Here is a 60,948-nt window from a genome sequence, read left to right as displayed (position 1 = left end):
CTTCCCGGCGCGTTTTGGGGGCCCAACGGCTCGGTTTTTAGCGGATCATTAAGCGAATCTCGCCGCCGCCGCCGCAGGGATGTTCCCCATCCCCATCCCTTGTCCCCTCGCCGGCGCCCGGACGCGCTCCGGCTTTCTCCCACTTCTCCCCAAATCGGCAGCCGGCGGTTCCTGCGACCCCCGGGAAAAGGTGCCTGTGCCCGGGGGGGCCGCTGCCTGCGTTTGGCTCGGTTCTTGCTCATTTTGGGGTTTCCGCTTCAGCTGCCGGTGGAGACACTCATCTCCGGCGTTTCTGATTCCAGCTCTCCTCGGTGGCTCCCGCTTTCCTATTAATAATAATTGCCATAATTGTTCACCTCGGCCTTATGCTAGGGGAAAAGGCAGTGCTGAGCTGGGGGGTGCGGGCTGGCATCCCGCTGCCCCTGGAGGAATTCCTCATCCAGCTTCGCCCCGAGCCCGACTTCACCTCCGCCTGCTGCTGCGGCCGGGCCCTCGCGCCGGGAGAGCCCCCTCGCACCCGGCACCTGCGGCGTCGAATGAAGCCGGCGCCATCTGTTCGGCCTCTTAATTGCAAATGCAAAGGAGCAGGAAGTGAATTTGTAATTAATCAGCAAAAAAAAAAAAAGATCTCGGTTATTTAATGCGCGCGCATGCCTTTTGTTCGGCACGCCGCGGCTCCGTCAGGATTCTCTCATTTATTCGAGGCAAAGCAGGAGGAAGCGTGTGGGCGCCGGGCCGCCCCCAGATCCGCGACACGCGTGCTGGCACACGCACCTAGCACGGGCCCGCGTGATGCAGGCGTCACGGCCTGGGGCCAGAGGGTGGGAAGGGGCACCCGGAGCAGCGGGCTGTTTGCGGGTCCCATAGGTGGCACGCTGGGGGGGGATGCACAGCTGTAGGTGTCCATACCTGTGCCCACACGTGTGGCAGGGATGAATCTGAACCCGTACGCGAGACATGCGTGGGAGTATGTTCAGCTGTGTGTGCATAGGTGTGTGTGCATCTGTTTGCATGTGTTTATATGTGTTTATGTGTGTAAAGTGTATGTAAAATGCAAGAAGGGACGCAGGGGATTCCACGGGCACATGGGGAGGCGATTCCTTATGTGCACACAGGAAAGCTCGGTCTGGACCTATGTGGGGTGACATTAAGTGAGACTTAAAGGTGTATTTGTTTTTGTTAGCAGGCATATGTGTGGGGGAAAGGTGTGGTCTACACGCAGAGCAAGAGACACGTGTGTGCATGCAGGTTTGCGTGCACATGCATACAGATGTGTAGCTGCATGTGTGTGCAGGTGTGCAGATGTGCAGGCTGACATGCACCTGCATGCAAGTACGCAGGTTTATGTGCATGCAGGTGTGTGCGTATGCTTAAGGAGGGGTACAGGTGTATGTGTACATGTGTGCAGTGTGCACGCACGTGTGTGTGTGCATATGTGTGCATGCACATGTTTGTGCAGCTGTGTGTCCATGTGCATGGTGTGCATGCACACGTGTATGTGTGCATGCCACGCGTGCAGAGTTCTGTGCGTGCAGAGTGCACACGTGGAGGTGTGCATGCATGTGCATGGGGTGCATGCACAGGTGTGCGTGTGTGTATGCACGTGTCCGTGCACGCACAGGTGTGTGCACACTTGCAAGTGTGCCATGCGTGTCGGTGCAGGCGCACGGTGTGCATGCAAACGTGTGTGCACAAGTGCAGGTGTGCGGGCACGCGCGTGTGCCCGGGGCGCGCGCACAGGCGGGGGCGCGCGCGGAGGTGTCCGCGGTTGCGCGCATGCGCGCCGGGCTCGCGCGCCGCCCGCGCGGGACCCCCCCAGGGCGCCAGGGGGCGAGGGCGGCGCCTCCCCCTCCCCACCCCGGCGCCGGGCGGAAGTGCCGGGCCGCGCTTCCGGCCGCGGGGGCCGCCTGGGTAGCCCCGCCCCTCCCCGCGGCCTCTTACGGCGGCCGCTTCCGCCGGCGCCTCCTGAGCGGTCCCGCCTCCGCCGCCCGCTTCGCCGCCGCCATCGCCGCCGCCATGAACAAGAAGAAGAAGCCGTTCCTGGGCATGCCCGCGCCCCTGGGCTACGTGCCGGGGCTGGGCCGCGGGTGAGGCCCCGCCCGAGCCCCCCGGACCCCTGCCGGGCCTGCCTCCCCCGCCGCGGCCTTCCCCGCCCGCCCGCGGCCTTCCCCGACCCGGCGCCCTCGCGACCCCGCAGCCCCGGGCCCGGGCTGTGCCCGGCTTCGTGCCCCGCCGCCCATCGCCGTCCCCTCGGGGCAGCCCGTGCCCAGCGGCCCCGCCGCGCCTGCGTCGCTTTATTAAAGTTCTGCTCGTTCCGGGCGATTCGCAGCCGCCCTTTAGCCAAGCTTCTCTTACCGAAATGCGGACCTGGCGCTGCGGAGAAGTTCGAGGGTCTTTTTAAGCGCTGTCAGCCCGCAGGAGTGTTGCCACTTCACCGGGGTTTGCACGCTCACGTAGTCGCGTATGTGCGTGGGGGCCTCGTTAGCAGTCATTAAATTAGGGGCCTCTGTGCTGGCGATTAGTGGGTGAAAAAAGAGGCAGGTCTCAGCAACATGTGGACAGCAGGATTACCCTGTGGCGGTGGGGAACTGTGGTGTTCTGGGGTGACACTGGATTTTCATCCTTGTTTACCCTGTGATGGTTTACTTTTGTCTTTACTTTGGGATGACTCATCCCTGGGGACAGGGACACATAGATCCTGTAGGTTGGGCCCTGGAAAGTGTTGACTAGCTGAATATGGGGCTTCTGAACAGCCCCGATCTCTGCCGCCCACCCCCGTTGTGTGTACCTTACAACCTGCAGGGTGTGTGTCGTCTTTTTTGCTGCATCCCATTGATAGACACATTTTAAAAGAGACTCTATCCCTGGGTACAAGGCGACGGATGGCAGGGAAGTGAGCAGGACAGCATGGTTCCAGTATCTTTATCAATAAAGTTATTCCTATAAGAGGACAGTTGGTTCCAATGGGTTTTATGAACAGTAGGGGTGAGGACTGGGTAATACCATCCCTGTGAACGAAATGATTTTTTTTATTGCTTGTTTTAAAGTAATTTTGACAGACTCTGTGTAGTGATTGTATTGCTGCGTTCTAAATAGCTGCTACTGGTTTATCAACCCAGAGCCACAGGTTTCACTACCCGGTCTGATATTGGCCCGGCGCGTGATGCCAATGACCCGGTGGATGATCGTCATGCTCCGCCAGGGAAAAGAACTGTTGGGGATCAAATGAAGAAGAATCAGACAGCTGACGATGATGACGAAGATCTGAATGACACCAATTATGATGAGGTGATGTGTTAATCATCCTTCAGGTGTTCTTCCCCTAGTGGAAGAGGAGCCCATTAGCTCCTTGCTCTCTTGCCGTGAAACCCTGGATTAGCTGAAGACACAAAGCCAGAATTTCCTATAGTCAGCTAACAGCACTTCCTTTTTCCTTGGGTTGTTCTTTTATTTTTGTTTTTTATTGGGACCCCATTATACATAATGGCACAGTGCTTGCAGATTTTTGTTTTGGCATTCATCCGTATATTGTGGTTTAATTATATATACAGAGCCCTGAGAGTCTTGGGAAGAAATCCATAAATAAAGTATTAGTTTAAGTACTTTGTGGGATGCATCTTTTATGCTCCTGTAAAAATGAAATCTAAGCTCTTGTCCTTTGACGTATGTCTGTCTTTGTGGCCTGTGTAGTCTCTTGTGTTTAAATCGCACTTTGGTTAGTTAACTGTTGTGTTACTCCTTTTGTTTGGTTTCAGTAGTAAAATTTTTGGGGTAATGGAGGAAAATGGCTTTTATATACTGGGATCTTGTTTATTGCTTAGTAGAAAGTTTTGCTGTTGAAATGGTGTGGGAGAATAAACGTTTGTGGTAGAGGAAAGTTGTATTAAAGGGATGTTTTAGTGTGATGCAGTGTTACTGGGAATAGTTTGCTCATGCATTTTTCTTTATTCTGGATGACTGTTGGCTGTACCAGGTACATAAAAAGGGTTCTAAACTGAGCATTCTATTTTTTATTGTTGTTTATTTTGTTCTTAGTTTAATGGGTATGCTGGGAGCCTGTTCTCAAGTGGTCCCTATGAAAAAGATGATGAGGAAGCAGATGCTATTTATGCAGCTTTGGATAAAAGGATGGATGAACGGAGAAAAGAAAGAAGGTAGGATTAGTTACAACACTGGCGAGGAGTGTTTTTGAGTTAGTCTGTGTTTCAGAGTTTTCTTCTACTTCTTCCATTTTTCAACTCAAATTTTGACCTTATCTACTGAATATGTTTTCAGAAGCAGATACTGGTTTTATTTGTTTTAATGCCTTACCTTAGACACTGTTGCTGTAAAAGCTATGGATATTTGGCACAACTTAACCTGAGCAGATGTTAGTGCTTGTTGCGTATTTTCTTCAGTGGTGGATTTGGTTTAATTGCTTCATTGTAATTCATTAGGGAGATGCTGAGCTAATGTTTCTGACATATTACATGTTGCACGACACTGGAAATTGCTACAAAAGTCATCTAATGCAGATGTCTTGTAAACCAGTGAGTGTCACTTAATTTTTTTTTTTAAAGTTTATTACCTGGCTTACAGGTAAGTGGAGGTTAAAGAGTGAAGCTCATTTGGCTACAAATGTCTGTTTTCACACTTAATATTGTCTTATTTGATGAGGTATTTAATTTGCTGTCATGATGATGATAGTATAAACTTGGAATAATAATTTTTTTAATTCCTTACCTCTGATCAAACACATTTTTCTATAATAACAACACTTTGTTTAAAGACTTGTGCAGTGTTACTTTGAGTATAACTTCAGTACTCCTTTTCCTAAGGGAACAACGAGAGAAAGAGGAGATAGAAAAATACCGTATGGAACGACCCAAAATTCAGCAGCAGTTCTCAGACTTGAAAGTAAGGAAAGAATGTTTTCTTAAATGTGACTTCTGTCTTTGTGACGTATGGGACATGGATGCATGTTCTGCATTTATTTGCTCGGATCTTGTCTGTTAGCATGCAAGTAGTTTGTTGTTCTCCAGATTAAAATTACTTTTTGGTGAGGAAAAAAACCCCTGTTCTTGGCTTGAAACTATCTTGAGTATCGCAGTATAATTTTTAGTCAACACTTGTAGATAATATAGTTGATAGTGCTCATTTAAATTAAAGTGGTGATGGAATCTGCAGTAAATGATAAAGCAGTATTATCTTTATTGATAGCTGTAGTCAAAATTGTGCTCAGAGTTGATAGAAGTAGGTGTTTTATCAGCTGCTTTGTAGGGGCATGTGAGAATACAGAGATTCTTTCTGTCTGAGCACTTTTCTTGTGGATACGCAACATAATGGAATCTATGCAAATTTTGGTGATAGGCTTTTGTTTTGTGCTTTATTGTGACTGTTCTAATTAGTCCTCAAGAGGATTTTAAGCTCCCATCTTTGAGGGACGGATAATTTGTTGGTATTAGAATAATAGTTGAGAAGGATCTCCTGAATTTAAATCTTCTGTTAAATAAAATGTATCATTAAAACTATCCCCAGCTTCTATTGTTTAGCACATAAGAATATAACGTTCAGTGCTGCAGGCACTGAGATTAATCTGAGTATTTGTAGCACTGAGTTTAAAAACAAAATTGGTATGGAATCCCAGCCTGGACTAAGACCAAATTCTGATTAAATGCACCTAGTTCTTTGGTGTGCTAGATTTAAAAAAACAACAAACAAAACAACTGATCTTTGACCTTAAAGCTTTTAGTGGGTCCATAATTATTTCAAGGAAAAAAAAAAGGAATATGAGCAGTTAAAATAAAAGGAACAAGTTTCTAAAATGAATGATGTTGACAACTCATGTTTTTATAGAGGAAGCTAGCAGAAGTCACAGAAGAAGAATGGCTAAGTATTCCGGAAGTTGGTGATGCCAGGAACAAGCGTCAGAGGAATCCTCGTTATGAAAAACTGACTCCTGTACCTGATAGCTTCTTTGCAAAGCATTTACAGTCAGGGGAGAATCACACTTCTGTGGACCCCCGCCAAACGGTGAGCATAAAAGCAAACCTGATGAAGGTGTGCTCCATCCCTAATAAGTAAAGATGAGGGTTAAGCTGTCCCTTTCATTAGTGGCATTTGGAAAAAAAGATATGTGACCGAAAAAAAAGGCTGTAGTTTGCGAGCCTGTCACAGGAATTGCTGGATATTAAATTCCTGTGCTTGTTTGAATCTTTGTGCATTCCCATTGCTAGACAAAACCTGAGGATGATGGAGGGGGGGGGAAAAAAATGGATCTCATGCTAAATATGGAAGAAAATGTTTTTGTCTTTCTCTGGATGTAGAATGGTAATAAGGAGCTTTAGTGAGCATAATCAATATTTTTGTAATAGCTGAAGATTTTTGCAAACATGGAACAGCAAATAAAGCTCAGCTTCCCCTAATGGCTTGCTCTGACCAGGAGTTTGTTCTAAATTTTTTTATTTTCAACTGATGGTAAGGCACATAATTTAGTTCACTGCTATGTGGCTGCAGGCTGGCTGTAGAAGAAGCTTCTTGGCACTGAATTGGCACCAGGTGTCCATGTGCCTTCTTAATAGATGTTCTTGTTTAAATGTGCTGGTTTTAGATGCTTGTACTCATAATCTTTCATTTACTTTCTCATTACATATTTCACTGACTTGATTAAGCTTGTGTAATACCCTATGGATTTGCAACACCTGTATGAGAATTGTGTTGTGATTCAGGGAAGCCACTGTTCTGCTTGTATTGTCATCAGTACTAGGGAGAATTTCAGAAGCACCTGTGGGATTTTGGCATTTATATCCTGTAGTCACTGAATAGGAGCAGATCGGCTAATAGCTTGAATTCTTTTTGAAATCGCGGAAGAGATTTTGGAACGCATTTTTCTCTTGTTTTCAGCAATTTGGTGGCTTGAATACCCCATATCCAGGGGGCTTGAATACTCCATATCCAGGAGGAATGACACCAGGCTTAATGACACCTGGGACAGGTGAACTGGATATGAGGAAGATTGGCCAAGCAAGGAACACCTTGATGGATATGAGGCTAAGCCAGGTAAGGAGGACACTGGAAAGCAGGATTTGTGGCTGGTGTACCCAGAGTTGGTGGTATGTGGCTGGTTTTGAGGCCTGGTTTAGAATACCTTTTTATTCTTTTGGGCATTAGATACAAGAAATATAGCTCACTTGTGCTCAGAAATAATTTTTTATCCCTCCTCCCTGAATCTCACGTCCTCTACGCTTACAGAATTTCCTGAGAGATGACAGTTTGCCCCTGGATTCTTGGTCGTTACGGGAGAATAAACTGTCATTCCAAAAGTAGACTTCAGACTAATAGCACTGGTAGTTTTACCACAGGAAGCATCCCTTCTGTCATACGTAGGGATATATGCAGGACAAAATGCTCCTGAAAATACTACTCTTAGTGTGTTGTTGGCTTGCATTGTTTTTCTTTGATTTCCTTCCCCCCCCGTTTTCCCCCTGTCCCCCCAAATCCAAATCTGGTTCAGACTGAAAAGATGGGCTTTAGCTGGCGGGGCTGCAAGGCCTTTTTGTGACTGAAAGCCAAGCTCGGTGTTTTCTGGATTTTCAGTGGTGCAAAATGCTTAACCTTAGTCTTGTATTTTAGAAGTGAAAACAAAGCTAGTGAGGGCTTATGTTTTTCCTCCTTTCTTGGTTTTGGTAACAGATAAACATCTAGGGGGCTTTTGTATGGCAGCAGTGTCTTTTCCTGTCTTTAATGCGTGCGGGCAAATAGCGATGCTGAGAGTGGTCCTTTCAGTAGTGCTGGCTTGACTTTCCTAGGTGTCGGACTCTGTGAGTGGCCAGACTGTAGTGGATCCAAAAGGATATCTGACAGACTTGAATTCAATGATTCCCACGCATGGAGGAGATATCAAGTAAGTTTAAGAAGGATTAGCTGATTTAGCCTTTTAGTAATGGCTGTGTTTCTGCATATGAATGGAAGTCTGAGTGGATGGTTTTCAGCTTACCTTGAATTTGTAAAAGATGCTAGATGAGTTTTGGAGGACGAATTCTTTTAACGTGAGGTATGGCACATGCTTTCAACTGATTTATTTAGGGTCTGACTGGGATATGTTAATTGTGAGAGTAGTTTCCATTCTATCCCTGGACTAACGTGCCAGACAGTGATGGCCATGCGTGGCTGCCTGCCAGTCAGGAAACAATCTGATTAATTGTACATTCATACAGCTAATTTAGGCTTGACTGACTGCTGAAAACCTCTGTAACTTGAAGTCTGACACCTATTTGCATAAAGAATTGCTATTTAAGTCAAAGCCATATGTGCAAGTGTTGGTTTAAGTGGAGTTTTAACATGAACACTTGTGCTTATTGGCTTTCAACTGCAAGTGCCCAACTGCAATTCCTAAAAAATCTTATTCAAATAGTCAGCCTTCTTTGTGACCTTGCTGTGTTAATCTACATTCTTTGTAAGCTTGTTGTGGTAGTATATAATGCATCACCAGTATGGAAAAGTTTGAGATCTTAGTTACTGTGCATCTGAGTGTCACTGTGAAGAACTGGCTGTAGAGCACTTACTGATTCGGGAGAGTTGTTTGCTAGCGTGCTGAAAACTTTCCTGCCTGTCTCTCCTCCTTCACTAGTGACATCAAGAAGGCGCGATTGCTCCTGAAATCTGTACGAGAGACCAATCCTCATCATCCGCCAGCCTGGATAGCATCAGCCCGATTGGAGGAGGTCACTGGCAAACTCCAAGTAGCTCGGAACCTCATCATGAAAGGAACAGAGATGTGCCCCAAGGTCAGAATCGTTTTGCTTCCCTGTTGATCCTTGCAGGGCCTTAGGAAAAGGTTGCGGTTATGAGAGGCAGCGTTTCTGTTCAGCTTGTATCAGGTATAGCCTGATACAGTTTCGTTATCTGTAGTTTTAAAAGAACAAGTTTAGCTAAAGGCTCTAATTTTAAGCTCCTGTTCATAGCACCTGTTTTGATACAAAGGAAGGTTGTTTCTCTTTCCTGACAGAGTGAAGATGTTTGGTTAGAAGCTGCTCGGTTGCAGCCTGGCGATACAGCCAAGGCTGTTGTGGCCCAAGCTGTCCGCCACCTTCCACAGTCTGTCCGGATATATATAAGAGCAGCGGAGCTGGAGACAGACATCCGTGCGAAGAAACGTGTCCTTAGGAAAGGTGAGAACTTCTGCAGCTGAGGAGAACAAACCCTTTATTAAGTCTACCTCTGTGGGTATTGTGTTGTAAATTGTTCCGGATGTACCTTTAAGTTTTAAAAGCGTTTTCTTTTTTGCCTCCTTGGTGAGCGCGCAGTTGTTAGTGTGCCTTAATGATGGAACTTGCTGCTGTTGAGTCGAAGACTGGAGTTCATGTAGCATTTGTGAAACTCCTAGGCAGAGAGCTGCTGTTGCTGAGCAATTGCAAAATGCTATTTCATTTACTAAAAACAATTCCAACTTGAACAAAATTAGAGGGATAGAGGAAAGCAATTAAAAGGTGGTGCTATAAAGGGAAAATGGTGTTCTGCATATCTTCTCATGCTATGTTTCGGAAAGGATATCAGATTTTGTATTTGAGTTCCAACTTGTCCATAACCTGGTAGAGGCCACAAATGATTTCTGGTGGAGGAGCTTTAGAGGCCTTGGGGTTCTCATGTCAGTGGTCCAGTGGGCCTTGGGATTTACTTTAGCATAGTAATTTCTATATTCCTGACAAATAGCTTTTCTCTGTGGTGCTTACGCAAAGCCTTGCATCTTTTATCCTATTGCACTCAGAGGTTTTCCTCTTTTGTGGAATTTATCATTTTTCCAAAACCATGTTCTCTTAAAACATTCTTTCCTTTTGTTACCCTGAATCCAGATCTTCCTTGCAGGTTCATAGCATTAATTCTTTGATTACTTGAAGCTATTGTGCCCGTATTAGTAGAGTTTAAATCTTTCATGATTATTGAATTGTATCAATTATTTCTTGTGACTTTAATCTAGACAGGAAAAAGAAAAGAATCTGCACTTAACATGTTTACTGAGTCTATGTGCAGCAGTCCACAGTATTAAATGACTTGGCTTCAAAGGGAGTAAATTACCTCCCACCTCTTACTAGCGCATGTAAATTGCTTATCTGTGGTGAAATGACCTCTTTATTGTGTGTGTCAACATATGGATAAGAGGTTTGCATGTCAAGGTTGCTGGTGTTGTACTTGAACTTGCAAGAGTTCAGATATTAACTGCGGTGTTGCTTTTTAAATTTTCATTGGCTAAGCAGTGCAGTCCTCTGGAGTGTCACTACTGTTGTGAAACTGTGTTGTTTCGTGAGAAAAACACGTGAGCAGAAACAGATTTCTGAGTCTGGCTTGTGCAGGAAAGCATCTTGTGCGTTAAGTACTGAGTCTGGTTGTTTTTTGCTTTAAACATTGTGTTTTCTCTTAGAAAACACCTTGTGTCAGTTTTCGGAACCATCTATGCAAGCTCTGACACAAAGCTGTTCGTGGAATGGAGTATGGTTTATCATGCTGTTTCTAATTTCTGTAGATTAACAGTCAGCTTCATGGCACTTCTAGACTGTCTAGGAAATATCAGAAATCTGATGGTTTGAAAGTGTTTGCATGCGTGGCCTTAGATAACAGGCAGTTTAACCCAGTATTTATCCAAAAATTAAAAAGGCTGAATGCCAGGTAACATCACTGAAGTGCAGTCTTCCATAATGTATTTTGCTCTTCTGTCCTTTGCCCGTGCATATTCCTACCATCCAGCAGAACCTCTAGAGTTTTTAAAGCCTTTCTCTCACTAGAGACAGCAAGCTGTGTCTTAAAATACATTTTGAGGTGTTGAAATTGAATGCTGTATCTTATGAAAACATGCTCTGTCCTGCTGACTGGTGCTTTTGGCTCTTGCAGACTGATATAACTCACTTAAAATGCTTCAGAAAAATCTCCTGCTGCTGCAGACTCTATGAGGAACAGTTAATGCCCAAATCCTCAGAGCATGCTAATTGTAAATATTCTATGTACTTCTGTAAAGCTCAGATGTGCTCGGAGGTTTGGGCTCAGCAGTGTGCCTTGGCCATTGCAGGAATAATTAAAGGAGCAGCATTGACCAGAAGCCTAGCTGGTTTCAAAGTATTTTCAGATGCATCTTCCCACCCATATTTGTGGTCCTACAGTTATACTTTTATTGAAGGAGGATATGTTCTGTTCTCTGTTACTATAGCACACTTGTGTATCATCACCATGGAAGCAATGCAACTAATTATGCACTAAGTGTGGTTATCTTTTGTGTAAGTTGTGGTAACGAAAGGCTAAAAAAAGTTTATTTAATTTCTCAATGTCACTTTAAGATACAAGGTTATGAAAAGGCAGGCTGAGGAAAGCCGCTGTTTGGAGTTTAATGTTTTGGACGGCGCATCTAGGCCAGTCTGCCGAGAACGAAGTTTCTGCCAGGAGTAGAAAATGCTTGGACAAGATTAAAGAAGCCTGAAAGACTCTTTGTTAGATGGAGCCCAGATTGGATTACTGAGAGAACACTCTGAGTTCTGTGGCTGGGGTTGTTAACGTTGCCTGCGATACCTTTAAGCTTTTCTGCATCCTTTTGTTTTATTTTTGGGTAGTGGGTCTAACTTTTTGGAAAGCTAAACCAGTATCCATTAAGTTGTCAGTAGATGCTTACAGGAAAACTCGATTGTGAAGGTATGTTTTCAACAATTAAGGAAGAGGGCTGTTATTGGTTAAAATCAAACTTTTTTTTTTCCTGAAGGGAAACACAGCATTATTAGGCTCCCCAATTTTTAAGATCCCATATGTGCTCATATGTTTCAAAATGTCAGATCAAATAAGGGTTTTATAGATTAGTCAGGTGAGCCCTGTTTGTACAGGATATGTAATATGTCTTAATGCAGTTTCTGGAGACATGGAAGTTGTAAAGAATGTAAAATTCTTTATTAGAGTACTGTAGAACTTAACCCTTGCATATGTGGCATTTTATACCAGGTTGGTATGTATTAAGAAAATGTCTTAAATATTGATCAGGGTCCAGAATTTCCTTTGATCATGCTGAGACTTGAGACCCTTCAGCTAGGTGTTTTACTAAAGAGGGTGCAGTTACAGTTTGTACAGGGGAAGGCCCTTGGCTCACCAAAACCTGTTTCCAGTTGAAATTATTAAGTTTTTATTTTCTGGTTTTAAGTTCTCATTTGTTGAAGTCCATAAGAGATAATGTAGATACTACTATTAAAAGTATTGGTGCCAGTAGTATTTTAAGCTATTTTTTTTCAGTTTGTTCTTCTGTCACTGCTAGAGAAGGAAAAAGGTCTTTGTTTGGGACAAGTATAGTTCCCACACTTTTCTTTTTCAGGAAACTTCATCTGTATTTTTTTGGTAGGCAGTACTTTTAATGTATCATCTTTGAAAAATATAGCTCTCTTTATGTGAATCATGATAAAGTAGTTTACCAATTATTTTGCCTTTCTAGCCCTTGAGCATGTTCCAAATTCGGTGCGTTTGTGGAAGGCAGCAGTGGAGTTAGAAGAACCCGAGGATGCCAGGATCATGCTGAGTCGGGCTGTGGAATGCTGTCCAACTAGTGTTGAAGTAAGTTTTAAAAAAAGTAAAATACCCCCCCCCCGCCCCCCCCATATATAGTGCTTTAGGATAGTGATAGACTTTGGAAACAAAAGGCAGGTGAATGCGCTCCGAGTTTTCTACCAGACGTTTTATGCCAGTCAGAAGGATGTGATGAGTAGTGGACTGTGTCCTTTTTCTGCTTAGTTAATTGTCTGGTGGTCATTATATGCCTCATTTTCTTGTGTAATTGTTATGTTAGTTATGCCAATAGACTGCTGTGCCTGCAGCAGCCGATTAGCCGTGTTTGCGTTCATGTTTAGTGCTTTGACAGTTGTGAAAACAAGCATGTGTACAGCTTAGGAAACTAAAACAATGCTATTTGTTTCTGAAACATTGAGCCAAAGAATTTTAAGCTCAGCTGTTTAAAAGGTGATCTGGACAGAAAATATTAGTGCAGCAGCCCAGCAAAGAGAAGACAATATCTAGTAATGATTAGGATTTAACTTTAAGGACAGTAGTAAACTCTGGATGTACTGTTTCTACATGGCATTCTGCAGCCTGGTTGTACTACGTGATGAGGACTGTTGCCAACTTGTGGCAAACAGCATAAAGCTTCTTATCTCTTCTGGGCTGACACTGCTGTACTGAGGCGTTGTCATCTCCTTGTTCTAATCTAAAATACATCCTTTGTTGCTCTGTAGCTTTGGCTTGCACTGGCAAGACTGGAGACTTATGAGAATGCTCGTAAAGTCCTAAACAAAGCCCGCGAGAATATTCCAACGGATCGTCACATCTGGATTACTGCTGCCAAACTGGAGGAAGCCAATGGAAACACTCAGATGGTGGAGAAAATCATTGACAGAGCCATCACCTCTCTCAGGGCTAATGGTGTGGAAATCAACAGAGAGCAGTGGATACAGGTATTTGCTTGCTTGGTCTCTTTTAGAGACCTGGATGAGCTGAGCTCTCTAAATTTGGTTTTGAAGGCTCCTGATGCTAGGTATTATGAAACAGTTATTTTGCAGTAGGCTTATCAGTGGAGGTCTGTGACGCCTGTGAAAATTCAGTGAGCGAGACTACAGAGTCTGCTGGGGAGGACCAAGTCTGTGGTTAAGTGATGCACTGTGTGTACTGAGCTGAGGAATGTTTGGTTTACTTCTCTCTTGGAAAATAAGCAGCTTCAAGTTGAAGCAGCTGCTGCCTTAAGTAGGATAGAGATTTTAAGCCCCTAGTGAAGCATTTATGTATTTTTTGCATGTGTCTTTATTGGGTTGAAAGGTATGTGTTTGCCAAAAAGGTCTTTGTCAGACTGTGGTAAGAAGTCAATATAAATGTTGCGTCTGCAGTAGCCAGAAAATAGTCCTTTATTGGTCTGTAGTCCTGAGGCTGTGCGAAGTAGTCAGAGCTGGCACGTGGAACCACGTTGTACAGTAACATTTACAAAACAGCTTGAGCTTCCTGAGTTAGTAAGTTACCTGAAAGACTCTTGCCATCTAACTGGCTTGATCAAGTTAAAAAACCTCTTTCCTCCTTGATGTGTTCTGTTGCTATGTTCGAGCATAACTGTTTTAACAATTTACTATTTAAATTACTTAGAGTGGGTCAAGGCAGCAGAGTGTTCTTGGCATGGTGCTTGAAAGAGTATTGGTAATGAATAAAGTATTTGATATTAAATGGATATCCTTGTTATAATCTAAATGAATTATAACTTTCTTTACAGCACTAAAACAATTAACAGTTAATTTCAACTTATGTAAAAGGAGGAGGGGACCTCTTGTCATTGTCTTCTGAAATTCCTTTTTGGTGCTAGAATTGTTCCATATTAGTCATTTGATCAGAGATCTTTTTAACAAGTTTAAGCAAAGCATGCTTGGCCTTCCAAGAACTTTGCATGTCAGGAAAAAGCGTTCTTCCGTGTGTGCTCTGGTGAGAGAGGCTTTGCACCCGTAACTTAACAGTGGTTGAGTGTTTGTTTAACCTCAGTTGTTGTTTAGTGCTTTCTGAGATTTGAGAATCAATCCAAAGCTGAAATAGGGCCGGTAGTTTTGATGTTAAGAAAACATTCTTCTTCTCAAATGTTTCTTCTCAAACCTTTGCTGCTTTTTTTTCCACTAAGTTCCTGCTTAGCCCAGCCCAGGGAAAGTCAGCGGGGTGGTAAGAAGACACCTCTCGGGCCGGAAAGGTCATGCGTTGTCCCACTTTTTCTTTCTCAGTGGATGCTGTTGACAAGCTATGTTTCTCTAACAACTTTTGGTTGTTTCTGTATATACAGCTACAGCATCTTCAGAGTGGGTGTAGTCTCACTAGTTAGTGTCAAGATATGATTGAGTAATGTTTTTAATATGGTACCGACCCACGGTGTCCATATGTTTGCACTTGAGTTGCTGTTGCAGAATCTAATGTCTTCTATACTGATTTCTCGAAAGGAACAATGGTCTACTCTTGTTTCTAGGATGCTGAGGAATGTGATAAAGCTGGAAGTGTGGCCACATGCCAGGCAATCATGAGAGCTGTCATTGGGATTGGGATTGAGGAAGAAGATCGGAAACATACCTGGATGGAAGATGCAGACAGTGTATGTTCAGCTGTGCTGTTTTATTTTCTTTGAATTGGGGGAAATGGAACTGATGCCTGGGAAATGACATGTTTTTTGTCTGTGAAAGTGCATATGACTGGCCAAATGCAGACAGATGTTCTGCAAATTTGCTTCTCGGGGTTGGTGTATTATGGAGCTTTTTTCAGATCTGGATTTTTCCTAAGCAAAAAGTTGGTGATTGTGCTGGATTGTTTGCCGCTCGTTTTGCGATGTCAACAAAGATTGCAGTCTGGTCAAAGGAATTTGGAGTTGAGCTTGAAAGCATGGACACTGTAGCTCAAGAGTTAATGTAAGAGTGTACAGAGGACTTGGTAAAAGTTTTACCAGGCTTTCTTTGCTTTTTGGGAGTAGTTTAAACATGCACTAAAAAGTAAATTATATTTCAGCAGGAGAAATGTCCGTTTCAGCAGCCTTGAATTAGGCTAACTGCAGAAGGTGGGCATATGCTGAGGTGCTTATAGTTCTGCCTGTAGAAAAATGAGGTGCAAACATTTGCGAGCCTTTACAATGTCTTGATAATTTTTCAAGTTGGCCTGTGTGTCAGTCCCACTGAAAGGCCAGTGATACTTGTGCCCTGATAGAGGTATATTTTATAAAAAGGAAGCAGGGAAGAATTTTGTAAACTGGTAATTGCTATTCAGTTACCTATAATACCCTAATTTAGCTATTATTCAGAATTGTTCAGCTCTGTATTGAATTATGCATGTGTCATTCCATTATACCCTTCATTCTGATCCAACCCTAAACTAACTTAGTTGTGATCTGTTCTTGTTCAGTGTGTTGCTCATAATGCTTTGGAGTGCGCCCGAGCAATTTACGCTTATGCCTTGCAAGTTTTCCCGAGCAAGAAAAGTGTGTGGTTGCGAGCAGCTTACTTTGAAAAGAACCACGGAACTAGGTAAGCCTGCTGCATAATCCTTGGATGGAGGGGTTCATACTTCTTGTTACAGTGTGGTAGATTGGGCAGGTCAGAAAGCTACAAGATCAATCATAAAGCTTTGTGTTGCACAAGCAGAGTTAGTTCAGTTGGTGAAAATGTTGTTTGTGGATCTGACCTTCTTTCTTGTGGTCGGAGCATCTCTGACTTTTTCTAATGAAGGCTTCTCATCTTTGAGAATGGATTTCTAGAAAAATGTGGGAATACAGAGTGACAAATCACCTAGAAATACAGCACGTGTTTCATTTAATTTCCATAAATATACTATGTGATCACTGAAGCTGTCTGAGCATCTCTGGCATCTTTTTGATTAAACATATTGGGAATATGTATCAGACAGATTCTGAATTAAGAGTGCTGTTATACTGTCTGTGGTTCAGGCTTCTTATTTTAAAGTTTCTCATAAAATTCTGTCAAATGCATTTGAAACTTTCTTCCCAAAGTTTCTGTGTAATAGACCACTTAGGCATGTGGAACTGACCCTATTAAAACCGACAGGGCTTGTGTGTATAAGTGACTGCAGACAGTGAGTCACCCCCCCCCCCCCCCCGTTTTTTTTTCCCCCCTTTCTTTTGATTCTGTTCTTACATTTCCTGATGGTGGCTGACTTTTAAGCCCCTTGTTCTGCTTGAAAAATGTTTTCTAGAGGATGAAAAAAATTAGTAAGATTAATCCAGCTTCGTGTAATAATTCTGAAAAACTTCCTGTCTCAGTTTCTATTCGGGTTTGTTTAGAAGAATGGCTCTTTCCAAGACAAATGAGATGTTTTCATGTAGGGTCTTTCCGCAGGGGCTATCAAACAAAGGTGTCTGAACAATGAGCCGTTTGTGGAGTGCTGATTTCAGAACTCTTGTGAAAAAAGACCCCACCCTCTCCTTGTTGCAAAGTCCAACATTGTAAACCTTGATAAGTTGTTTCATAACAATATTTATAACGTTGAGTGATAGTGGAAATGGTGTGTGAGAGCTCCCATTTGGCAGTGTTTTTGAATGATTGTAACTTGCTCTTTCTTGTCTCAGGGAATCCTTGGAGGCTCTTCTGCAGCGAGCTGTTGCTCACTGTCCCAAAGCAGAAGTGCTCTGGCTCATGGGAGCCAAATCAAAGTGGCTGGCAGGAGACGTGCCAGCGGCCAGAAGCATTTTGGCCCTGGCTTTCCAGGTGGGTATGTTAGACTTGTGTGATGGTGTTTAGCGTGACTGTTAAAGATGAGGGAGTAAACTTTTTCTGTGGATGCTCACCTGATTTCTGCCCTCTCCCAAAATGAGGGGGCTTCCTCTGTTCTTTAATATTTTGTATGGCAAAAAGTTCAAATAGAGGCAAGCTGGAAGCAAGAGTGTATTACTCCTTTTAATAGTGCTACTCCAGGTTCCTGAGTTCACAAACCATTAATTTTACTGGGTTCCCACAAACCCTAGTCATGGATCAGAATCGCCTTGTCTTGGGTTCTCTGAAAATGCTCATTTGAGAGTGGTGGTCTGCCCTAATTAGTGAAGTCACTGCGCTATCCATAACCCGTAATCCATAGCAAAATGAGGGGAGTCATTCACCAGGCACTGAAAGATGGGCAGAGCGATACAGTTCTAACATTGGGAGTGAGGCCTCAAAAGCTGAATGACAGCAGTTATTTGCTCCTGAAGAAGAAGGTTAAAGATATTTATTTCCTAAATTTGTTTTTGGCGCTTTCTGTTACCATTCTGAAGACTCCTTAACATGGTTGCCGCTGAGATGACTTGTTTTGGAGTAGTGTTCACAGACCTCAAAGGGGAATTCAAGGTTTTTTATTTTTTTTATTTTTTTTGTTCAAGGGTAATAAAACGAGGGTCTCACTGTGACAGACTTTATGATCTTTTTGGTATTTAAACTGGAAGTTCAGAAGATCAAGCATTAATGCTTTTCAACAACTGAGAGGCATCCAACTTCTAAACTGGCATGTATCTTTGTGTTGCGCATCTGTTTTGGAGAATTTCTATAAACTTCAAAGGTCAAAGAAGATTGGGAGGAGCTTGAACTGGAAAAAAAAACCCTAGTGTGGATTGACAAAGCTCTGATTTCAATTTTAATCTGAATCAAACGAAGGATTAAATCTGCTGTTGATTCATTGTATGCATTTGTCTGTCATTTTATGTTCTTGCAGGCCAACCCCAACAGCGAGGAGATCTGGCTGGCTGCCGTGAAGCTTGAGTCAGAAAACAATGAATACGAAAGAGCAAGGAGGCTGCTGGCGAAAGCTCGCAGCAGTGCCCCCACCGCAAGGGTAAGGATGTGTGAAGGGTGGAGAGACTGAGACCTCTCTTGGCATGGGGGAGTCCAGGCGGAAGGAGGAGTTCCTTCAGTTATGTGGCCTCGGCGACTGACCGGATGGCTCCCTGCCATTGCCTCTGCAGGCGTGTGGCAGCTTTGTATAGCTATACAGCAAATTGCGACATAAAATCAGGGCATGATGGGATCAAGTGAAGGGTTTCAGGTTTTTTGCACAAATGGCAAAAGTCAGGAATTTCCCAGTTTACAGCTGTTTGTAGATTGATCATGCTGCATAAAAGCCTGCCTTGGAAAAAGGGGAGAAAATACTTTCACAGATAACTCACTTATGCTTGCTGGGCTAACGACAATGCTAGTTTGTTGTTTACAGTTACACTCCTGTGTTTATCTCCAGAGTTGCATCTGGTATAATAAACTGTCAATTTTCAGCTGTTCATAGAAAACAACTTAAATTAATTGGAGTAAAAGAGAAAAGATCTGGTTTATGTTACAAGGAAATGAGTGTGGTGGTGTGTTTTGTTTTTTTTTTCTTCTTCAAACTTGTGCTTCATTCTTGATCTCTTAAATTGTCCTTTTCCTCTGTCAGTCAGTGAGCTTCTGCCCAGTTGGGGCAGCTGAGGTTGAATCTCTTGTCAGACTTGATGTCTCTCTTGCTGAGTCAGAGGTGGGGGGGAGTTCGGGAAAGAGGAGGACAGGGGTCAGAGTAGCTAAACTGCCTTCCATCTCTAAGTTTTCTCACAGCTGTAACCTCCATGCCTCATTAGAAGGAAAGACATTTGAGGACAGAAAAGTATATTTACTAGCTTGTAATGAGCAGGACATCAGCTGCGACTTAGAGCCATAAGTAAGAAAGGGCGGTCTTGGTAGCCTTGGGTGTAGGCGTCCTTGGAGGGAGATCTGGGTGTGCTGATGAAGCTGGCAAGCAAACTCAAATTTATGTACTTGGATATGCCCTAAAAGCTGTGCTCTTTGCCACAGATATTATATAACTGTCAACTCTCTGCTAATAGTTGAGATAGATTGTCTGATCGCACTGTTCCAACTACTTTTTTTATTTGCATTTACCTTTCTCATTGTTCTGTTCCCACCGTTACTTAACTCTGACTTTTTTTTTCCTTCAAACTGTAGCAAATCAATAACACTTCAATGAATGTTTGAAACTGAGAACCCTCTGCATTGACAGAGTAATGCTTTTCCAATGGCTGCTAGTGATAAACAACTCTGGTTTGTTCTTAGGTCTTCATGAAGTCTGTGAAGTTAGAGTGGGTGCTTGGAAACATTGCTGCAGCCCAGGAGCTTTGTGAGGAAGCCCTGAAGCACTATGAGGACTTTCCCAAACTGTGGATGATGAAAGGACAAATAGAGGAACAAAAAGAACTGGTAGAGAAAGCACGGGAAGCTTATAATCAAGGGGTAAGATGTATGTTATTGCAAATTTACTTTGCATTTCTGGTGTGGAGAGATGTCTGTCTTCAAAGCAAAATGTAGAAGAGCTCTGTTCCAGACCAACTGGAGGTGTGATTTTTGTTCTGTTATAGCAACAATAATGAAGAAATTATTAGGACTTTGAAATAATTAGCAAAATTGCATCTCTTATCCCACTACCTATAGGCAAAATTCGCTTTTTTTGCTTGAGGGAGTTTGCTCTATGCTGGACTCTGGTAGGAAAAGAAAGCTCACTGCACAATAATTCTTTAAGACCTGTAAGGACCGGCTTAAAAGAAAAGCCTGTTAATAAGCTCTTAGATATACACAGTGAAAGGAGGTGGCCTACGCAGCACTCGTGTCTCTCTTAAATGATTATTGATGTCCTTGCACGTGAATGCTCCTGAAAATCATCAGCCATGAAAGTAATATGGAAACATGTTCATTGCTGCCAACTGTGGTATCCTATTGATTGCCTTGGCTTCAAAGGCAATCTGCATATTCTGTTGCTGTGCTTGAGTTGTGTACGAGCTGTCTATCTCCAGAGAGAGCACAAACTGCGTGTATTGTTAAAGGAGGTGTATTCTTTCTCTTGATACATGGATAGCTCAGTCATACTTGATGTATTACTTGTTTCTTTTGGATATGGAACAAACCAGATTTTTGTACTGTTCTGAACCATAAGATTAACTAGGAGAGATTTGAGTGGCGTAGTCAACTTCATCTCGCCTCTTCCAAATTCCCCAGGAAGATGGGGAGCGGGGTGTTTCTTTAGGGATTGTAAGAGTTTGCAAATCTACAGACTATCTAAGCTTTTCCTTTTTTAAACAGTTGAAGAAGTGTCCCCATTCCATACCCCTATGGCTCTTGCTATCCAGGCTGGAGGAGAAAGTTGGGCAGTTGACGAGAGCAAGAGCCATCTTGGAAAAGTCTCGCCTAAAGAATCCAAAGAATCCAGATCTCTGGTGAGTTGTGTGGATGTGAACTGAATTTGAGCTATGAGACCAATGCATTCTTCAGGTTAACCGTTTTACATCTTCCCAGCAATTTGAGCAATTAAGACCAGGCCCATCCTAGCATTTCCTCTGGACTAACAACGACTTTGACTTCCAGAAATGCTCTGGTGATCCTTGCTAGTACATAAGCATTCTAAGGAGTTGGGGACCAGTTACTACTTTTACTGATAGCTGTAGTGTAGAGAGTTTGAAAACCCAGGGACCTTTCACTTCTGTTTTAGTCCCTTTCTCAGATTTTTTTGTTCTAAGCTATTACAGAATAGAGGTCATAATTATTTATTTTTTAACAGTGAGCAATGGGAAGATGTCAGTCATCTGTATGTAGTCAGAGTATGGGCAGATGTTTGTAATTTCTCAGGTCCTTCATGTGACTCTTTGTTTGTTTCTACATAATGAATATGATCTCGTAAATATTGTCATTGGGTCTCTTCCTTACCAGGTTAGAGTCTGTACGATTAGAATACAGAGCTGGGTTAAAGAATATTGCAAATACTCTGATGGCCAAGGCATTGCAAGAGTGTCCCAATTCAGGTAAGCTGGCGATATAGATATATATGTATTTATTTATTTTTAATCTCAAACACAGTTATTTTCTCAGTAGAAAAAGGTTCATCTTTTTCCAAGATGTCCTTTCTGGCCAGGTCTCAACATAATATGCTTCAGAGAGGTATCAGTCATCCTCTTGCAAAGGAAATTTTTAGGGTTTTTGAATAGTCCCAGATGCTTTGTGCTGTCTCACACCAGAGAGGTCATGGGTGTTGGTGTTGGTCCCATTTTGCTGAAGTATCCAGGGTATTATTGGGTCTGTTGTCTGCAGTTTATTCCTAGGTTTCCTGTGAAACATCTCAGATATGTGTGGCTTTTCTCTGAAGCTAGTAGAAGTCTGCAAAGGAAGAAGTGCCAAGGTTTAAACTTGACTTCCAAGAGTTTGTAGTTAGGAAGTTCAGTGGAAAAAGGATGGGGTTTTTCTGTGTCTCATTGGAGTATAGCTGGCCGGAGAAGACTTCCTGTTGTTGGTTTGCCTGCACTGGTTGCACTACTGATGAGGCCTGTGCGCTTAAAAACTTGCGTGACAGCAAGTCTCACAGTCCTCATTAGTGGAGCATGTACCACAAATGTTTAGTCCTGCTTTCTGATTATTTTAACTACTTTAGAACAAGGCATATAGGTCATATAATCTAAATCAATTGGTTCAAACCAGCAGTAGAAATATTTGCCTCTTGGGATGGGAGGAGAGAGTGCATGATACTTCCTTGTTTTTTGGCAGAATTGTTGGAAGGCTTAATTATTTAAACATGTTGATGTCTTTGGAGAGAAGATGTTGCATAACTACAAAACATAGCAGTCTGCTGCAGGCAAGCCTTTCTAGTTTGCCTTCAGGCTGGGTTTCGAAAGGTGTTTAATTGGCAGGTGCTGAAGTTCCAGTGAAATAATTGGGAATTAAGTGATTTTTAGGATTTGATAAACTCATTCCAAGCTGCTCACTGTGAGAGTGGGTCAACAAAGCAATACCACACAAGCCCCACTTCTTCTGAATCGCCTAGCCTAACATTTAATGTGTTTGCCACCACGGGCCTTGTTACAGAATCTGCATGTTGCTGTGGAAATAAGCAGCAGGATCTCAGGGTTTTTTTTTTTAAATAAAATAGCTTTCAATTCTATCTTAAAATTCTATAAACCAAAATAAAGGCCTGCTGGAATTAGCAGGCCAGGCACCTACAGTCATGTAAACCAGAGACTTTCATTGCTGAATTGCCGTTGATTGCCAAATTGATTTCCAATTGCTTGCGCCTGATTTAGGCGGACTGTACAAAGAATGAAGCTGAAATACAAATGGTGTTTGTGTCCTCAGCTGGCCTGAAAATAGAGGCCTGAAAAATGTGATTTGACTGTATATGAAAAGAGCAAATCCTTGAAGGCAAGGAGGAGAGCGTTCTGGTCCAGTCTGTCACTGCAGTCCTTGAAGCTTGTGTATATTCTCATGGTGCTGTTTATGGGAAGTGAGAGCACTTGCTGGGGTCCTGGCAGACACAAGCTTTCAGGCTCTGCTTTGAAGTGATCAGCAAGTATCGTTGGCTGACGTGAGAAACTGAAGATTTCATGCTCCTCTGAGCGTGTTTCCTTTTTGGCTTTTGGCAATGAAACAAACTAGGGATGAAGCCCAGCTTTCTTGGACCTACTCTTGACTGCTCTCTCCTTCATCATATGTGTGGAGAGCCAGCATCAATAAGACCATGGTGCTCTTTGGCACCTTTAAAACTGTTTCCAAATGGTGTACTTTGCACCTTTTGGGGCAACATCTGCCACTGTAGTTTCCCATTCAGACAAACTGATACCTTTCAGTTCTTATATCCTGGTTTAACCTCCATTGTTTTGCTGCTTGTAATGTCTTATCTGGAAGTCTTGAGCTCTGGGTTACTGTCTGCTAGCACAGGGAACGCAGAAGCTGCAGGAAGGCTATGGTACAGAAACATTCAGAACTGAAGGTCCACTGTGGTGGAAGCAGTAGCTAAAAGTTCAGGAGCGCTGAATGAAATATCCATGCAGAAAGGGTGCTTGGGGGTGAGATTGGAGCAGGGGGATTGCATAACTGATGGGATGGGGGCAACAGTGCTGCTTGTTTTAGAGAGCACTGGCCTGGTAACAGGGTGGGGAGGGTAATCTCTGAAATAACACAATCTTCCTACTCGACTTGTTTAAGGAATCCTGTGGTCAGAGGCAATTTTCCTTGAAGCACGACCACAAAGAAAGACCAAGAGTGTGGATGCTCTGAAGAAGTGTGAACATGACCCACATGTCCTGCTGGCTGTGGCCAAGTGAGTTCCCAAGCTTATTGCAGTAAAAATACCCTTTTTTGTGTGGCTGCATCTGTGATGAAATATTGCACTCAAGCAAGACCATGTGATTCTGACTGCAGCAGCTCTAATAAACCTTAAAGCAAGTAGCAGCTCTTGAGCTGCCTCCTAGTAACTGTGCAAATCTGCTCCTCTCCCTTGATTCAAAACTGGAGATCTCCACCTGCCCTCAAGCTGTTGTGGTGGGTCTGGGACTGCAGTAGAGACAATATGTTCTCACTGAGTCCTTTTCCAGGGTTGGCTGTTTGCACTCTGTGAAAACTGTTATCTTTGTGTTGCTTGTATGGCACTTGAGCATGCTTTCAGATGAGCTAGAATTACTTAACTTCTATGGGATCTGTTTAAGTATTTGTGAAAAAGGGGACAATTTTTGCTGGTTATTGTCCAGTTTTTGTGGTTGACAGTGTGTATTCCTGATCTGTTCTCTCCTTACCCTAATATCTTTTGGTGGTGTTGTGTTTTTTGTTTTTTTTTTTTTTTTTAATTCTGAGCTATAGTAATGTGCTCTTCTAGTCTTCTCCTTTCCTAAATTTCTGCTTTGTCAGTTTTTTTTCCCCCAGTTTTGGCCCTTTCTGGAATGCAGACTACTAGTTATGCTGTAGTTTGCTTCTAAATGGGAAGGCAATCTACTAGGAATTGTCCTGTTGCCTAGATCAAGTTGAGGCTTTCAGTGATGAAAAACTGTCATTAGAGTTGACTCATGCCATACCCTGTCTGATCTGATATGTAAAGGGCTATTAAAACAGTATCAGAAAAAAAATTACTTTTCTCCCTTTGTGAATAGCAGAAGAGGTTAATGCAAGAAGCATGTTGCCCAATTCTTTCACAACTCTTTTTTATAAGCCAAAGAAAACTGTAGGATACGCTCCAGTGACTGCAACACTGGGTTCTGCCAGATCGTGACAGCTGACTTGTTCAGCTTTAGCTGCAAGTGAGAAAAATGTTAACTTTTGCTTTATTGAAACTGATTCCGGGCACCTTCCGATGCAGTCTCAGTTTAGCGGCTAATCCCAACACAAACAGTTTCTGCCTCCCATCAAGACTTGCATGTGGGTACAGTACATACATGGTCTGTCACACAGTTATGAAAAACTTTGTTAAAAATAAGTAAGTTTCTGTAAATGGCTACTACCTGCAGGTGTTTAGCCTTTCTGCTATCATTGTTCATGCTCTTTTAAATCACAGTTTGTTTAACACTGAACAATCAAGAGTATTATAGGGCTTAAAAACAATCACATAAGCTGTATAATTTTATGGCTGGCTAAGCTCTTTATGAGGGATGGCTGTCTGATTTGATAAAGACTTTACTAGTTCAAATGAACTCTTTTAATGTGAAGGAATGAAACCAATAGACTATTGACTCAGCTGGCTAGTTACCGGGGAGAAATTTCAGCACTCACAAGTACCTTTTTGAAATGGCAACAGCCAGGCTGAGTGCCAAGCTGGGATCTGAGTATGGAATCTGTGTGCTTGCCCTTCCTTGTAAAAAGTGAGGCTCGCAGGATAGGTCTGTTCCGTTAGAGCTCAGTAACTTAGTGCATGTGAACATGCGACTCCAGGCTTTTTAAGCAGACTTGAATAAAATTTTCAACTGTTTAGAAGTTATTTAATTGTTAAATGCTGAAGCCAACTTAAAATACTAAGAATTTGGAAGAGGGGGAAAAAGATGTAGGTATAAGATGCTGTCTAGGTATAAGATGCTGTCTCTTTCTACACCAAATCTGAAATAGCGGTACTGAGCAGATGAGTTAGCAAAGATTATGCTCAAAGAACAGTACTTCCCTTCTCTGGAATGTCTGTCTCTTCCTTTGACTGGGGTGTCAGAATGGATGGAGAATAAAGAAGCAATGGATGTCTCTTTTAGTCCTCTAATGTCTCCTCTCTTCCCAGAGGATAGGACAGTTGGCAGATGTCTACAAAATCTGCTGTTTCCATCTTGGGAGAGCCAAGAACTTGAATATGTGTAGGACCTTTAAGTTTGAGCACTCGCAGATTGCTATGTTTCTCTAAAGAGGAAATTTGGCTACTAACTTTTGCTTTTCTCAAAAGGTTATTCTGGAGTGAGCGTAAAATAACTAAGGCCCGAGAATGGTTCCACCGAACAGTGAAGATAGACTCTGACCTGGGAGATGCCTGGGCTTTCTTTTACAAATTTGAGCTCCAGCATGGCACAGAGGTGAGTGTGCATCTGGGAAGAGGGAGCTGTTCCCCCAGCACAGACACGGGTGGGGGAAGGTATCAGGAATCCCTTCCTGATGTTGGTTGGTCAGTCCTGGGAACTGCTGCAACACTGGGCTGAGCCTGTTGCTTCTGCTGCCTGTGTGGCTCAAAGATCAGGAGGTGAAGGCTGTCACGCCTGGTCATGAATGAACATGAACGGGCACGTGTGGTGTCATCAGCTGAATTGTCTTTCAGGCTGCTTTGCTGTCCACAGTCATGCTAGTTCGTGCAAAAACATATGAAATCAATCTTCCTTCTGTAAGACCCAAGCCTTCTGGTAGGAGAAGACTTTCCTGTAGTTATGATGCTGGATTTGTGTAACTAGTCCTGTTTCTTTACAAGTTTCAAGTATGGGTTGCATGTGAACACAGCCATTAGAACAGTGTGTTCTAATCTGTTACGGTGGTTTTTACTGCCTCATGTTACTGAAATGATGGGAGTGTTTATCTTCTGACTTCAGAGAGACCTCTCACTTGACATATCTCATGCAGTGGTATCACAAAGGAAGTTCCTGCTACAATTTCTTTAGTGTAGCCAAGACTTGCTTGACTATAACTGGGCCAGTTTGTTCAGCAAGGCAGGACAGTTGCTGCCACCGATCTTTTAACTCAGGCTTCCCTGTTGCCTTAAAACAAACAAAAAAAACAATCTTTGGATGAGTGTTTACTTTAGAAGGGGATTGTTAACTTTTTGGCTCTACGCTGGAACAAACTAGGGCATTAAGACACTTGCAAACGACTGTTTCCCTTCCTTGTAGGAACAACAAGAGGAGGTGAAGAAACGCTGTGAGAATGCTGAACCCCGCCATGGAGAGCTCTGGTGTGATGTCTCCAAGGATATAGAGAACTGGCAGAAAAAGATTGGAGAGATTCTTGTACTTGTGGCAGCCAAACTTAAAAATACTTTCTAGAGTGTGCTGACTCAGCTGCATCAGTATCTCTGTAGGACTAGTCTGTCTGCTTACCTGCTTTCAGTGCATTTGCCCTTACAGTGGACAGATTTTAGAGGGCAAGAGATTGGTGGCAGTATGAAAGATCTGTTTTTTTCCGAAAGAAAAAGGTCTGTTTCCTTCTCTTCTTCCTGAGATAGTGCTCTTGGCTCACACGGTGCAGTCATCAGCTATGTGCAGCACAAATGCCTCTAAATTCTCTCTGAACATTGCTGCTGGGGCACATGTAGGAGAGTTGAGCAGTTTTGATGCTCGATTGGCATTTTCATTTTGATGCCTGAATCCCCTCTGTAAATATGAGCCCTAATTATTGCTTGTTTGGTTGCTGATGTTTAGCAGCTCCTCTGGTTTCTTCCCTAGCATGAAGTGTCCATCCTGCCACCCTTTGTGCAGTTTCTTTAGTGTTTGGCCCATCTGATGCTGGCTCTTTGTCAGCAGATCTGTTGCTTTGCTATTTAAATACACCAAACTTACTCTGAAGAGATGAGTGGAAGTCTGCTGGGGAGAAGGCCAGGCAGCTGAAGAGACCCTTTTCTTGGCCACAAGTCTGATTTGACTTTGTCTCCTCTGCTGGCAAGCTGCAACACAACTCAGAAGATTTCCTTAAACCTGAGCAGACGAAGCACTTTGTGAAATTCAAGAGCATATTTTTTAAAGACCTTTTTCTCAGCTTTTTTTTTTAAATGTATATGGTATAACCTTATTCTTTTAGGTGTCTGATTTCATTAAGCACAGTGGTATTTTAAAGTAACACGGCAAAATATAATAATCCCTAAAGGCCCTTTTGTAGGAGTTGACCTTTCATTAGAGCCATTGAGAGACTGCATTTTTAAGGTCATAACTGTTTTCAGTCTGGATATTTGGGATGACTCTTCAAGTGCATATGGAAAAAAGCAAATTCATTGGAGGAAGAGCTTTGTGTTTAGGACCCTTTATCAGCTGTCTTAAGTGTTTTGGTTTTTTTATACTTGTGATCTGTATTACTTTGACCCAGAGAGTCTGACTTTCTTGTGATCATTCTTTCAATGAAAAACTGTAAGATGTCTTATATATTAGGATCTAGCAAAAGTGTTCAGGTGTGTGTATGTGTGTTATATAGTGTATTTAGTTGAAGAAAACCTTATCACTTGCCTGGAAAATATGTATAAAATAGTTTGTTTTTTTTTTTGTTTCCTTAAGTTCTCTTTGAATGCGGTCTTGCACTATCAGTGGGTCTGATAGCAGAAACCTGTGAACTTATCAGGCTCCTACCACTCTGTACAAAGATGTTGGAAATATATCTGCCAGGGGTGGTTACACCAAGCTTTTCCTACATCCTTTTGCCAAAAGTAACATCATATTTGAGAAGCCCATGTCTTAAAAAAAACGAAGTAGAAATGGTTGGCCTTGAAGCAAAAGTCGGTTTTCTTTTTGGATTTATAACTGAAACTCTTGTGCTCTCTTGCATAGCTGGTGAAAATGTGTGAAGCTGCATTTTGATTAAGAAGGGTGTAGATCACGGATGCCCTGTGGACTTGTAGTTTTCCAAAGGTGAGTGAGAGGTGTTGGGAGTGGAGAGACTCTTGTGCAGAGGTTTATGGCATCATTGGTATCTTGGTTCGCTTTTGTCCTGTGTGTGGGCTCATGCAGGGAGGAAGGGGGGATTTCAGAGAAGAGAATGGAGACATCAGTCTGTAGTGCTGCAAATAAGGACTTGGTGGACATGTGGGAGAAAAAAATATTGAAAAATAATTGTTCTCCATCTGTACAGTCCTTCATCAGCCCATTTTGCTTCTGCATAGCTTTTACTTTGCCTCCATGATGTCATCTCTGTAAGTTCTCAGACGTGGGAACTGTCCCACTGGTTTGGGAAGTGATTATGGCATTTCAGGTGCAGTGGCACTCTATAGTGAAGAGCTTGGGAAAACTGAGTGCAGACGGTGTATAAATTCCTGTGCCCTGCAGCAAGACCGCCCAGTGGTGCCCAGTGGTGTGGATTTAAGGTGGGGAAGGATGGCTGAAACTGTAGAGACGTGGTTCTTGTTGCTGGAGAAACTCCCAAGTTGTGGAGAGTGTTTGGAGCATCTCACTCGAGCCAAATGCCCACTGGTCAGGATCTGTCTGTTTTCCCTGCCCCTCGCTCAGGTGGCAGCACCCGGCATCTGCTAAGGATTTGTTGGGCGAAGGCTCCCCTAAGTGCACAGGGATTGAGATGATGCAAGGGAAGAACTTGCTGGGGAGTTTCTTTTTATGGTCTGTGACCGGAGAGAATGTTTTCCAGTGCTGTGCTGCGCACTGAGATGAGTTGAAAGACCTGGGCAGGGGGAACTGTACCAGATGACGTATTTGTTTCCTGGCGGCACCGAACTCCTTTTGCCACCTGCCCTTTGTATCTTTGGCCTTTTCCTTCCTGTGGCCCAGGGTTATTAGATTCCTTTTTTAGATAAAAGGGATCATCAGTCTCGCAACCTTTTAATGTTTGTAGATGTCTTCACATTTTTAATGGATTATGGCACCTACAAACTTTCTCTGTGTATAGAGCTCAATAAACAAGTTATATGGGTCCTGTCTTCAGTGGTATGTTCTTGTGTTTGCTGTGGTTGCTGCTTCCCATGGTGGAACATTCCCCTTTTTCAGATGCCTCCTGCTTATTCACATTTGCCAAGTTGAGAAAAGTTGGATTGTTCAAGTATTTGAATTATCTCTTACTAAAACACGTGTGCTTCCCTTTTCAGTGGAACCTTGTTGCTGTTCAGATGATTTTCATTGCATCCTGTATGAAAATGATTAAAACTTTGAGTCAGGGCACTGTTTTCTGTGCCCTCGTTGGTGTGGCGGTGTTGAGATGTGCCTTGCTCAATATTCTGCTTGTGCAGAGGGGAAACGGCAATCTTTTTGTTGGGCTGAAAGTATGGGAACTCGGTGTTGTGCAGCACGTACAGTATTTGAGGGATCTTGCGCTGGATTCTTATAAACGGATAAATTGAAGTGACTGACTCTTAAGGCATGGCGTGCGGTTAGAAGTGCTAAGCTGGGTTAGCAGCAGTTTCTGAAAGTGAATCTAAAACGATAACGATTGAAATGCACGCTAACAGAAATCGAAACTCCCGGGGGCCCGGGATCCGGGGCTTTGCAGTACTGCGTGCAGCATGAAATGCAGCAGCGGCAACGCTCCCCCGCGCTCGCGCCCCGCTCCCGGCCAGGGACACGCGTCGGTTCCCCTCTCCGGTTGCTGGGACGGTGGCGCGCGCTCTGCTGGCTTGTTCCGGGCCCCCCAGGGATGGGGGAGCCCCGCGCGCTCGGCCTCGAGGCGCGACTCTTCTCGGCCGAAGCAGGACGGGCGTCTCGCGGCCGCCCGCTCCCGCGGGCTGGGATCCTTGAGCCGGCTCTCCCTCGCCTCAGCGCCGCCTTTCCTTTCCCGGCGCCCAGCCCCGGAGAAGCGCCTTGGGCTTCCCCTCGGGGCGGGGGGGGACGGCCCCCCCGGCGAGGCGGCGAGCGGGAGCCGGGCTGCGGTGCCCCCCCGCGGCGGCCGGGCCGGGCCCGTCCCCTCCCACCGCGGCCCCGCTCGTGGAGCCAAGTTCAAACCGTGAGCGGCGGCGGAGCGGGACGTGGCGGGGGCCGGCCGGGCCCCCTTCTCCGGGAGCCGGCGCGGGGCTGCGGGGCTCCATGGTGAGTGCGCCGGGGCCGCTGCCCCGTCCCCCCGTCCCCTTCGCCGCTCCGCGAGCGGGGCAGCCCCGCTGCCTGCCCACGCCTCCGCGGACAGCGCTCGCCCCGCAGCCCCACGCTGCCGGGGGCCAGGGCTTGGAGCGGCCGGGAGGGGGCTCGGAGCAGCCGGGAAGGGGCTCGGACCTCTCGGGACAGGGCTGGTCCGTCTGGGAAGGGGCTCTCACTGGCTGGGATGCAGCTCGGATCCATTAGGCTGGGGCTTGGACCCGGCGGGGAGGAAGGTCTGGTCGGAGTGGGGACTGCTCCAGGCACGACGGGGCCCAAACCCGGGGGGAAGGGGCTGCTCTGGCCGGGATGGGGCTCCGACCCGGCCGGGAGGGGGCTGGCCTAGCTGGGAGGGCCTGGTCCAGCTGGGACGGGGCGTGGAGCCAGTGGAGAGGGCTGGTCCGGCAGGGATGGCGTTGGGCTGGTGGGATGGGGCTTGGACCCAGCTGGGCTGAATGTTGCTTGTCCCCAAAGTGGAGAATGGATGGTCTGATCCTGCCCAGGGGCTCTGGCAGGTGCTGGGGCTCTCCGCAGAGGAGGGTGCAGGGGACAGGGTGCCCCTGGCCTGAGCAGGTCCATGTGGCTAGAGGGACCTGGCGACTCTGGTGGGCTTCCTAGGCAGGCAGCAGGTTTTGCACCTCACTTGGGTGGCTGAGGCTAGCACAGGTGCCACCAGGGACTGCTCTATCAATAATAGCGATTTCCCTTATCTCCTTGTATTTGTTGGAGGATTAGAGCCGGGGAAGAGATTAGCTTCCCCTGCCAAGCGGAGCGGGCTTCAGCGGTGCCCCGTGCTGCACCCGTGCTCACCTGCCTTGCTCTTCGCCGCCGGCCCCTCCTGCGGGAAGGGCTGCGTCTCCCCCCCAGGGCGTAGTTAGCCGATGTGACCGGCCCTGCATGGTCTGCGCTGGTGCAGGGATGAGAGCATGGAGGGGGGAAGGAATAATCCCAAATCGCCACCTGAACTCCTCGTCCCTCCCGCACACCCCTCCGTTGCCCTCGCTGCTCTGTCGTGCGGGTTGCGGGAAGCGCGGGCGGCACCCTCGGAGCTCCCGTCCCAGCTGCTCCCTGTGCTCTCTTAACCGCGGGCTGCGCTTCCTCCCATGGTAAAGACTGAGATTTCGGTGCCAGGCCTGGCTGCCTGGAAATGCTGTAAGCGGTGTGCTTTCTCCTGGAATTTGGTCCCAATTGTTTAATAAGCCACTTCAGGGAAGTCGTTCCCGACTTACTGGTTTGAGTGAAATTGCATGGCCTCGTCTTCCCGGCGGCGGAGGCTTCCTGAGAGCAACCCTTAGACTTTGAACAGGGTATCCTCATGGAAGCAATGTTCTCGTTTTGCGTCTCGGAGGGTTATGCCTGCGGCTCTGAGCTGAATCACCTCTGGGGCAAGACCTCTCCCCTCTGCAGCGACTGCAGAGAGCAAAGCCAGCAGCGTGGCGAGGTTCTTCCCCTGCCCTTCGTGGCCCCTCGGACGGGGCCCAGCCCTGGCCAACAGGAATGCGCGTCTTTCTTAAGAAAGCTGCAGACCCCAGTGGGATTTGTACCAGTTGCATGTGGATTTGCTAATCTGCTCCGTGACGATTTCCCTGCTTGTGGGTTTGCAGACTCGCAGCGAGTTGGGTTTTGCCCTGGGCTAAGCTCTCGTCACTGCTGCTGAGCTCTGGGAGCTGGAGGGCAGGGGTGGGTTTCCCGACCCTTCTGGAGCCAGGATTAGCCCTTCATCGGGTGGGGAGCAGGGAATGGACGCAGGTTTTGAAAGCAAACCCTCTAGGCTTCCAGCGAAGGGCTGGAGGGTCGCGTGGGCTGAACGTATTGCATCTGGCTGCGTCTCGGTTGTGCTGTTTTGGGTAAAGGCTGAGCCCGGGAGCCAGATGTGGCTGGAATGGCAGCGAGCCCGCTGGGGCTGGGGGCCGTGCCGTGGGGCAGACGGATGCTGGCACCAGGTGCAGAGAGCACCAAGATGCAGAAGAGAAGGGGAAAAACAAAGCTCCAACATGGAGCTGAAATCATCCGCCTTGCTGGAAGTCACCTGCTTGGCGCGGGGCCTGCCGGGGGGAGCCGGGAGCTCGGCAGCCGCCGGCCCCCTTCCTGCTCGCGCACGCTTGGCTGCAGCGCAGGGCTTGCGTTTTCGAGAGGAGCCGAGCTGCCTTCTGCCTGCTCAGACCTGAAACCCAGGGCAGGGAGGGGGAAGAGGCAGGGCTTGGGCTCTTGGAGGAAACAGGAGATGATAGAAACGCTCCCGTGCCAGGATGGGCCCCAGCGCTGTGCCATCTCCTAGCGCTGCAGGTGTGTCGGCAGCCGGCGCGGAGGGAGGGGAGGTGGAGAGCTGTCAAGCTCTTGCTGGCAGAGGCAGGGCTTCCCATCCTCGCTCCGCTGCTGTGGGACTGCTCAAATATCCCTCGTCTCGGTCATCTGAGGTTCTGCTGGCTTTTGGTCAAAGCACCTGGACTCGTCTTTGTCCCTCGGAGGGTCCCACCGCCCCCTCGCAGCGCTGCCAGACTCCTCGCCAGAGCTGCCGCGCTCCGCTGCGAGCTCGGATGTCGGCGCTCGGGTTTCCCCGCTCTGTCGGGGCTGGCGTGGGTCTGCCGGGAAGCCTTGGAGCGCCGAGGGCTGCGGAGGCCTCCGGGATGCGCTGGCGAAAGCAGGTGGCTCTGCAGGCCCTCTCCTCCGGCTTCTCCCATCATCTGCGGCTTGCTGGTGGGGATGAGGCAGCTCCGGCCTCCTGCTCCCCTCCGTGGCACAGGGCACATCCCCGTTAGCTGCCCTTGGTTTTTGGTGGTCGAGTGCCTGGCTTTGGATTGCAATAGCTGGGGAGCAGGCAAAGGCAGGGACCTGGTGGGGCAGATGGGCAGGCAGCTGGGGGGCAGATCCTGCAAATGCACGCGGGTCCCCTGCCGCATCTCTGTGCCAAGTCCTGGGCTGCTGTGAGCAGCGCTGCCTGGGCTGGCCTGGAACTGGAGCAACTTGCCCAAGGGCTTTGCTCCAAGAGGAGATGGCCCTGCTGGGCAGGACATCTTCGAGGAGAGGATGCGGTTGCTCTCCCTCCTGCATGTGCCGTGTCTGGAAGGGCCGAGGCAGCGGGAGGTGGGGGCAGGTCTGGTTTAGGCTTGCGCCAAGGGGTTCCTGGCAGAGCCTGGAGCCCTGCCTTCGCTCCTGGCGTCTCCTGTGATGCTGAGCCCTTCCCTGCCCAGATTCTCCCCAGGGCGCTCTCCTGCGCTGTTCTGCTCCTCCTGGTCGCCGCCGTGCTGAGCAGAGGCAAGAGGTGCAGCATCGCCAAAATCCTGCGGCAGTACCGCGCCGTCATCTTCCACGAGATCCAGAACCTGGTGAGCAGAGGGATGCTGAATGCCGGGGGAGAGTGGGACGGGTCGAATGCCTCTCCGTGCAAAGCCGCCTTCGCCTGGGGGCTGCGGGGCTGTTCGCAGGGAAGGTGATGCCTGCAAGGCTTAATATGGGGTTGTGTCCCTGGCCGGCGTCGTGGGGCAGCTGTGGGCAGAGCGCTGCCTGCGCTGAAATGGGGGGTTCTTGCCCTGCGCGGGAGGCACCAGCGCTTCGGGGTGCCTGACCTGCTCTTTGCTTTATTTCTGCAGAAAAACCTGAGCGGATCGGCAGACAGGAACAGCCGAGCCGGGCCAGCCTGCCGTTCGGACAAGGTGAGCGCCGGCCCCAGGCTGAGCAGAGGGCTGGGAGACCCGCGGCTGGCAGGGTTGTGCGGGCTGAGCCCCAGCAAGCTCATGACAAAGTGATCGGCCATCAAACTCCCTCCTCCCTGCCCGGGGCTGCTTTCTTCCCTCTCTTCCAGGACCAGAAGATCCTGCTGTCCATCTACAACATCAGCATGTCCCTGCGGGACGTGGCGGCCGGCACGCTGCGTGGCCCCGAGGAGGTGGCGGTGTGGAAGGTGGCCAGGAACACGGAGGTCGTGCTTAGGGACTGCAGGAAAATCTGCAAGGTGGGAGCCCCTGCCCCTTCCCAGGCGCCCCAGTGGCTCCCGGTTTCCCAGCCGGGCTGCGGGCAGAGCCTGCCCTGTTGCACGCGCTCTCCTGGCTGCCGCTTGGGAGCCTTCAGGCTCTTCTCCCCGCGGCGTCGCGGTGGGGGTGAAGGTCTGCGCCGGCTTTATGGCGGGGGGGTGGCGAAGGCACACCCCGGTGAGCTTTACACCGCCCGGCCCTGGCCCTGGGGAGCGAAGTCCGGCGGTGCCAGCGCGGGACGGGCTGGTGGGTTCTTACCGGTTTGTCGCCTGCCCTTGGGCCGCGATGCCGCAGCCGGTGGGGATGTGGAGCCTCCCTGGGTGTCCGAGCACAGCCGGGTGGGCTCCCCCCGGATGCTCTCTGGGAAGAGCAGAGAAAGGTGCCAGAGCAAGAAACCGGGTCTCTCCCCAGGAGGCCGGTCTGCAAACGGGCTTGTGCTGCATTCCCGGGACTCTGCCGGGGAAACCCCGGCCAGAAGCGTCGCCCATGGGTGGCAGCAGCAAATAACCCATTAACGGGCAGGGGAGGCCCCGGGGCGGCAAAGTGCCACCTGCCAGGCTGCCGCCGGCTCTGGCCACGCTCAGGCCGTTTGGGAGGACGCTTGTCCCTCCCCGCCATCGCCGAAGAAACGGACTTGGGTTTAACCCTTCCTGGAGGTCTCCTAGCCTGGGATGGGGATGCCTCCGGTCTGCAGAGTCACCCGGAGCCTGGCTTTGGGACAAGGCCTGGCCTCGGGGTGTCTGGGGCCACCGCAGGCTTGGGGGGGGCTGGTTGGCTCTGCTGCAGACCCGAGCTGTCCGCGGAGCACGTCCTCGCTGCAGCCGCGGGTTTGCAGGGCAGCGATGTCCCGGGCATGTCCTCGCCCGCGACTCGGTGCCAGCTCGGTGGCTTTTGTCCCCACCGCTAACGCCTGCACCGTGGGGGGGGTTGTTCCCGCTTCCTTGGCGTGCCCCCAGCAGAGCCTGCCGCCAGCCCCGGCGCAGCCCCGGCGCGGAGGGCCCGGCCGCCGCAGGAAGCAGCTGAAGGAGATCGCGCGGAAGGCGGAGAGGCTGTCGACGTGCTGGGAGAAGCTCTACGCGCTCCGCTCCCCCGGCCGGGACTCCTAGGTCCTGCCTCCGCGGCGGCACGGCGGCGCCCGTCACCTCGCCCTCCCTGGCAGGTAGCAGCTCTCGGAGGGACCTTCCGCTCGTGCAGGGCCCCCGTCGGCTTTCGCTGCGAGTCGGAGAGCCATGCTGCTCTGGTTTTGTGGCTGCAGGTGTCTTGTTCCCAAATCTGGGGCAAATTCAACTCCGCAGTCAGCTGAGTCGATATCGGCGGGTGCCAGAGTTGAATTCGTCCTTTCGTTTCAAGTGATGCCCTGGGAACCGGCCCTGGCGCAGGTGCTGGATGCCGGCAGGCTCCTTCCCTGTAGGATGGCTGCACAAGCTGGCTGGAAAACCAGAAACTGGGGGAAGAGGAGGGGGTAGTGCTGGAAAAAGGAAGAGACATTAATTTCCGTGATGCTCCTGTCCCTGGCTATGCATCGCCCGCCACTTTCTTGGGGACAACGGTCGCTTTTCTGAGCATGAGGAAGAGGATTTGGGTCACGGGCCTGAGATTCCTGTTGGAACTGGACTGCTGAATATCTGCAAGTCTCTGATGGTGGCCAGGGTGTGTGCACGGACAAATGTCCTTCTTGCATGACCGTGGCCCTGAGATGCGCGGAGCAGCGTAACCCCAGAGGTCGGGGGTGACCTGGATGCAGGACTGTGGGCACTGGGGAAGCAAACAGGAGCCGCTGGCCACTGAGGGCAAATAAGCAGCAAAAAGGGGGGAATAGTGGCCAAACCTCTGTGTGCCCACAAGGGCTTGAACCTGGTGGAGATGGGCAGCATCTCCCGGCCAGCGTGTGAGTGCGGCGGGACCCGGCTCCTCCGAGGCATGGGCACCCTGGCACCCCGAGGCGCTGCAGTGGCTTGGTGAGCGGAGGAGCCCTCCATCCTTGCGTGCGCCCCTGCTGCCCTCGGGTGGGCGATAGCCCCCGAGAAGAAAATAAAACCTCTCCTTCCCCTGGAGGCCTCTGCCTGCTTCATCTTGCAGGTGCCCAGGATGGTGGGACGGTGCATTGCCACCAGCTGGCACCCCAGGGGACGTGGTCACACGGTGATGGTGGGGGGACCCCTCATCCAGGGCTCTGGGCTGCTGTGCTCGGAGGATCCCGCTGTCCCCCTCCGAGTGCCACCTCCCCTGTGTGGCTGCTCTCTGTCTCTCGGCACCCAGGGGCGAGCTCCGGCCAGCATGGGACCTCTTGGGGCCACCGCTGTCCCCGCTGCCCCCCATGCAGCAGTGCCCGGATCGTGCTTTGGGCATGGCGATGCAAACCGGGGAGGTGCCATCCTGCGTGTCGGGGGCTTGTGCTGTGCGCGGGGGCAGAGGCCCGGGCTCCCCTCTGGCGCTTGGGCCGCTTCCTTTGCAGCCCTGCCTCAGTTTCCCCAGCCCCGTTGCAGCGAGCGGGGCTGGGCGGCTGCAGGGACGGGGACGGCGGCGGCGGAGGACACGAGGTGGCAGCAGTGGGCCGTGCGTGGCGGACGGCTGGCCACGGCGCGTGTCCCCCCCCCCCGGCCGCGGCTCCCAAATCCCGCAGCCGCGCGCCCCCGTGGGGTGCTGCCCCCCCCCCCTTGCACCGGCGCTGGGGCGGGGAGCGCTGCGGGTTTGGGAGGGGTGTGGGGGTGGGTTTCCCCACGGCCGCGAGCAGTGGGATGTGGTGGGGCGAGAAGAGGGAAGGGGCCCCCCCGGATTTAGCGGGGTGCAGGCTGGGGACCCCCCCTTTAGTGGGGTGCACGCTGGGCCCCCTGGTTTGGGGGTGCACCCTGGGCCCCCTGCTTGGGCTGGGTCCTACCAGGGTGCCAGGTTTAGGGGGGTCAGGCTGGCTGGCCCTGGGGGGGGGGGAGCACCCCCTGCCGTGCCCCCCCCCCGGTTGCCTGACATGGGGCCCCCGGACCTTCCTCCCAGCCCGTCCTCCTCCTCCTCGGGGGCTCCTTGGGGGCTGCAGGGCTCGAGCCCCCCCTGCCACCGCCGAGCGCGGCCGGGGCCCTTGTTTCGCTGACGCCCCCGCGGGGGGGCTCCGCGGTGCGACCCTCGGCTGGGCTTGCGTTTTTCTTTCCCTTTTGTTGGGCTTTTTTTCCTTTCTTGTTTTCCCCCCCCCCTTTTCCCTAAACAAAAGATCAAATGCAGACGGCGGTTTTAATCGCCTTGAATAGAGGGAAGAGAGGCAGCGGTGGGGGGGGGGGACCCAGCAACCACCCCCACGTAGAACCGTGCCCTCCCGCGGGGGTCCCCAAATAGCCCCGACATCCCCTGCGGGGACAGCAGTGCTGGGGGGGGGGGGCGCCGGCCGCGGGGCTCCGGCGCTTTTCCCATGTGCCGGGACGCCTGGGCCCCGGCGCTGCCCAGGTGACTCCCGGCAGCTCCTGCGGCAAGGCTGGAGCAAAGTTCCCCCCACACACCCCGAGCTGCCGGCACATTCCCGGATAAACCGGAGCGCTGCCGGGGCTGGCCGTGCTCCTTGCTCTGCCGTAGCAGCCGGGGAGGGAGAACGCTGCTGCTGCTGCCGGCCCGGAAACGGGCGGGCGCCCGGCATCGCCTCCGGCCTGCCACGGACCCCCCCAGCCCGGGGGCTCTCCCGGCTGCTCCCCCCCTGCTCCACGGCTCCGGCTGGCTCCTCCCGGAGCGGCGCAGGGCGCGCGGGCGTTTCTGGGTGCTCGCGGCAAGCCTGGCGGCGGGGGGAGACGAGCCCGGCGCAGCGGCAGGAATGAGTGCATGGAAAGGAAGGAAAGAGCGAAGGAAGGGGCTAAAGGGAGGGAGGGGAAAAGCGAGGTCGGAGCGACGGTGGAATCGCAGCAAAACAGCCGGAAAAAGGAAACGGGCCTGAAAAGTCAAATAAAAATAGCAGCGAGGCAAAACCCAAGTGTGCGGCACATGGGAGTGAGCGCATTTCCTTCGAGGGCAGCGCTGTGCCGTGCCGCGCCGTGCTCTGCCGGCTGCTCCGGGGGGGCTGCCCGCCGCGCAGCTGCCTCCTCCGGCCCCGCATGTGGTGCCAGCCGCTTGGCATCCCGTCGGCGCCTTGCTCCGGGCCCGGGTGGGCTTGCACAAGGCCTGGCCGCTCGCTGCAGGAGCCGGAGCGTGCGTGCAATGCTTGCACAGGCCTCGGTGTGTGCCCTGTGCTTGCACACGCGTGCGCGGGAATGGCAGTGTGCATGTGCAGCGCCATGCGTGTGCGCGGGAACGGCCGTGTCTGAACGCACGTCGGCCCCGTGCGGCCGCACGCCGTGGTGAGCGGAGCGCCGCTCCGTGCCCCGCCGCGAGCCATGATCCCGCACGCGGCGCTGCGTGTGCTGCAGGTGTGCGTGCCGGGGCCGCCAGCGCCGGTAATGCGCTTCCCAGCTGCGTCCGACTGCCTTAAAAACAGCCCGAGCTTCCTCCCCTCGCCGCTCGTTTTGCAATTCCTGCTGCCGGCGGGGCCCCGGGGGGCGGCGGCGGGCGCCGACTCTCACTCCGGGCGCGGGATGGAGCCGGTGGCCGCGTGGGGACAGGATTGCGCCGAGGTTTCGCCGCCTTCCCCACGGGGTGGATGGGGTTCGGGGGGGCTCAGCCCCACACCGAGACGGCAACAGGCTCTTCGGGGCCAGTGGGCGATGCCAGTGCAAAGCCGGGAAAAGGGATGGATGCTCCTCACCCGGTCCGGACCCCTGGGCTGAATTCGGAGGCGTCCGTGGGGGGGCCAGGCCGGGAGAGGCTTGCTGCCGTTTTCCCCCCCGAGCCGATGCCGGACCGACCTTTCGCCGCCACCCCTCCTGCCCAAACGGAGCCGGCTCGGGGGGGGGGGGAGCGCGGCCGGAGCCCTGGGGGGGGGCCCTGGCACGCAAAGCCCGCGTCCGACGGCGAGGGAAGAGCGTTTTGTTCTCTCCCCTCTCCCCGCAGCCTCGTAAAGCTGTTGAAAGCGCAGATTTACGGCGTGATAAACGCTAGGGGCTCTGGTTAATATTTTGCTGCTCCATCCTTTGGAGAGCGGCGGGTTTGCAGGAGGGGGGGGAGGCGGCGCGGGCGGCGCGGCGATGCCCAGCTCCGGCTGGAGGGCGGCTGGGGCGGGGGGGGAGGCCGTGGCCCAGGTGCATCCCAAAATCGCCGTGCCGTGGGGTGCCTGCTGCCGCGCTCCTCCGGTGGCTCCGGGACCCCCGTGTCCGGGGGGCTGCCGTGCCAGAGGGGTATCAGGCCGCGGTCCCTTCGGCCCCGGCTCATCCCCCGGAGCCGCGTCTTCGGGGTGATGCCAAAAAGCAGCTGCTGGCCGGGATGCTCCCACGGGGCAACGTGTGCCGAGAGGCAAGGCCGGTGGAGCAGGGAGCATCCCATGGCCGCGGTCCCCCCGCGCGCCCTCCTCCCTCCCGGGTTGGGAAGCGAGCGGCAGCGGGATGCCAGGCTCAGCGGGAACGCCAGCTCCGGCGGCCCTTGCCGCCCGGCAGGAGCCCGCCGCCCCCGTCTCCTCCTGGCCGCCCCGGAGCCGGTGCCGACGGCGATGCCGATGCGCGCGAGGCCGCGGAGCAGCGGGCCGGGTGGCGCGCGGCGGCTCGGCGGAGGCGTTTGGGGCCGCCATGGCCCTGCAGCCGCCTCCGCCGGGGCCCATTGTTCTGCCGCGCCGGGCGGCCGGGCCGGATTCCTTTGTCAGGGCTGAACGCTATTTTATTCCGACAATTAGCCGAGCACGCCCGGGCTCCCGAGCCTGGTTGTGATTACTGCAGGGCGAAGGCGCCAGCCTCGCGCTCGGTGCCGCCGAAGGGATCCGCTTCCCCCGCGCCCCGGCGCGGTCCCGCTCCCGCGTCGCCGCTTCCCGGCCGCGTGCGGAGCCTTTGCTCGGCCCTCGCGGGAGCCCGCCAGCCACTCCGACGTTGTTTCTGCGCTTCGGTGGGGGGGGGCAGCGCCGGGCTCCCGATCGCCCGCGTCTCCGGTGGGATGCAGCCTGGCACGCGCGCGCGGCTTGCAGTGTGCAGGGGCCGCTCGGTCGGGGTGCTGCGGGATGCGGGATGCGGGATGCCGCCCGCCTCCCCGCGGCTCCGTCCCGCGCTGGGGCAGCGGCCTCGTTGCCGTTGGCTGAGGGGAGGAACCTGCCTTTGCGCCGTGCGCACCGCGCCGGGGAATCCCAGCGGAGAGCGGATTATCCCAGGCAGAGCCGGTTATCAAACCGGGGTCACAGGGGAGCCGGAGCTGGAGCAGGGTGTTTCTCCCTGGGGACGGATGCTCCCTGTGGCTGAGGCCGGGGCAGAGGAAGGGAAAATCCAGAGGCGCGGGGGGACGGGATGCAGGTGGTCCGGTGCAACGCCGACCGCTGCCATCCCCGACCCAGCTCTTGCTGGCAACGTCCCCGCGTCGGCGTGGTTAAACCCGCTCCTTCAGGGCCAGGTGGGCTTCCTCCGCGGGGTTATCCGGCTCCGAGGTCTCGGCCGGATCCGGGATCTTAAAGTACAGCGCGTCGTCGAAGCAGAGCTCCTGGGGCGGCTGGGCCAGGCCGGGCAGCCGGAGCAGCGTGCCGGTGAGGAACCCGCCGAGCAGGGAGCCGCCGACGGCTACGGCCAGCCCGGCCGCCTGGAAGAGCGCCTGCTCCGAGGCGCTCCGTCCCGGCATCGCCTCCGGCCAGGACGCTGCCAGGCTGGCGTTGCCCCCGGGCGGCCCGCGGGCCGGGAAGACCTGGTAGAAGCGATGCCCGTAGGTCTCCTCGGAGGCCACCAGGATGGCCACCACGCCGGCCGCCGCGCCGATGAGGCCGGGCAGCCCGTGAAGGTTGTGGATGCCGCACTGGTCCAGGAGCCCGAGCCTCCTCGCCAAGAAGGGCGCCAGGAATTTGAACCCCAGGACGCAGGCCAGCGAGGAGAGGCTGCCCAGGGCCAAGGCGGCGGCCGGCGTGATCATCATGTCGGCCAGCGCCCCGATGGCCACCCCTCCGGCGAGGCTGGCGTTCTGCAGGTGGCCCAGGCTGAGCTTGCCGCGGCTCTCCAGCGGGCCGGAGGCCAGGAAGGTGGTCAGGACGCTGGCGCTGAGGGCGAGGATGGTGTGCAGCACTGCCCGGTGCTGGGCATCTCCCGGCTGGCAAAGGGCAGCCACGAAGCTGGGCCAGAAAACCCAGAGGGAGAGCATCCCCGCGAGGGACAGGAGGTCCGACTGGTAAGTTGGGTTTTCCTTGGGATGCCCCAGCTGCTTTCCCGGCCGGAACAGAGCCTTGGACATGCCGAGGCCGAAGTAGCAAGAGAAGACGTGGATGGTGATGGTTCCTCCCACGTCGAGGACCTTCAGCCAGGTTATGATGGCCCACTCGCTCGCGAGGTAGACGGGGATTTCGCAGAAGGCGGCGAGGAGGAGCTGGAAGGGGCTGGTCCTCCCCAGGACGGCGCCGACGGAGATGAGCACCGTCACGGCGGCAAACTCCGCCGTGAGGACGTTGCGGAGGCCCAGGTGGACCTTGCCGCGGTGGAAGTGGTAGAGCAAGCCCTGCAGGGCCAGGGCCCACTGCGTGGAGAAGTTGAGCAGCAGGAAATTGTAGGCGAGGGCGCCGAGCCCGTAGCGCGGCATGAACGCCAGCAAGAGGCCCAGGGCCACCGCCAGCATCACCTGGACGTCCTGGAAGAAGGGGAAGACGCCGTAGAGCTGGTTGGCGCCGGGGTCGGCGTCCGCCGCCTGGGAGGCGGCGTCCGTGTGCTCGTCGTAGGAGACGAAGAGGGCGAAGAAGAGCAGCAGGGCGCCCTGGAAGAGCCCCAGGGAGGCGGGCAAGTGGCAGCGGAGGCTGCCGGCCGCCGCCGGGGCCATCGCCGGGGCCTCCGCGGGAGAGAGGAGACGGCGAGCGGGGCTGGCCGCGCGCCCTCCACCTCCGGCGGGACGGGACGGGACGGGACGGGATGGGACGGGACGGGACAGGATGGACGGGACGGGACGCAGCCCGGGCGGATGCCAGGAGCGTGCGCGAGGGTGAGTTCTGCCGCCCTCTCGCATTTTATTGCCACGGTTAATTTTTAACCGCGGATATAAGTCAATGTTCAGAAGACAGGACTCCCCCACCCCTCCTTGAAACGCAACGCTCGTAAACGAGCCGCGCTCGCTCGCTCGGCAGCCATAAAAAGCGCACGCGAGGGTTTTTGGATTTTTAAAGAAATGAAAGAAAAATCTCCCGCGCGGGGAGGGGGGGCAGAGGGCGGCGAAGCGACGAGCCGAGCAGGGCGCGCGGGGCCGCGACGCTCCGCCGCGACGGCCCTCCTGCCCGGCCGGAGGCGACGGCCCTTCTGCTCGGCCCGGCCTTGGCGAAGGCCCGGAAAGCGCCGAAATCGGGCGGCAAAGATGGTTTTCTCACAGGTTTGCGTTGGCCCGAAGGGCTGGAAATTCATTAACAATTAGCGCGCGAGAAAAACAAAGCCCAGAGCAGCCAAGCAGCTACCCCGAAGTTTCTGGGTTGCTGTTTAATGTGACATTTTGCCAGCGAATGTCTGGAAAAAAAATATGAGAACCACAAGAACAAAAGGCAGAAGGGTTGGTAAATATTTGTTCCAGAGAGGAGATATTTTTGTGCTGTCCCTGATCTCAACACCCCTGCCGCGGGCGCTGGCTCCGCGCCGCTCTTCGTCATTGTTACTGGAGGATGAGGCAGGCGAGGGCGCAAAATGGGAAACAATTGTGGAATAATCCGCGAGCGGCGCCGTTGCCAAAGCCTCCCCGGCCCTTTGCAACGCCGAGACGCTGGAAATGAGGGCAACGCGCGGGAGGAGGAGGCGGTGGCGGTGCCCCGCGGCCAGGGCCCCGCGTCCTGCAGAGGGGTCGCCTGGTCTCCCTCCACCTCTGCCGGTGCCGGTGGGGTCGGCAGGGCTGGAGGGACTCGGTGGGGTGATGCTCCGGGGTGCCTTGTCCCGGCTCCGGCGGGCTGGAGCCGGCGGGTGGGCGCCTCGCTCCGGGGCGGCGCACGGAGCGGTGCATCCCGCCGCCCGCGCGCCTGCTGATTTTCCACCTGCGGATCTCGTGCCGGCTGAATTTGAGGGTTTGGGATGTTCATCCGGGCTCCGGTGGAGGAGATGACTTTTGGTGCTTGGCCACCCCGAACGTGGCCACGGCACAGGTTTGCCTCCGCAGGCAGGAATAAGGCGGCCCCCTGCTCTGGGATAAGCAGTGCCGGCACAAGGACCGGCCCCGGATCCGCCGTGCCGGTGCACAGCGAGGGGCAGCCGCTAGCGAGCTCATCGGAGCAGCCGTTCGTTACCCCCTGGCTGCTCCCAAAAGCCTCACTTCTTCCCCCAAAAAACCCAGACCCATGCAAAAAAAGCAGCGAGGCCTCAGTGCTTCCCCAGGCCACGGAGCTCAGCGGTGGGGAAACCTCGCTGGGAGCCGATTAAAAAATAACCTTTATGGCACCCATAAAAAAAGGTCGAAGTTTCCAGAGGTCGCCGGGAAGGCTGAAGTCGCCCGGCCCTGGGGAGCTGTTTCGGCAGGATCCACGCGGAGCCTGCTCCGGGGGTTCCCGCTGAGGGCTGCCTGCAAAGGAAAGCCGAATTAACGGAGGGTCATATAAGGCAACAGGATCCACAGATCCGAGCCAATACGTGCTGGCAGCAGCCAGTCCGTGGCACTGTGAGAAAACACTCCTGCAAATTTAACAAATCCCTGTGGTCTCCCAAGTCATGTACAAGAAATTACTAATGAAGGGATCTAGTCATATCTGGATTTCCAGACGTTGGTCATGCTCCCGCCACAGCTTGAAGGCCATATAAGTCCATGGATGTGAATCCCGGGCGGCGGCGAGCGGTGGGATTGTTCCAACCGGCCCGGCCGACCAGCCGTGTCACCGAGCTGCCGGCCCCGCGCCGGCGAGCGGGATGCTTCGGGACCCGCCGCCGGGTCTCGGGGACCCTTCGAGCCTCGGGGACCCTTTGCACCTCGGGGACCCTTCGCGCCTCCGGCTTTGCCAGCCATCAGCATCCCACCCGGGGACCCTTCTCCGGCGGCACCCGAATGTGCCGGGGTGCTACCCGCCGATGCCGGTGGCAGTGCCCGGCTGCATTAAATCCCCATGCATAAAAACGTATAGGTTTTGCATTCCGTGCCCCTTTCGGATGCCGCGTCGGGGCTGGCACGAGGCGTCTAAAAGCACCGCGCACGGCTCTGCGCCGAGCCGCGGGAACGCCGCCGGAGCCCGGGCCGGGGGCCAGGCCGCTCCGAAGGGCTCGCGCGCCGGCTCGGCCCTGCCCCGGCGCGGAGCGGAGCGGCACGGCGCGGCGCGGCGCGGACGTCACGGGCGCATCACGCGGGCCCGGCGGCCCTGGGCATCTTGCGAGCACATGGTGCGAGCCGCCGCGCGCAGGGCCCGGGACCGCACACACATGCGCTCCCCAACGGCCCCGCGCGCACACACACGCCGAAAAAAAAAGGGGGGGGGAAAAAAAGGAAGCAATTTAAGCTTTGAATCTTTCTCTTTAAAATGTTCTCATGGCTTCATTAGAATTTGCAGCCACAGAGGCTTTGAAGACCCTGGTAGAAGGAGTGAAACATCTGGAAAAATTAGGATTAATGAAAACATAATTCCCAAGACTAAAGGGAAGATTAATCCTGCGTTGCCACTTGTGTGTTCCCCAGCTTTTCCCCAGCTCCTAACGCTGAACTTATTAAACCGCCCTGAGCCGCGTTTTTCCTTTTTCTCTCTCCCTCCGCTACGGAGCCGAATGGAAGCGGCCGATGCCGAAGGCGACGGCATCCGCGGGGGCCGGGTGCCGGCTGCTCGCTGGGGAGGAAGGCTGGAACCGGAGGCCGGTTTTATCCCCCCCCCGATGAGACGGCTGCAGGCACATACATATATATATATATATGGGGGGGTTATTTAAAACCAGAAGCGGCTGTGGGTTGCGCTCGGTTAGGTGTCGTTTCGCCCCGCGCCTGGTGCGGCCGCAGCATTGTGCGAGCGAGGAGGAGGTGGATGAAGGTCACATCCTGCCCCTCTTCCTATGCCCGGCGTCAGGAAAAAGCTGCGCTTTGTAAATACGAAAATAAACAACAAACTCTTCCCCCAATTTACCACCCCCCCCCCCCAAAACAAAACAACCAAAAAACCAGCCCAGCGCGGCGGCGGCCCCGGCGGCATCGGAGCCACCTGCTCGGGGAAGTGATTTTTCACGGCGGCAGGAAACGGGGCTCTAATTAAATCTGGGGTCAAGAGCATAAAGGGAGAAAGAGGTTTATTTGCAGCCCCCGGAGGGGAGGCGGCGGGAGCCGGGGGGCCGGGGCGGCGCGGGATTGCCCGGCCCGCGAGGACGTCCCGGCTCCGCTTTCCGGCTGTTTGTCGGGAGCCGGAGGCCGCGGGAGCCTTTGAACCTGGCTCGGCTTCCTCGAGCCGGTTGCGCCGCCGGCGGCCTCGGAGCCGCAGACGCATCACCGGCCTCCAGGAGCGTCCCGCCGCCGAGGTCCGGGCAAGCACGCGGAGACGCCGTTCCCGGCCCTCCGGCTCGCGGCCGTGCCCCGAGGAGGCGGAAAGCCGCTCCGGGATGAGCGTGGCGGGACCTCCGGGGCGTCTCCGGCCCGCGCTCGGCGGGAGGTCGGGGTTTTGCAAGGCGGCGCGCGGCGCTGCCATCGCGCTGCCGGGGGGGACGTGTCGCAATCCGCAGCCGCTTCCATCCTTTGTCTCCCTCCATGCCGAGGAGGAGCCTCCCGTTTTCCAGCGGGACCCGTCGCACCCCTTCTCCCCCCCCCCCCCCCCCGCCCAGCGCCGAGCGCGGCACCGGGGCGCTCCGCGCGGCCGGCTCCCGGGAACGCCTCCGGCTTTCCAAACCAACTTGGGGACCGGGGCCCGGCTCCGGCAAACACCGAACTCGCTCCGAGCTCTTGCGACAGCTCCAGCTGCCCAGGACGACGCCGCGCGGCCGGGCCCGGCGGAGGGTGCGGGAACGGGCTGCAGCCGGGGTCCCGGGTGCGGGATGCGCTCGCGCCGCGGCGGGTGGGAGCCGGCGCCCTCCCGGCTTTAGGAGACGCTGCAGAAACCTTGCTCTTTGGGAAAAAGCATTCCAGCGCGGCGCTCACAGCCTGAACCCATTTGCTATTCCCCAGCCGGGCCCTGCGCGCGTGGTACGAGTCAGCAGTGCGGCATTGTTACGAAAAATAATCGGAAAAAAAGAAACAAAAAGGCAAGCATCAGCTGGAAGGGCTAAATGGGAGCGAACAGGGTTTGTGGGCCGGGTAACCCTTCGGGCCCGGGCGGCGCGGCGAGCGCAGCAGGCTTGGGGCTGCGCTGCGTGAGCAAGAGGGCTGCGCAGGGAGAGGCGGGGGCGAGAGTGGAAAACGGGACCCGGATGAGCAAGGACTTCGAGCAGAGAGGAGCGAGGGGACGGGATCCTGGTTGTCAGCTCTGGAGCCAGCTTCTGCGGGGATGAGGAGGGGACGGGACCTGCCCATCCCTGTGCCCGCCCCGGCGGCCAAGCCGCGGCGCACGCCGCCGCGATGCCGGTGGCGCGGATGAGCTCTCCGGGCGCTCGGGCCGTGCCGGTCCGTCGCCTCCCTGCCTCGGCCTCGGCCGTGCCCGGCTCCTCCGACGCCTGGAGGCCGCCAGCGCCGGCGGGGAGCAGCCCCGCGTCCCGCCAGCGGCCGGCTCCGGCCTCGCCGCGGGCCGCGCTCCAGCTGGGCGCTGTTTTGTAAGGACTCCTGGGCCTCTGCGGCGCAGAGATAAGCCCAAGAATTCGCCGGCCGTTCCAAATATCCGGCGCGCTTCCGCCCGCTTCCTCGCCGCCGCTCCAGCTCGTTTGTCTCATTTCCGCTGCATCACGCTGGGGAGAGCTTCCTGTTTGCTCCCGGCTCCGCCGCGGGGGGCGGGAGCCGGCGCGGGAGTGCGGGAGCGCGGGAGCACAGTGGCGGCACCCCCGGCCCCCCCCGCCGGCCCCCTCGAGCTCTTTTCGGCGGCCCCGGCCGCAGTGCAAAAGGGGGCAGCGAGGGAGCGGGCGCCCGGCTCGGCTCGGCTCGGCTCGGCTCGGCTCGGCCGCGCGGTGACGGGGTCGCCCTGAGTGACGAGCTGAGATTGCAGCTGGGCTTTTTGCAGCTGTTTTTCCCTTTCCTTTCCTTTTTTTTTTTTTCCTTTTTTTTTTTTTTTTAGGGTCTTGCTGTAAATCAGCCCAAGCTGGAACCTCCTGCCGCTGCCTGCCGGGCGAGGGGAAGGGCTGCTGCTCCGGCGCTGGCCCAACGGAGCACGTGGATAAGGGCAGGGACAAGGCAGGCAGGACCGGCACGTGGGGGAGACGAAGCCGGGGCACGATCCCCACCTTTTCGGGGGGGTCCCACCAGTAAAACCGCCCGCCCCGCTGCAATGCCCAGGGCTGAATTCCACCCCCCCCCCCCCCGGCAACGTCCCCACGGGGCTGCCGACACCGCGGCGAGCGAGAAAACGAGCCCAAATCCCGCGGTGCTGCCGAGGCAGGGCTCTGCTCGCAGGCGAGGGGTCCGCGGCATCGCGGCATCGCCCCGCCGCCGGTGGGAGCTGCTCCTCGCCGGGGGGGCTCCTCGCCGCCGGGGGCCGCGGCGGGGCGGGCGGAGGGGTCTTTCCTCCGCGCGCGTCCGCCCGGGAGCCGCCGTTCCCGGCCGGAGTGTGAGTGTTTACTGCTGGCGATTCTCATCGCTCGCGGCGCGGCCGGAGCTATTCAAAGGCGGGCGGAAGCGAGCGCAGCAACTGAAACAACAATGAGGAGGAAACGGAGCCCGAAAAATTCTCCGTTCATAAATCAACTGAACTGCAGGTGATCCCTGAGCCGGGCCGAGCCAAGGAAAAGACACGGCTCAAAGCTGCCGGGAAGCGGCGCGCACCCCGGACCCGCCGGCCGCCTGCGCCATGGGCCGGGAGTGGTGGTCCGGCCGCCCCGGGCCAGGTTTGGGTGACGGTGGAGCATCCCTGGGGCGGCGGGGTGCAAGGCTGCGGCTTGGAGGTGCAAATACCCATTTTTATTTATTTTTTGCTGTGCACAAAGCGGCGCCGGCGCCGAGGCAAAGCTGGGCGCTGGCAGCACGCACGCGCCTCCGAGGCGCAGGGATTGCAAGGCGATGTGGCCCGAGCCCCCGGGGTCAACGGGAGACGGTGCGGGGCTCTCGGGTCCCGGCTCCTTGCCGGCACCTTGCAAAAGCCTTTTCCTCCTTTGGGAAGGGGGCTGCTGTCTCGGGATGGGACGGACCCTTCTGCCTCAGTTTCCCCCGGAGGGTTTGGGCCATGCCGTGCTGGGGATATTTTGGAGACCACCCCCCCCCCGGCTCTGTGCTCCCGGCCGTGGGACTTTGGCCAAGTGCCCAGTTTGAGCTCGGGGATGCCCGAAGAGGGGCAGCCGGCGTCGGCACCCGCATCCGCACCCCATGGGGCACCGCGAGGCGGGCGGACGTCCAGCAGGACCAGCCCGGCGGCAGCCGACTGCATCCCTGGCTTTCCTGCCCCGTGAGGGAAGGGGTCCGATCGCATTCCCCACACCGGCAGCCCGGCTGGCGTGTCCGTCGCCGGCACTCTCCACCCCCTCCTTCCTGGTTTCCCTGTCATCCCGTCTTTCAGCAGGAACCTGGAGACCACCATAAATACACCCTGTGTCTTTAAGCAGTTTCGTACAGTACAAGAAAACGCACTCGTTGAATTACAGCTTTTTAATCAAATACATGTAACCATGTCACTTAAAGTGCTCGCGAAAAGCAAAGAAAAAGAAAAAAACACACACAATTGGAAGAGCACGATATTAAAACCAGCTGCTTTTTTACCCCCACCACAGTTAATAGTTTTTGAATGTTCTGAATGAGAGAGAAAACAGAGCCAAGCTCCACTTTCATGTCCATCTTTGTGATCAGCCCCCGTTCGACGGGGGGGGGGAGGCAGCCCCGGCACCGCGGGGAGCGGCCGGCGATGCCCTCCGCGTCCAGCCCGGCCTCGCTCCTCGCCTCCCCGCTTCCCCGGCGTGGGGGGACACGCGAGCCCCTGGGGTCGAGCGCAGCCCACGCGACACCGTGGGGCGAAGCAGCGCGTCCGGGCTCTGCGCCGGCGGAAACGCAAGCGCGGGTTTCCCAAAATGCAAGCTGTGCCGTGAGCATCGCCCAGGGGTGCATGGGCGGCGTGCAATGGCATGCAACAGCGTGCAATGACATGCAACAGCGTGCAATGACATGCAACGACATGCAACAGCATGCAATGACATGCAACGGCATGCAACAGCCTGCAACGACATGCAGCAGTGTGCAACGACCTGCAGCAGCGTGCAATGGTGTGCAACGGCGTGCGACGATGTGCAACGGTGCCCTGCAAATGCCCCACGTGCCCCAGACTCTCATCTCACCACCGGTGCTCACCCCAACCCGTGTCCTTTCCCGGCACCGCTGTCCGCCGTGCCCGCTGCTCCTGGGCCGCGCGTGCCAGGACCACCTCGGCGCCGACCTCCGGGCTGGCTCGCCTGGCCGGGGGCTTCCCCGTGCCGCCTGCCAACCACCTCGAGCTGCGCGGCTCCCCTGTAATGTGGACCAACGCTCATTAAGCGCGAGGCAGAGACCACCAAATATATCAAAACACACTTAAAATTTATTGCTCCATACCATATGCTTGAGTCTCTTGAACGCCGGCCAGTGTTTCTCCCTCTCCGCGATGGGGCCTATCTGCTGTCGCTGACACTTCGCATATATGTATAGCCCGTTTTCTTTTCTTTCTGTCTCTTTTTTTTTTTCCTCTCTTTAAATGAAAAATACAAACAACTGATGGAAAATGTACATTCGTTCCATATGGGACAGTCGGAGCGTGGAGAGGAGCCAGGAGAGTCATTTTTAGGCAGCCTCCCTCCTCTCTCCAGCGGATGGCTGGACGGCTTCCCAGAACGGCCCCGCGCGGCCTGGCCTGACTCTCCTGCCGGGCCTCAGACGGTCTGTGACGCTCCCGCGCGGCGGGGGGGATTCAGCCCCCGCCAGGGCTCGGCCCCTCGGGCGGCGAGCCCGCCAGGAAGGAGAGGTTTCCACCAACACCTCCCTGCCAGCCCAGGAGGCCTGAGCTTGGCCACGTGGGGGGCAATGGATGGACCTGCTCCGAGCGGGAGGTTGGGTTGGGGGGAGGTTGGGTTGGCTATGTTGGGTTAGGGGGAGGTCGAGTTGGTTATGTTGAGTTAGGGAGAGGTCCGGTTGAGTTAAGGGGAGGTTAGGGTGGGTTAGAGGCAAGTTAGGGGGAGGTTGGGTTGGGTTAGGGGGAGGTCAGGTTGGTTACGTTGGGTTAGAGGGAGATTGGGTTGGCTTAAGGGAAGGTTAGGTTGGGTTAGAGGCAGATTGGGTTGGGTTGCAGGGAGGTCAGGTTGGTTAGATTGGGTTAGAAGCAGGTTAGGGGGAAATTGGGTGATTTTGGGGGAGGCAAGGTTGGTTAGACTGGGTTAGAGGCAGGTTAGGGGGAGATTAGATTGGGTTAGGTTGATTAGGTTGGATTAGGGGCAGGGTGGGTATGGTTAGGAGGAGATTAGGTTGGGTTAAAAGGGGAATCAGGCTACGTGGGTTAGGGGGAGGTTAGTTTGGGTCAGTGGAGTTAAGTTGGGTTGGGCAGGTTAGGTTGGGTTAGGTTAATAGATTGGATTATGGGCACGTTAGGTTGGGTTAAGGGGAAGTTAGGTTGGGTTAAGAGGAGGATTATGTCGGGTTAGGTTGGGTTGCGGAGGGTTGGGTTGGGTTGGGTTGGGTTAGGGGGAGGTCAGGCGGCTCAGGGACCCTCAGGGAACCCTCCCAGCCTCGTTTATCCCAAGCCCCTGCCCGGCACCGGGCGCGTTGCAGCATCGCGGGGTCGGCTCAGGGACGCAGAGCGGCGCCGACGGGCATCAGCGGGGCTCAGCCCGACTGGGCGCCGCCGACGGCACCGCGGGAGCCAGCGCTCGTGCGCGCGGGGGGGAACAACCCCGAGCCCCCCACGGCTCCTGCCGCGAGGACCCCGAACCCCAAACCGCCTCCCTGCAGCCCAGGGCCCGGGGACCACGCAGGCGAGGGCAGCGCAGCGCCGGTGGGTGGCGGGGGCGAGCGGGAGCTAAGAAAAAAAAATCGTTTCAGGCTGCGGAGACTTTCCAGGGCGCATTTAAGGACTCCTCGCTGGCTTATTTTCTTTTCCTCTTGCAAAGCCTGTGATGTTTATGCTATAACGGGCCCGACTCTGGCGGCAGCCCCCTCGCCTGGGGCGCGCCGGAGCCGCCGAGGCTTGCCGACGCTCGGCTGCCTGGGAAATCGCTCGCAAGCGGAGCTGAGTAGCCGGGAGGTCTCCGTTCGGTAGGAATGCGAGCTTTACGGGGGAGAGAAACCCCTCTCCACAGGCTCCGGAGCGGAGCGGGGAGGGTGGAGAAACGAGTCCCGGCTGCCGGTGCAAAGCTGCAGAGCTGAAACCCTTCTGCGGCCCGGGATCTTCGTCGCCCGCCCTGCCAACCGCGCTCTTCCTCCCTCCTGCCTCCTCCTCGCTGCTCTCTGACTTGGGGGCTTTAACCCACACCGGCCAAAGCGGACAACAGGGCAGGAGCGTCGCCCACGGGGGCTCCAAGGGGCATTTCGGGTTCAATAAACAGCGTCTCGCCGGGCTCCGGCTTCGCGGCAGGCTCGGGGGAAGGACCGGAGCAACCCTCCAGCCCCGTCGCCTTTCTATCTCCTTGCTGTCCCGCTCCGGGCACCTCTGACCAGCGCCGAGGAGGAAATAATGGTTTTCCTGTCCTGGAAGAAGCGTCGCGATTTTAAAGCATTTCCGTTCCCAAACCGGGCTGCAAAGCAGAAAGTTTGGGAAAGTTTGTGAGCCGACAAGCCGAGACAGCTTCTCCTTCGGATCGGTTGTGAAAGGTTTCTCTGAGCAAACTTTGAAACCTTTCCTTGGATTTTGACCTTCTCCCTTTGTTTAACCTTTAAAAATACAATGCAAGTCACACAGCTAAAAAGATTGCCCTGAACCTAAAAAAAACCTGGAAACTTTTTTTTTTTCCCCAGCGCTCTTTTTTTTTTTCTCTCTCCAGTCAGGAAATGTTTGGGAGCCATTTCCCACAAACAGGTTTGGTTTTGATAAATCTTCATTTTTTCGGTGCCGAAGCAAAAATCCCGACAAAACCTCCAGAGCAGCCGCTTCACCATGGCGTGGGCGAGGAGGAGGAGGCGGAGGAAGTCATCCTTGGCCGAAGTGCTGGCCCCATTTCGGGCACTGGCTGCATGCGCGGCCACGGCAGGACGAAGGGGCGCCCAGCGCCGTCCTCTGGGGCCTGGCCCAGGAGCTGGAGGCTCCGGTTCCCCTTTAGCATCCCAGCCGGGATGACTTCCCAGCGTTCCCGCCCTCCCCGGTGCTCCGAGCCGTGACGGCTCCGGCTGCTGCATGCCCGGCCCCGCGGGCGCCCCGCTTGCCGCTGGGGATGTTTCACCCTCGTATCGCTCCGAGCTGCGTATTCCCCAGGCTGGGCCGGCTGGCACATGCTGTTTTAATATTTGGGTGATGTCATCGAGTGCTCTATAATGCCATAAAAAACCAGAACATCTATAAACCTGACCAGTCAACCTCCAGCAGAACACACGCACGCACGAGCACGCACACACGGATATACACACACACACACGCACAGAGGCACACACACATGGATAGATGCATATGGATGCACACCCAGCTGCACACACACGCAGATACACACACACAGGGATGCACGTGCACATGAATCCGTACATATGGATGCCCACACACACAGATGCAGACAGGCACAGATGCACTCGCACACGGATAGATGCAAACGGATGCACACACATGCATCATGCACATGAACGCGTGCACACACTCATGTGGATGCAAATGCACACGTGCACATGCGCGCGCACACGCACGGCTGCACAGCAGCGCACACGCGCAGATGCATGCGCACACAGCTGCGGCGATGCACACAGACGCGTGCACACCCCCACGCGCAGCGATGCACGCACGCAGGTGCGCACGCACGGATGTGCACGGGCACGCACACGGCTGCACACCCGGCGCCGGCAGGGCCGATGCCACCGGGGCGAGCCAAGGAAATCGCCCCCTTCCCGCTCGCCCCCCTCCCGGAGCCCCGCAAGCCGCCCCGGGCGAGCCGGCAGGATGGGGCTGTCAGCTTTTAAATGTACCTGTCAAATACCTCCTGCACATTTGGGCAGTAACGACCTGCTAAGAGCCGCCGGCTCCTCCGCCCCGGGAAGAGCCCGTCAGGCACCGAGCTTTGGAGAGATTAAGTCATAAAATCGGAAGGGGCTGCGTGGAAACGGCCCCGGCCTGAGCCATAACAGCAGTGAAATCATCCCCAAACTATTCCAGCAAAGTCCATTTCCATTTCCATTTAACACCTGACCACCGCTCCGCCGCCGCTCCGAGAAGGAAACCGCTCGGGGCTCGTTTCCTGCGCTCCGGCGCGGCCGTAAAGCCGGGGGCAGCGAAGGGGGCTGCGGTCGAAACAAAACCGCTCGCTCAGTCGTGGTGAATCTAACTGGTTTTCTTCGATGTCGAGCGCACGGCCGAGGGAGGGACGACGGTGCTGCCCGGCCCCGGGGTCCTGCACCGGGAGACCTGCACCGGCCGGGCAGCGGAAGCGGATCTGCAGCGGCACCGGGGTTTATTCCCGCTCGTGGGAGCCAAGCACGGCCGCTCTCCCGCGTGCGAAGCTCCGCGGTGCAAAACACCCCGCGGGATGGGAGGAGGCGGCGGCGCTGCAGCGTTTGGCCAGAAACCAGAGTCCGGCCCGGGCTCTTCTACCTTCTGTTGTCTGACCTACACCCGCGCTCTTGTTTTCTTCCTCCCTCGTTTTTCCTTCTTTCGAGTTTCGCTGCTGGCCGTGACCTGGGGTAGGGCTGGCCGGGGAGGCGGCGGAGCTGCGCGTTGCTCCCGCGCTGGATTGCAATTACGCTTTATTATTAAAAAAACCACGCGTGCCCGGCGAGGCAGGAGGGCCGGCAGGGCCCTTTGCCGTGCGGCGCAGGGGGGTCGGGGGGGTCACACACGGCGGCCGGGGACCCCGCGTCGCTGAGGAGCCGAAATGCGGAGCGAGGCCTCGTTGACCCGCTCCGGGGCCACGTTCCCGTCCCGTTCGCTTGGCTCTGGCGCCTTTGCCAGCCGCAGCGGCCCCGCGGGACGGCCGAGCCCCTGCAGCTCGTCCCGGCGCTGCTGCTGCCGCTCGCGGCTTCGTGCTGCCGGTCCCTGCACAGAAACCAGCCCTGCCGCGGCGGCGCGGCCCCTTAGCCCCAAAAAATCGCCTCTGTGGTGGTGGCTCCGGGCGCTGCTGCACCGGGAAGGGGTTTTGCAGCGTCGCTGCAGCGCGTGCAACACGCTGCATCTCCGGGAGCATCGCACCGGCGCGGCCCCATCGCACCGCGCGTCTTCCAGGCCGTGGCAGCGCGGGTGCTTCGGGAAAGCTCCCAGCATGGGGCGGACGCCCGGAGCGAGGGCACCCCGGGGCCCCGAATCGCTCGAAAGCAAGCGACAGCGGCTTGAAACCAGCTGAAACGTCTTCCTGTCCTCTGAGCCGGGAGGCGAGGACAAGCCGTGGGGAAAGAGGGGACTTTCCGCCGCGGCAAAACACCTTAGCGCTTCCTCCGCAAGCTCATCCGCTGACGGCTTTTCCCGGCTGGGGGCAGCGGGGCGGCGCCGGCTAAGTGCGGGAAGGCAGCGCCGGCCGGCAGGGACCGAACCCGCCGGCCGGGGGGCTGGAGAACGAGTCCGGGCTTTCCTTTCCCCTCGTCTCCTTCGTCGCCGCTGGAGCCCGCGGAAGCCGCTGCTGTTGGTGGCCGGCCGTGGCGCGCAGGATGCGGCTCGCTGCGTGCGCCGCGCGTTTGCTTCGGCTCCGGCCCTGGCACATGCCGGCCGCACCGCTCGTGGCCCGGCGCCAGCCCTCCTCCCGTGTAGGTAATGAGGTCATTTTTCCATGGATTCCCCCTTTTTACATACTGTATATGGAAATGCGACGGAGAGCGTTCCCGTCGGTTAGTGGGAGCGCGCCGCGCCGGCCCCCGAACGGCTTCGTCTTCATTAGCGCTCCGCGTTAAAAAAAAAACAACAAAAAAAAGCCCGAGTGAGTCAGGATTGAGTCCTGTTAACACTAATGTGAATTTAATTTAGGAGAAGCTTGAAAATTAATGTCGTTTGTTAAATATCCATTTCCCCTAAAAGGCAATTCTTTGCCAACAACAACAACAAAAAAGCTCTTCTATTCATTTTTTTAAATAGCCTTTTTTGGCTATATCGGCCTGGTTTAAATCACTCATCATTCAAGGAACGGATGCCGCTGGGGCTTTATGCAACAGATACTGTCATTTCTGCCTCTGCCGGTTTGCAAAGCCGGCGTTCGGCAGGAAGCGCCGCGAGCGCCGGCAGGATCCCCGCGCCCGGGGGCGAGTCTGTCCCACCTGGGAGCCCATTTCTGGGGGGTTTCGCGGGAAAACGGGGGGCTCGCGGGAACGCACCCCCCCCCCCAACCCCGCGCAGCGGTGCGCTGCCCCATAAAAACCACAGAGGCGTTTGGAGCGGAGGATATCGCATGGTTTATTACAGGGGTTTTCGGCGGCGCCGGCCGGGCACGGTGCTGCCGGAGCCGCCGGCCACGGCGCCGCGAGCGGAGGGCTGCGCGCGCCCTCCAAATTAATACATTTGCCAGATTGTCAAAACATTAATCAACGGATACAGCAATCTGGAAATGGTTGGGACAACATGTATTTGCGGAAAATATGTGTTCACACAACAAGCACACAAGATGGGAACAATTATATGAAGATGTTTTAATAATTAACCGGTATAAAACAGTTTGCTCTCCATACAGTTCTAGACAATAAAAGTGTTTGCAGTCGTATTTTTCTTTTGTACAAAATTCCAGTCAATTGTTCCACAATATTTACATTGCAATTCCCTTTTCACAAAATATCTCCTTTTTTCTTTTTTTGTTTTTGATTTGAAATCCAGCTTTGCTACATAAATGCTTTAGATCTCATGGATATCCCTTGATTCATTTTAAAAAAGTCTACTAAAAAAAAAACCCCAAAGACATTAAATATCATTTTATATATAAAAAATGCTTAGTAAAAATATAGTTTTGTTGCCCAATTAAAATATATTGCTGATAATACAGTAAAAACTGTCCTAAAGACCCCCACTAATAGGCACCGCGTCTTTAACCGTCCCTGCAAAGCACTCCTAAAGCTTCCCCCCCCCGCAAGGTCAAGCGCGCGCGGGGCAGGCGGCTTCGGCTCGTCCTGCTCGTCGCTGCTTTTCAGGCAGGATTCGCTGTAGTTCGCCTAAAAAAATCCCCCCGAGCTGGTCGAACTCCCTCACCTGGGCGCTCGAGCTCAGCCCTGCGGCGAGCCGCCGGCGAGGGGCTCGGCCGGGCGTGCGGGGCCGGCGCGGGGCGGGCGGGCGGCAGGCTAGCGCGCGTGTTAACCTCGGCTTGGGAAAGGCATCTATGTGTGTTATATAGGTATACGGTATATCAGTGACTTCAGCGTGGTTTTTTTTTTTAAAAAAAAAAAAAAGAAAAGAAAAGAAATAACGAAAGCGATGCATTTAATGAGATACTCTAAATATTACGGAGCTCGTGGTTAAAGGAAGACGGCTTTTGGTTTTCCGGGGAGAGCCGGCGCCGCGGGCTCTGGGGCTCTCCCGGCGAGCGCGCCGGACGGTGGGGCAGACCTAACCGGTGATGCACGGGCTATAGTAGACAGCGCTGCTGGCATCAGACAGGGCGGATATCAAGCTGCTCTCCTCGCAGGAGATGCTTCTAGGAGTCACTTTGGACAGGGACACATGGTAAGGGAGTCCTGAGGTTTCAGGACGAGTCCTGCTCATGTTCAAATACTGGTCGAACTCATTGCGGTCGACGTCTGTCCAGAGCTCGGTTTGGTTCAAGTGATCCACGCTCTCCATGTGGTGGGCTTCGGGAGGGGGCGAGAGCTGGCCCAGGTGGGCCGAAAGCCCGTTCTGAGTTCCCGAGCACATCTGGTTGTAGTATATGCCGGACGGGTGGGGAGTCCTCATAGCATCGGCCAAGTGCGAGGGGGTCTGCGCGTAGGGCACCGCCACGTCCCGCCCGATGCACTTCTCCTGGGCAAACTCCATCTGGTGATGGTGGTGGTAGCCGCGAAAGGGCATCATGTTGCAGTCATCCTGCATGTGCGGAGGGAAAAACGCTGGCTCGGTCTGTTCCAAGACATCCAAGGGAGACATCTCAGGAGTTGGCAAGCCATAGTTTTCAATATCCGACCCCATGGAGTGGAGTTCTCTGAAGTGGTTAAGTGGGGGAGGCTGGGGGTGGCCCGGCTGGCTGCCGCCATGGTGACTCATGCTGAAGTTGTCACTGCAAGGCTGGGAAAGGTTATGGAGGAGGATATTGGGTTCCATCCTCTTGATTTTCTTGGCTTGCTTCTTTCTCCTTGGGCGGTACTTGTAGTTGGGGTGATCCTGTAGATGCTGGATTCGCAGCCTCTCGGCCTCTTCCACGAAGGGACGCTTGTCGCTGGCGCTCAGCGCTTTCCACGACTGGCCTGCAAGGGGAAAGCGAGGCTCTGTGAAACCGGCTCGGCTTCCCGGCCAGGGCGCGGGACACCCGAGGATGGGACGCTTTGGGTGCAGGGAGGGCTCCCGGGGCCATCTCAGTGCTTAACCTGGGTCCCAGCGCTTGCACGAGGGAGGGCTGGGAAACGGGAGCGATCCCCTGAGCAGGGCTCCGGCGCTGCCCCCCGGCAGCAGACAGCGGGTTGTGCCCAGCGTTTTGGAGCGGAGCAGGGAGAAAGGGCGATGCAAAACTCCAGGGAGGTGAAGGACGGACCCCCTCCGCGAGGGCAGGTCCCGGGCAGCTGCCCGGGCTGGGCAGCGGGCTCTGGCTTCCCTGCATCCCGCAGCCTGCATCCTCAATCCCCTATCCCCAAATGCCTCATCCTGCAGCCCCATATCCTGAATCCCTTATCTCTGCACCCGGCAGCTGTGTCCCTCCCTGCATCCCCCATCCTGCAGCCCATATCCTGCTTCCCATGTTCCCGCATCCTGCAGCCCTGTCTACCCATATCCCGCTTCCCGTATTCCCACATCCTGCATCCTACAGCCCTGTATCCCCCGTGTCCTGTGTCCTGCAGCCCTGTATCCCACATTTTGCAGCCTCGTATCCCTGTATCCCGCACCCCTGCAGCCCTGTATCCCCACAGCCCTGAACCCCACATCCCACTGCCCTGTATCTCTGCGTCCCACAGCCCCAGGTCCCCACACCCCATATCCCTGCATCCCACAAACCTATATTCCCTCATCCCGCAGCCCTGTGTCCTTGCAGCCTGCACCCCGCAGTGTTGCATCCTGCAGTCCCACGTCCTTGCAGGCTGCAGCCCTGCATCCCACAGCCTTGCATCCTTGCAGCCCACATCCCACCGCCCTGTATCCCTGCAGGCTACAGCCTGGCAGAGCGCTCGCAGCCTTGCGTCCTTGTCGCCCACATCCCGCAGCCCCAAATCCTTGCAGCCCACATCCTGCAGCCCTGCAGCCTTGCACCCCCCAGCCCCGTATCCCGGCTGCCTGCAGCCTGCATCCCTGCGTCCTCACTTCTGCAGCGCCGTATCCTTGCAGCTCGCAGCCTGCATCCCGCAGCCCCGTGCCTTTGCAGCCCTGCGTCCCACAGCTCTGCATCCTCGCAGCCCGCATCCCACAGCCCTCTCTACCCTGGCAGCCTGCATCCCGCAGCCCTGTAACCTTGCATCCCGGCTCCCGCAGCCCTGTATCCTTGCGTCCCGGCTCCTGCAGCCCTGTACCCTTGGTCCCGGCTCCCGCAGCCCCGTATCCTTCCACCCCAGCTCCCGCAGCCCTGTGTCCTTGTGTCCCGACTGCCGCAGCTCTGTTCCCTTGCATTCCAGCTCCCGCAGCCCTGTGTCCTCGCCTCCCGGCTCCCGCAGCTCCGTATCCTTGCCTCCCGGCTCCTGCAGCCCCGAATCCTTACCTCCCGGCTCCCGCAGCCCCGTATCCTCGCCTCCCGGCTCCCGCAGCCCCGTGTCCTTGCATCTCAGCTCCCGCAGCCCCGTGTTCTTGCCTCCCGGCTCCCGCAGCCCCGTGTCTTTGCATCCCAGCTCCTTGCAGCCCCGCACCCTTGCGTCCCGACTCCCGCAGCCCCGTGTCCTCGCCTCCCGGCTCCCGCAGCCCCGCACCGTGCCCTCGCGGCGCCCGCAGCCCCGCACCGGCGGCGCGGCCCCGCTCACCCAGCATCTTGCTGAGCACGGCGTTGTGCAGGTCGGGGTTCTGCTGCGCCAGCCGCTTGCGCTCGTCCTTCGCCCAGACCATGAAGGCGTTCATGGGCCGCCGGATGCGGGAGTCCTCGCCGGCCTTGCCCTCGGCGCGGCCCGCCGGGGGGCTGTATCCATAGCCCGGCTCGGGGCTGGGCGTGCGGCTGGCGGCCGCGCCGGGCGCCGCGCCGGGCACCGCGCCGCCGGCGCCGGGGCCGAAGGCGAAGCCGGGCTCGGGGCTGGGCGTGCGGCTGGCGGGGGAGGCGGCTCCCGGGGGGCGCGGGAAGGCGAGCGCGGGCTCAGCGGCCGGCACGGCGGCGGTGACCCATGAACAGTCGCCCCGGGGTTGCGGTATCTCCTCTCGGCAGTAGTTTGACTCAGATATATTCATTCCAGCTGGACAGCGCTTTGTGTCCGACTCGACCGGGTGAGAACCGGGTCCCGCCGCGTCCACCGGGTCCGAGCAGCCGCCGAGCAGGGAGCACCGCCGCTCGCCTCCCTCGCCTGCGCTGGGGCGCCTTCGGGGCGATTTGGGGTCGGCTTGTTTTGTTTGGGGTTTTTTTGTTTTTTGTTTTTTTCCCTTTCCCCCCCAAAAAAACTTTTGGGATGATGCTGAGCTGGAAGGGGCAAAATATAGCCGGGCTGGACCAATCAGCGGTGCGGAGGGGAGGAGGAGGAGGAGGAGAAGGAGGAGAGGCAGAGGAGGAGAAGGAGGAGGAGGAGGAGGAGGAAAGGGGGAGGAGGAGGAGGAAGGGGGGCGTCCCCAGGCACCAGCAGGAAAAGCAGGCTGCGGAGGGCCGTGCTGGGACCGGTGTGGACGCTGCTGCCCAGGTCCCTTCCTTCCAAGGAGGAGGGCTTTTAATTTTTCCTCTCCCTCCTTTTTCTTTCTTTCTTTCTTTTCATTTTTTTTTGCAAGCCCCTTTCTGGCTACTTGAAATCTGCCAATGTCTCCCGCAGCCCCGCAGAGCCGAGGCAGGGAAGTGTTTAGATTCGCCTGCCAGGCTGCGTGTTTGCAGCGGCACAGGGATGCTTGGGGGTTTGCGTTTATTTTTCTTATGACTTGTTTTGTGTGTGTGTCTTGGCCAGCCTTCCCCGTCTGGGGTCGGAAGCAGCCCTGGGGTGAAGGCAGAGGCGAGCCCTCTTCCCCCAGCAATTTTCTGGTGGGAGTTTGTGTGCAGGGGGAGAAGCTGCTCCTTTCCTTAAGTGCCGTTCCCATGAAAAAGAAAGGCATCGCCAGCCTTTCAGCCTAGGGACTTTTCAGGAACCGTGGGGTCA

At 54.2% G+C, this 60,948-nt stretch overlaps 3 protein-coding genes and 1 pseudogene across 3 annotated transcripts; 2 read left to right on the top strand and 2 right to left on the bottom strand.

Moving 5' to 3' along the window:
• The first annotated feature begins 1,967 nt into the window (after nt 1–1,967).
• Nucleotides 1,968–29,330, top strand: PRPF6 (pre-mRNA processing factor 6). The gene is made up of 21 exons (XM_067307600.1): nt 1,968–2,087; nt 3,120–3,288; nt 4,036–4,154; nt 4,818–4,896; nt 5,836–6,012; nt 6,883–7,038; nt 7,788–7,882; nt 8,609–8,765; nt 8,987–9,149; nt 12,434–12,552; nt 13,227–13,445; nt 14,978–15,100; nt 15,898–16,019; nt 17,078–17,216; nt 18,193–18,312; nt 19,554–19,730; nt 20,574–20,707; nt 21,198–21,289; nt 23,460–23,574; nt 25,663–25,789; nt 26,591–29,330. Exons 1-21 carry the CDS (start codon nt 2,017–2,019, stop codon nt 26,741–26,743), a joined length of 2,826 nt encoding a protein of 941 aa, XP_067163701.1. The 5' UTR covers nt 1,968–2,016; the 3' UTR covers nt 26,744–29,330.
• A 1,034-nt stretch (nt 29,331–30,364) lies between these two features.
• On the top strand, nt 30,365–36,485 carry C18H20orf204 (chromosome 18 C20orf204 homolog). The gene is made up of 5 exons (XM_067307677.1): nt 30,365–30,430; nt 33,664–33,798; nt 34,063–34,125; nt 34,275–34,424; nt 35,403–36,485. The coding sequence occupies exons 1-5, from the start codon at nt 30,428–30,430 to the stop codon at nt 35,547–35,549; spliced, it is 498 nt and encodes a 165-aa protein (XP_067163778.1). The 5' UTR covers nt 30,365–30,427; the 3' UTR covers nt 35,550–36,485.
• Nucleotides 36,486–40,439: 3,954 nt separating this feature from the next.
• On the bottom strand, nt 40,440–42,273 carry LOC136993642 (ammonium transporter Rh type B pseudogene; annotated as a pseudogene).
• Nucleotides 42,274–56,182: 13,909 nt separating this feature from the next.
• Nucleotides 56,183–60,405, bottom strand: SOX18 (SRY-box transcription factor 18). The gene is made up of 2 exons (XM_067307547.1): nt 59,650–60,405; nt 56,183–57,957 (listed from the first exon to the last, which is right to left on the bottom strand). The coding sequence occupies exons 1-2, from the start codon at nt 60,062–60,064 to the stop codon at nt 57,107–57,109; spliced, it is 1,266 nt and encodes a 421-aa protein (XP_067163648.1). The 5' UTR covers nt 60,065–60,405; the 3' UTR covers nt 56,183–57,106.
• Between the last annotated feature and the right edge of the window lie 543 nt (nt 60,406–60,948).

The sequence above is a fragment of the Apteryx mantelli genome, chromosome 18, assembly GCF_036417845.1.
Source record: "Apteryx mantelli isolate bAptMan1 chromosome 18, bAptMan1.hap1, whole genome shotgun sequence".
In the NCBI taxonomy this organism is placed as follows: domain Eukaryota; kingdom Metazoa; phylum Chordata; class Aves; order Apterygiformes; family Apterygidae; genus Apteryx; species Apteryx mantelli.
This window is presented reverse-complemented; position numbering and strand designations above follow the sequence as displayed.

Bases quoted from the DNA above. Each gene is read 5' to 3' on its own strand.
- PRPF6 (XM_067307600.1), top strand. From the start codon at position 2,017: ATGAACAAGAAGAAGAAGCCGTTCCTGGGCATGCCCGCGCCCCTGGGC. The intron at 7,883-8,608 runs GTAAGTTTAAGA...CTCCTTCACTAG, and splicing joins ACGCATGGAGGAGATATCAA to TGACATCAAGAAGGCGCGAT. The intron at 16,020-17,077 runs GTAAGCCTGCTG...TTCTTGTCTCAG, and splicing joins GAAAAGAACCACGGAACTAG to GGAATCCTTGGAGGCTCTTC.
- SOX18 (XM_067307547.1), bottom strand. From the start codon at position 60,064: ATGAATATATCTGAGTCAAACTACTGCCGAGAGGAGATACCGCAACCC. The intron at 57,958-59,649 runs GTGAGCGGGGCC...TTCCCCTTGCAG, and splicing joins CGTGCTCAGCAAGATGCTGG to GCCAGTCGTGGAAAGCGCTG.
- C18H20orf204 (XM_067307677.1), top strand. The intron at 34,126-34,274 runs GTGAGCGCCGGC...CCTCTCTTCCAG, and splicing joins CAGCCTGCCGTTCGGACAAG to GACCAGAAGATCCTGCTGTC. The intron at 34,425-35,402 runs GTGGGAGCCCCT...TGCCCCCAGCAG, and splicing joins ACTGCAGGAAAATCTGCAAG to AGCCTGCCGCCAGCCCCGGC.